The sequence below is a fragment of the Scardinius erythrophthalmus genome (genome assembly GCF_964197995.2).
Source record: "Scardinius erythrophthalmus genome assembly, chromosome: 4".
Taxonomy (NCBI): Eukaryota; Metazoa; Chordata; class Actinopteri; order Cypriniformes; family Leuciscidae; genus Scardinius; species Scardinius erythrophthalmus.
The window spans coordinates 44114131-44186219 of NC_138224.1; the positions used below are offsets into that span (position 1 = coordinate 44114131).

At 37.0% G+C, this 72089-nt stretch overlaps 1 protein-coding gene and 1 pseudogene across 4 annotated transcripts; one reads left to right on the top strand and one right to left on the bottom strand.

Moving 5' to 3' along the window:
• Nucleotides 1-23275: 23275 nt before the first annotated feature.
• Nucleotides 23276-34052, bottom strand: LOC308689469 (uncharacterized protein). Of its 3 annotated transcripts, XR_014030008.1 has the most exons (6): nt 33949-34048; nt 33345-33480; nt 32970-33054; nt 31833-31900; nt 29140-29267; nt 25818-26430 (listed from the first exon to the last, which is right to left on the bottom strand). XR_014030008.1 is itself a non-coding variant. In XM_081363183.1 (5 exons), the coding sequence occupies exons 2-5, from the start codon at nt 25020-25022 to the stop codon at nt 23870-23872; spliced, it is 309 nt and encodes a 102-aa protein (XP_081219309.1). In that variant the 5' UTR covers nt 25023-25166; nt 34020-34052; the 3' UTR covers nt 23276-23869. The 3 variants fall into 3 exon arrangements, 2 of the variants coding, with proteins under 2 accessions (XP_081219309.1, XP_081219308.1); XM_081363183.1 differs by lacking the exons at nt 25818-26430; nt 29140-29267; nt 31833-31900; nt 32970-33054; nt 33345-33480 and adding exons at nt 23276-23982; nt 24264-24364; nt 24797-24861; nt 24993-25166 and having other exon boundaries at nt 34020-34052; XM_081363182.1 differs by lacking the exons at nt 25818-26430; nt 29140-29267; nt 31833-31900; nt 32970-33054; nt 33345-33480 and adding exons at nt 23276-23982; nt 24264-24364; nt 24797-24861; nt 24993-25166 and having other exon boundaries at nt 33949-34045.
• Nucleotides 34053-53072: 19020 nt separating this feature from the next.
• Nucleotides 53073-53652, top strand: LOC308689319 (annotated as a pseudogene). Its single transcript has one exon. The product of its transcript is annotated as an uncharacterized misc_RNA (transcript).
• The last annotated feature ends 18437 nt before the right edge of the window (nt 53653-72089 follow it).

Genomic DNA, 72089 nt, shown 5'->3' on the forward strand with positions numbered 1-72089 from the left:
CCGGCAAAAGTAATGATTACTAATATGTCAAATATAGCAAGGAGACATTTTAATTGTTTATTAATAAACAAGTGTTTTCTGTATCGACTGCAAAGATGAAGTTGACGATGCGTCGCGATCTTCTCAGAACGCGCCAGAGAGAAATGCACATTTCATAAGCAGAAAGCAGTCTGTTTTCCTTCGTTTTGAATTGTTCTGCTTAAAAGTAGACATTTCAAGCTTTCTATATATTTCTCAGGTCTGTGAGGCAAGTAGCATACCTTACGCTGAGTGTCGGTTCATTTATGAGACAAGAGTCCAGTTCACTTGCCCGCGCCTCCGTGTCATGATTATCTATTTTCTACTATATTTACTTCTTATTTATTAAATCCAGATGAAACATTGATTAAAATTAAGATACAATTAATAAAAATTCACTTTAAAGAAAGGCTTTGTGCTTTCTGTTTGAGGTCTCTGTGATATTTTTAAAGTCGCTTCAGAGCAGTCATGTCCGTATGGAGAACTGTCACGCCCGTAACATTTTTATTTTTATTTTTTTTCACATAAATGCGAACACGAAAAATAAAATAAAAATAATATTATATTTTATGTTCTGTGGAGGCCGATCTTTATTAATCCGGTGGGTATATATCTTTTGGTTTGCACAGTGTAATTTATAGAATTAGGCTACTAGAAAAATTTTTGTGCCACGTCACATGTGTATTTCCCTCATATTAATAAAACGCATGTGTAGACTGATATTTTTCTAATGTCTTGACTCCTTTCAGACGTTTCAAAATATTGGTATTAAATGCATTTTCTGAGAATTTATATTTCAAGTTTTGACTGCAAATGTCACGTCCATAACACTGGAATCGCCCAATTTTAACGAATTTATAGATGTGGTATAAATATATCACATATAAATATGTGGTAGCCCTACATCTTACACATCGTGGAAACAAAATAAGAATGGAAACTAAAATATGGTAGTATCGCGCTACAGCGCACATTATATCAGCTGCAGTTCTGGCGCCTCAGTCCCAATACTGTAAAACTCGACGTACATTCACGTCACACATGTTAATGCAGCGGTAGAGTTACACTCACATGACACTGTGCACTTATTCGCAATCACAAAAGTTCATTATTTGCTCGTGCTTTAAAGCTTTGCCGGGTAAATATTTCATTGGCGTTCTGTTCTGACATGATGCACTTTTTCTAAGCACGAACTGAAGTGCGCGCGCACTGTCAAACAGCGCCAAACTGGATTTTTGTTGGGTCAGACCCATCTGATATCGAAGGGGGGCTGATAACGCGAGATCAACATGGAGCTAAATGGAAAAAAATAGCACCAAACAAGCCACTTTGAAATGTTGCTGTTTTCATGAATATAAAAGTTGGGTGACCCTCCCCCCTAGACTAAAAAAAGTTGGATGACCCTCCCCTCAACAAAGAATAAAAAGACATGACCCTCCCCTATTTTCCTCCGGTGGCCCCTTCCATAAATACCGAACGGTCCCTTATAAACTACAATTGGCTTTATGCACAGCTGCACTACTTCCTGAACTTCGGCCAGCTCCGTTGTTTCCTGTCTGCCATTATTGGATTAAACTGATTAATCCAGGTGTGTCTGATTATTGTTGTTATGACAACTGAGGTCAGGCACACCTGGATTAATCAATTTGTTACATTGTAACACACACAACATTAGGCGAGAGAAATAGCAGGCCTATATGTATGCATTTACCTTTTATCAAAGTGGGTGTTTATCCCCACCAGGATGTCTTCCACTGGTACCTGGGCTGCTCTGATGCCACAGCCAGTGGCCAGCTGTACCAGGTGTACCAGGTGACAGATGCAGCCAAGGTCCTGGACGTGGGGCTGGTCTTGGCGGATTTCTCGTGCTGACATACATCATTCCTTCCCCCATGTGAGATGCTAAAGTCGCAGTTACAAAATGCGTGACTGTCCCCCACCCTACTCCTCTTCAGAAAAGTAAATTCGCTGTCCCAGTGATCGCGGTATTTACATGAGGGTTTTGTTTTTTTGGCAGGAGTGCCTTCCGTCTCTGTCGTAGCGTCCATCATCCGTCCAAAAGAAAAACATTAATGCTTTAAAAACACTTAAAGCCATAAGTATAAGAACTCACAACATGTCTTCTTTTGGTAATGTTATATTAGGGAAGAATGTCAGGGAAAAAGAGATACAGCAGGGAAATGCTAGATGCAGCATTAAATGCTGTAAAGTCAGGAGAAAGTGTGAGGAGTGTCTCACAGAAATTTGAGATACCGAAGTCTACCCTGTCAGACCACAAGCTGGGGAAATCTGAATGTGGGCCTCATCCAAATAGAGCCCTTACCCTGGAGGAAGAAGAATCTTTAGTCAATTATATTGTTTGGATGGCAGATCATGGTTTTCCCCTAACAAGAACCATTGTCAAGTGTCTTGCCCTGGAAATAATTAAAGAAAGCAGCCGGAAGACTCTGGTCAACCTGGAGATGGGGTTGAGTGACAACTGGTGGGTCCGCTTCAAAGCTCGCCACCCAGAGCTGACCACCCAGACACCGGACTCCCTTGATAGGGCCAGGCTCCTTGCTAGGCAGGCTAAGGCAGCAAGAAGAGGAGCGCCTGCAATGGATGATGGCAGCTACTGTTCAATCTGCAAAAGCACCTTGCCACCAGGGTCCAACGCAGAGGTGGATGAGTGGATCCAGTGCGACCTCTGCCAGCTGTGGTTCCTCATGGTGTGTGGATGCAGACACTGTCCCTGACGGAGAGTGGCTGTGTCACAAGTGTGGTGTCACTATGTAAATAGATGTAAATAGATATAGATAGATAAACAGATAGAATAGATAGATAGATAACATTAGATATAGACATTATATAGAAGTCCTCAATAATATAAATAGTTTCAGATAAAATGTAATGTAAAAATAGTTTATACACACATTATTATTATTAACGTTATCCATCATCATACATTCACACAACACTATAATTTCTAATGTACATATCAGTCATTATAAATTGTTATTGTTAAAATTAAGTTAATGGGTTAATTTAATGTTATTTGTGTTCATTCTGTTTTTTTGTTTTTTAACGTTATCAATTTTATGTGGGGAAATTAGTTCTCTTTTGTAATAATTAAATGCGTTCAAAAATTCACCAAATTGGCAGAATTGTGCTTATTTACGGTAAATGAATCCTCCACATGGCTTTACATGAGCAGTATTTCTAGCTATAACAATATACTAAGATGATTTAAAATTCTTAAATATAACGTTAACGTTAGAATATAATGTTTTCAACGTCAGTTTTCAGTTGCGCACCACCATTTTGGACTGCCATGTGCTTCACATGAGCAATTGTTGATTAAAAGAGTGTATAGACACTTATAAATAATAAATATACAACATATGAAGATTAATATCGTTATTTTACCAACTTATAGTTGTTAAAATTTATATGTAATGGGTTATTACTTATAAATTTGGACTTCAGTTTATGGACCAATTAGTAGATCAGAAGATCGCTATGTTCGACTACGGAGATGGAGGGTTATTGCTGAGGGATGACAGGAGACCACAGTTAAGGTAAGAAGTATATAACTTTTAAAAATGTTTGTTTAAATGCACAGGCCTTTCCCCTTTTTAAAGTGAACACAATAAAATCAAATAAACAATTAAAAGTGAATTACTTCAATTCAATGAAAAGAAATAAAATAACAAATCACTGTCAGTTTCACACTAGAAATACATTAATCATGTACCCAACTTGACAAATGCAAATTGACAAAAACCTGTTCAGACTCAACCACAATTTTGTAATATCACGCACACGTCGATGATAGGTTCAATTTTCAAATATTCAATCACTGATATATCAGTCCCTTCCAGGGGCGATTCTAGGATTTTCATTTTAGGGGGGCTCAGCCCCCAATGAGGGTATGATTTAAAAAAAAAAAAAAGTTAGTTTATGGTCTAATGCTCATTATTAACTAGTTTCATTAATTCATCCAGTAACATGCATATGGCAGGGTTTTATAATCACTGAGGTCCTGAATGTGAGGTATTTAGGGGGGTTGGGGGGCTTGGTTGGAAATTTTGATTTCTCTGATCTACATATGTGCATTTTAAGATGTTTTGAAGGCCCAAAAAATTGGATAACAATAGCTTTAAAACCATGTGCGGGCAGCTGTTTATTTTTCTCACTTTGTTTTTATCTTGCTCTGTCTTTTCCCCTCCTAAAGCTGAGCTCTGACTGATATAGGCTTTTCATTTTTGTCTGTCAGTGAAGAAAGTAAACATAGGGTCAACTGATCAGATAAAGCTACCAGGAAAGCTATAATTTTTTTTATATCAGTCGATATCGATAATTATCACGATAAAAGTCAAATCTTTATTTCTTTAAAGTTTAAAGGCAGATTTTTGCTCCTAAGTGAAAGTTGTAGAAACCAGAGCGTTAACTGTGGTTTTAAACTACTCTTTATTGTCAGAACATATCATGACAAACACTTGCCAAACAGGAGAACATTTCACAAATCTGAGGTAGAACATTCAAACATTTGTCATTTTTCCTTAACAAAATAAATATATTTATTGGACAATTTCTTAGTTTCTGCATGTGCTAATTTTTTTTGGGTAAAATGTAATAATATGACTGTTTGAGTTTTATTAAACTTAACCATTGGTCATCCAGTATCATGCATTTAGATCATGACAACCTCACTCTCATGGCAAAATGTAACTTTATGGTTTCTATGGTATTTGTATGAAAAACAGTAGTCTAAATACATTATTAAATACTGTAATTATATTCCATTAGTCCTTTAATACATTGTCTACATTAATAATACAATACAATTCAATATCCTACATTTCATGGTGCAGTTAATATTACTAGGCTAACAGTAAATCCGTGGTAAATGATGGGAATTTGTAGACGGAAAAGCCTTCAGACTGTATCGTTGCACACAGTTTGGCAGCGCTGTTTCATCTGCCTTTAAGCTGGTTTAAATCACTGAGACATTTGTGTTCCTCGCATTTGTGTTCCTCGACCGAGAGCGATCAGAGTAAACGCGTCTGCTCTAACTTTAATGAGCTCGCCCTTGCGCTGCCGTTTGGACTTTGAGCCGATCGGATAAATGGTCCGTGTGGCGCGCGGTTCAAATGAGTTTCGTTCCGCTTTTGGCGCATAAACATTATCGAACATTTATCGACCTCTTGATATCGTTTTATCGAGAAAAATTATATCGCGATAATTATCGTTATCGTTTTATCGCCCAGCCCTACATTCATTATTGATCTAGGCCTAATATTTGGCCGTAGACAGGGCTTTATAATCAAAGAGGTCATAAATTTGAGGTTGTTATGGGGTTAAACATTTTTATTTCTCTGATATGTGCATTTCAAGACGTTTGAAGGCCAAAAAAGGATAAGAAATAGATTTAAAACCTGCTCTCTCCTCATCTACATCACTCTGTCTTTTTCTCTCAGTCTCCTGATCTTGCCCTGTCTCTTCCCCTCCTAAAGCTGAACTTTTTTAATTTACTGAAGGCTACAAATTGTATTATATTAATTCTCAACATGTACACATGCATTATTAATCTTGTGCCTATGAAAACGGCTTTGTTAATGTTTCTTGTCCCCTCACAATGACATAATTACATGTTATATAGGCCTATTTTCAGCTAAAAATGGCAAAATTACACAAAAGTTTATTAGTTTTCTAATTATTTTTGTCATTCGTTTAACATTTATGACCTAAAAAACTGTCAAATATAAAATGCTTAGTTTAGCTACTTACATCTTCTTAACTCACACTTGACCGTAAACTGAAGCGTCAGTCGTGCTGCTAAAATTCGCGCTCAGCAGCTTCTGTGAACATAAAGCCCGCCTACTTTGATTTGATTGGTCATCTCAAATATTCTGACATTGACGAGCACCACAGACCAATGAGTGAAAGACCAATGAGGCTCAGATGAACACACACACACCACACCCACACCGTCCTCTGTTTCTGATGTGCGCTCTGCTTGGCGCTGCTGCGGATTGAAGATGAAGAACACTCTGAATCTGATTATAACAAGACTGAAGCGAACACGAATTTGTGTAGCCTACACTTAATCAGAAATATTTAGGGGGGCTAGGCAGAAGTTTAAAAAGGGCCTAATGACGCCATTGGTTCTCAGCAATTTGTAGTGTGTCAATAAGGTAACAATTGTCTCCTTTAAATGGTGCCGCTTGTCTTTTCATTTCTCCTGTTCGGGGATCTTTTTTGTAATCATGTGCATCAATGTTTATAATATTTGAAAATCGGGAGGATATGGCTTCACTGTGTGATTGTCTACCTCTTTATTGGTTGCATAGATATGCAATGCATCAGTGGGACACTCTTCAGGGGAGGATCTTATGACGGTTTCTAACATGCACCTGTCTGCATCAGTCAGCTTCTCGTGCTTCTTTTTTACTCTCAAGTCTGTTGAGCAGCTCAGCATATGCAAGATCATCTCTCTGTCTCATGATCTGAGTCAAAGTTATCATTTGAAAATGATCTGTCCAGAAGTCCAGCACATGGTCCTCATACACACAGAGTGGTTTTGCTCTTCCCACATGTGATAATTGATAATAATCTCCCACAACTAATACAGATAATCCCAGGGTTCTCAAGTTTTATCAAAATCTTGGAGTGAGATCACATGCAGTTGGGGGAGGAGCCCTAATGGAGCCCCGCCCCCACCTGTCCCCGCCCCCCAATTTTACCCATTGTTCATAATTAACCAGCACAAATTGAAATTATAACAATTGGTAAATCTGATAAATGACAGAGCAATTAATCACATCAAATATACTCTTTAATGTTATATTTCAAAATTACAATTAAGTTACAAAAATTACAAAAATATAACAAATTGCTCCAAACAGTTCGGAAAAACAAATATTTTTGCATTTTGAATGTGTCTAGTCGAAATGGTATAATGATTTATTGTGTGGTGGGACATTGAGAACAAATGACATATTAGAGTATTATTAAGGTATGTGTGTGTGTTTGTGTGTGTACACAAGAGTACACACTCCAGCTTATGAAATGTGTTTTGTGTTGCAAGTGTTTGAAAAATACAAATGCAATGGCAATCAATGATTAATGTAACGTTATGTTTTGACAGGATATAAAATATTACCCAGAGCACTCTGCTTTAATACGTATGTATTCAACTTCCGTGTGTTCGCGCATCTATGTTGCCTATTAACGAACGCAATCTGGCCGAGATACGTGCTGGCGGCAGGAAACTTCACTTTGTTTGCCCGCGCCTCATATACAACGTTATATATAAAGCTTGTAGGACAACTTGGTTGGCATTGCCTTTTTAGCGTGAGAAATACACGGTGTGGCGTGTGAGCGTGTGAACTGGTTGAATTGTGTGTGTCTCACGGCCAATGCGTGAGACTTGAGAACCCTGTAATCCACCAAAAGGTTTCTGGTTTCCTTTAATCTGTTGCAGTCTCCAGTTCACATAGGCAAACAACTGTTTTGACACCATTGATATTTCATCGATAATTAAAATGTGTGCATTAGAAAGGTCTGCCCTGATTTCATCCAAGCTGTTTCCCAGGCCTTGGTATGGAGGCTTCAAGCTTCTTGGGAGTTTCAAAAGGCAGTGCAGTGTTTTACCTGAGATGTTAAAGACTGCAGTTCCTGTGAATGCTGTTAAAAGAACGGTTGGCTTGGAAATGTCAGTATGCTCTTGTATGCATGGAAGCCTCGTTCACATCATTCGGATAAGTGGGTTCACGTTCTGATATGCTCTCCAATCAGATCAGTTCATTTGCTGGAGCCAATGTAGTCCATGCATCTTCAACTGGACCATTCTGTTCAAAATCCTCAGTTGCCTTTTCTATAGCCTCGTTATGTTTTTCATATTTCTCACGGTTTTCGTTTACAATATTGTACACAATAATGCTGCACGAGTCATGGGTCTTCTGATAGCGCTCACGATCACATGATTTGACTTGATTTGAGAAGAGCGCTCTGGCACAGCATGTGCAGACATAGGCTAAGTTGGCCCCTGTTTACATCTCTGAAAACATTTAAGGCTCTTAACACAGTCTGATCTTGCACTACATCAGGCTGGTTATTTTGTAACGTGTCTCTCTGCTGGCGCATCAGATTCATGTTTTTGTATTTGCGCTGTGTGTCTTGTGCACACTGTACTGTGAAGTACCTTGAGTGCAGATATTTTGTTTTTAGATTTGAATAAATTATATTCTTTCTGACGAGCCCTAAAATGTGCATCACAGTGATAATGTTGTTTAAAGATGTTCTTCCTTTTTTCATAGAAGTTAGGATCATTTTTGCATCGGTTTGTATAATGGTCTAATTGCCTTTGCCTAAAAATTGGATCCTTTAAATATCTATCAACAAGGTATTGCAAAAAGCGTTTTTTTTTTTTTTTTAATAGTTCAAAGTTACTATCAGATTTAATGTTATACCTTGACAAACTATACATCATTAAAAAGATATAAGACTCAAGTTTCAGTATTTGACCACTATTGTATTCTGAAAAACTTATAGTGACAGTTATGTCTTAATTTGTGTTAAAAGTTATAAAATGAAAAAATGAGTCGATACCTTTAATATGAATTATGACTGTCAGCCGCTCCCATTCATAAAAAACTCCCGTGCTGTCGTCATGACAGCGATACACAAAACAACGTCCCTCAGGGCTTTAGCTAAAAAAATGTGTAGATTTGGAGAAATATTGATAGATTCTCATAGGTTTACATCAGATTCCTATAGACAGGAATAATATTTATTGAATTTATATCCAGGGGCGTAGCCATCATTTCAAAAGTGAGGGGGACAGAATGTCAAGTGTAATACCAGTTTTTTATTCAGACTTTTGTTGACAGGTTTTTGCTTAATTGGCTTAATATGCTATTTATTTTTAAAGCAATAAAACAGAAAGATAGAACGAAAGAAACAAAGATGTTCAGTACTTTATATCGCACATGCAGGGTTTTTCCTGGCTCCAAACTAGGCGGAGGTGGTAAAATCCTGATCATGTATTTTAATAATAAGATAATAAAATTAGTATTTTTCATAGACCATTATATAGCCTACTGTGTTTGTGGGTGGAGCTCGGTACCTCTAGGGGGGTCCGGGGGCATGGTCCCCCGGAAGAAAATTTTTACATTTTAAAGATAAATTCATTAATCTGGTGCACTTTGAGTCACCCGAATCTGCTGTTAAAAATAAAAAATCCAACCGCCAACCTCCCAAACCTATGATATTTGATCATCACAATTACAATTATTCAAATTCTCAGTGTTAAGCATGATAATATGGTAAAATGTCACACTGAAATAGGCTGCTTTAAAAATATCATTTATTTAAAATAAAATTACATTTCCTATAGACTAAACAGAGGCTCCCTTCAAACTTAAATTGTCAATGTTTCATTACATCACTTTTGGAAAACACTCTTATCAGAATACATTTTTTACCTTTAAAAGGGCATTTTTTCCTTAATTTTAATAAATGTAGCCTATGCTCCATCTTTCATTTCAAACTAAAACAGCGAAACTTTGTTACCGTCAGTGTATTATCAACTACAGGCAATCAATCACCACTTAACATTAAATTAAATTAAATCAGAATCATCCTTGCATTAGTGAAAATTGTGCACTAGTGAAATAGTGCATTAGTGAAAAACATCTGTGAAAATAAAAGACATTACGAATAAAAAAGATTGAAAATAAGTGCACGTTTCGCGGGTAGTGAATATTTTTAGTAGTAAACTTGTTAATTATTCAACAAGAGAAATATACAGAGTTATTCATCATTGTGCAACCCAATTCGGATACCACATGACAACTTACTTACAGTGCTTGACTTTTTCGTGAAAAAGGAGTGAAGAGTTTTTTTGCCGTTTTGAACTCACTGGGACGACCTCTATGAAAAAAAATGGATTGGCCGCGGATAGGCGTGTCGTGATGCGCGAGTGACTGATTACCATGGAAACGTGAAAGTCACGTATGTAGATAGACTATCCTTGACTCTTTGGATTTTAAATCTCGATGTAGGCTATACACACCCGCGAAAACCTCAGGTTATCGTGGACACACTTGCCCTATGAAAAAGTGCGGGGGACGAATTTACATTTTATAAAAAGTGGGGGGGACACGTCCTCCGCATCCCCCGCGTAATCTACGCCCATGTTTATATCCAAATGCGTCGATGTAATAATTATGAGCGCTGGTACTCTGATGTACTGTGTTTTCGATCCATACCAGCAGCCTGAGGGTGCTATATGCACAGTAAAGTCCATATATGGAACACATGAAGAAGTGCCATAATCATTGTGCTTTTAATACCAAGGGATCATGAACTGTATCTGTTTCAGTTTGGGTAAGCCATTTCTGGGGATATTTCAAAAGTGGGGTAGCGAATCCAAGTTTGATTGCAATCGTCTTCAAAATGGCGCGAACAAAGCACAAGGCTCGGACTATACTTCTGTGGTATAGTTGTATATATGAATTGTAGCCACTTAGTCTTCAAATGCTCCTCCTTGGGCAGATGAAAAAAGTTTGCTTTTGAGTCGCACTTCAGAACACAGTGTCTCGTCGCCATGATGTTTTCAAGTTTTCGCTGGCCTTGGAGCGCAATAAGTGGGCGTATCGTATTCAAATAACTTGACAAATTGATGTCATCTAGTCAGAGAAAAAGCTTCGGTCTTCTAACGATTCATAAAAATGACTCAGAGTCGACTCTTACTTTTGAAAGACAATAACTTTAATAACCGGTGCACATTCATGTTTCAAACTTTGCAGGATGTTTTTGTTCACTTAGATCTATGTTACACACTACATGAAAGGTAAATTTCAAAATTCCATGATAGGTGCTCTTTAATATATAATTATTTTGTTTCTCCATGAATTGTTCAATATTTCTGTACTTGCTAATTACATAAGCCTTTTTTCGCTCTCTGTATTCATTAATATTTTTATAATTGTTTTTCATTGCTTGTTTGTGTTCTTCTCTGTAAATCATATTATTCCAATACTTGTTCTTCATGGCTTGGTTATGTCTTTGCCTGTATTCACTACTTTATAATCATAGACTTTACGTACAGCCTTTTTTTTTTTGTCATAAACACCTTGCCTCTGAACCATTTCTTTGCACCTTTTTTATATTAAGCCTTTAGCTTTTGAGTCTTGTTCAGTTTTTCTGTCTGCTTGATTGTCGATTGTGAATATTGATGATTTGGAGCTGACAATGGCAATTGATCCTGTGACAGCATGCCATGAGAAAGTTCTCTGAATGACACATTTTTATATCGGCCTTGAGTCTGAGTGACGGTAGTTAGAACGTCCACTTTATCTTTACAAGTCAAGTGGGCTTGATCATTAGTTGATGTGGCTCCATTAATAGTAGTCTCAGAAGGTTGTTGAACTGGATCTTGGACACACTGTTGCGAGACATCAGCAGACCTGCATTGTTCATCGTTGACAGAGCTTTGTTCTCAAAAGAGGCAGATGGTTGTACATCACGTTCAAGCTCACAGCAGTTCAGGGAGACTTCAGGACGTACACTGCTGTCAGTTATCCAATTTATCAAAGCGAGCTCACACACAGAGAGCAGGAGATCCACCAGAGAATATTAAAGGTCCCGTTATATGCCCCTTTTCACAAGATGTAAAATAAGTCTCTGATGTCCCCAGAGTGTGTATGTGAAGTTTGAGCTCAAAATACCCAACAGATCATTTTTTACAGCATGTTTAAATTGACATTTTTGGGGGCTCAGAAAAACGAGCTGTTCCAGTGTGTGCCCTTTAAATGCAAATGAGCTGCGGCTACACGGCACAGGGGGCGGAGCTTCATGAGCTCGCGCTCAGTCTGTCAGGAAAAATTCATCTCACGGAATGATGATAATATCAGAAACTCTCAGTAACGGCGTTCATTTCGAGTCGGACAATAATGCCTACAGAGTCAGAGTGCTGAATAGAGATGAAACAGGTATGGTTTAGTAGTTTAATTACGGTTATTATAACGTATTTGTCATCTGCTTGTAGGCTATGTATCCATTATTTATTAATAGCCTACAAGTCTGCTGTCTGAATGATGATCAAACATGTACTGATGAGTTTAATAAAGTTTATTGTACATCACACAAAAGATGAAGCGTCAGTTTTACTTCAGAAAATCACCGTAAGAGCTGAGTAAACACAGTAGGCTAAGTTATAAGAAGTGTGCAAGTAGCCAGTAGAGTTGAGGGAGCATTCCTGTGGGCGGAGGTTAGTCAAGAAACGGTTCTAGTCATAGATATCATATAAAGGCTAGATGGCTCGTCCGCGCTGCTGGCCAATGGAGCTCGACATCCGCACACGGCGGCCATCTTACGACAGGGTGCTCGCTCACTCATAACATGGTGCATGTACTTTTAAATAACCATAACTTGCTCAATTTTCTACCGATTTTCAAACGGTTTGGTTTGTTATAAACGTCAGAGATGTAGCTATTATACTGCATACATATGAATAATTATGTTCAAAATGTTTAAGCATTCAGAATTATAGCCACGTTAATAACGTTTGTAAGAAACCAAACCGTTTGTAAATCCGTCCAGATTTCAGCGAGATAAGAGGATTTGTGTGCGTGCTGCTCACTCACCTTAAAGGGATACTTCACCTCTGGGAAGATGAATGTGTATTTAAAATAGGTAATTTAAGTAGAAGAAATGTGAAGAATTTTTTTAATTTGGAGCTTTCTAGACTGAGAAAAGCCAGAAAATGTATTTTTGGCTCATGTGGATGAAAGACAACAACTCCCAGAATGCACTTGCTTCGCTGTCTCAGGAGGCCACGCCTACCGGTAAGAGTGCGCAGTTTAAAACAACAAAGCTAGCCTACGTGATGAGTTTGAGAGGGATTTAGAGATCGTCCAAAATGTCCGGGATTCGGCTTTTGCGTTCTACAGTCGCCATCCGTCATGTTTACTGTGGCGAGCAGGACGAGGCTGACGGCCGCGGGAGAACAGCGCGAGGCCGGTGGCATGATTACTGAGACGCGCCGGGTCTCGCATATCTCACGGAGGAGCGGGAATTTTTCTTAGCAATGGTAAAACGCACATCAACCGATCACTTGTTTAGCGTTCATGTAAACACTACATTCAGATTCACCAATCGGAATGAATTCAGTTAGATTGAAACAAAAGGTGTGCATGTAAACAAGGAATAGCGACCGCAGAAAGCAAAAGCTGAATCCCGTACATTTTGAACGATCTCGCCAGCCGAACAAGTCCGGGAAAAGGAGGATGGTTACTTACTCAGCTTTCTCCTACTATTCAGCTTTCTCCACAGAACAAGAGCCTGCTAGCTTAGCTTCCAAAGAAAGACGGCTGACACTGTGTACATTCTGTGAGTGAGATCCCACCTCCTATGGGCGGGCTGAAAACATGCGGAACAACGCCATCTACTGGCTGTAGTCTTTAGCCTCTGGCCAGAAAATCCTCCGATGACGCAAAATGACGATTTTTGCGTCATCGGAGGATTTTTTCCAGACAAAAAATACATAAATCTCTTGTCTCAGGGGGATATGAGGGTGGAAAGCATGGTAATTCGTCCTAAATTGTCCTAAGATGGCCGCCGGTGATGCCGGAAGTGACTCCGCCTTAAAGGGATAGTTCAGGATTTTAGACATGAATCTCTATAGCTTCCCCATAAGCAGTGTGGTGCATTGACCATGACTTACCCCCGACAGCGTCCTGTGAGCCGAGCTCCGGTCCAGTTTTGGTCAAGATGAAATTAGTCCGGCAAGTTTGCTGGGGTCACGGCAATAAAGCTTTTTTCTTCTCAAATCAATATGTGTTCAAAAGAGTGATATATTTGCAGCACAAAACCGCTGTCTATGGAGAGGTCAGACCTCGTAATGGCTTGGCACTATTTTCTTCCCCGTCATATCACTGCGCGCTGCCGCTACCTACAGCCAGCTGGGAGCCGCGCACGTGTCACTTTGTTTACAGCTCGTAAAGAGAACGATAACATGTCTGACTACAGCAGCGACGATGACAACATTGACTTCGACACACAGCCAAAAGGATATCTTTACGAACCTGAATACACAGATGACGAGTTACGCCAGATGGAGTTAGAAAGGACAGAAAGAGAGAGGATGGACAGAGAAGTTGAACAAGTTGAAGCTGGAGCTTGTACAAACTGATCGCTCTTGGTGAGTAGCTATGTTAGCTCGTTCGTGTAGCTGTTCTGAGCACGTAAACACTGCTGTAAACACTGCCGAACAACTGAAAAAGTGGTGTGCGCCTGCGCAGCTCGCAGCTGGCTGTAGGTAGCGGCAGCGCGCAGTGATATGACAGGGGAGAAAATAGTGCCAAGCCATTACGAGGTCTGACCTCTCCATAGACAACGTTTTAGTGACGCAAATATATCACTATTTTGAACACATATTGATTTGAGAAGAAAAAAGCTTTATTGCCGTGACCCCAGCAAACTTGCCGGACTAATTTCATCTTGACCAAAACTGGACCGGAGCTCGGCTCACAGGACGCTGTCGGGGGTAAGCCATGGTCAATGCACCACACTGCTTATGGGGAAGCTATAGAGATTCATGTCTAAAATCCTGAACTATCCCTTTAAGACATCTAGCCTTTATATGATATCTATGGTTCTAGTGACATCATTAAAGCAGGATGTAGAGGGGTGTAGTCCAATCGAGCCGTTTTTTGTAGTCAACTTCTGTTAAATAAAATATCTCGCTTGGCATTGAACTTTGAGCTTTATAATTTTACAGATATTATTTATGCTCTAACAGCAACATTACACACTAACTAAAGTTTGAAACATGGGATCACGCAGAACGGGACCTTTAAATAAAATTAATTTCAAGTTAAAAATATTTATTACAATACATAAAAATATTTACAAGTTAAAAAATATTTAATTAAAAACACGCCCACAGACAGCGCAGGAGATGCTAATAATATAGAATATCATAAAATCACAAAGAATATAAATAAAATTCCTTATCAGTTAAAATTATTAATAACATGCACGTGCGCAGCAGTTCTCCACCGCTTACCAGAGAAGGCGCTATTGTTCCCCTGCTGGATTTAAAAGTGAGACGGAAGATATAACATGTAATGATGTATTTGAAACACTATGTATTTAGAAATGTTAATTTAAAAATAAATAAATAAATAGATAAATAAGAATAAAAAAAAAAGAATTAAAAAAAAGTCAGAAACTAGCTGACAGGAAAGTTTATTTTCTGAGGTAAATCTTTACTTCATTAGAAATTTTATCAATGACTTTCAATATATAAAGCAACTATATGAATAAATAAATTCCTGTGAAATATAAAATAAAAAAAGAGAGACATCCTGTCAGAGTATGAAGTTTAAAAAATGTATCCTATCAGAGGCTGCTCTTTTTCCACTTCCTGGCAGGAAATGTAATTTTCTGAGGTAAATTTTTACTTCACAAGAAATGTATTCACGTAATGAATTTATTAATTGGAAGTTTAACATTTCTTGTGACATAAATATTTATTAAACAAACAAACAAACAAAAAATCTGTCAGGGATTGGAAAAGGGGCCGTCTATAGGGTTATGGCTAAGGTTGAGTTCATTTTCTGAGATAAAACTTTACTTCATTAGAAATTGTATCAATGAGTTTCAATATATAAATCAACTACATGAATAAATAAATAAATTCCTGTGAAATATAAAGTAAAAAAAGAGAGAAATCCTGTCAGAGTATGAAGTTTAAAAAATTAATCCTGTCAGAGGCTGCTCTTTTTCCACTTCCTGGCAGGAAATGTAATTTTCTGAGGTAGTTTTTTACTTCACAAGAAATGTATTTAAGCAATTAATGTATTAATTGGAAGTTGTTGTTTAACATTTCTTGGGACGTAAATATTTATTAAACAAACAAAAAAATTATTAACATTTGCAAAGAAAACAAAAAAATATTATGCAATAAAGTACAGTAATAGAAATATAGAAAGAAAAATATATCAATAGTAATAATGTTATAAGTATATATACAAGTCATTTCTGTCATGATATTTTCATGTTTTAGAAAGTAATTGAAAACATTATGAAAGTTATAACCATACCTTTTTCTTCTTCTATTATTCTTAGGATGGCAACCCCCTACAGTTGGCAAGCACCACTCAAACTGAAGTGTGTGGGTAACCGCAGGAGCCAAAAGGCTTTAACTTTTGTCTCCAACAACAATGCAATTGATGTTGGAGCATACAGGGTTACCACACAATCAGTCCTAACAGATGGACAGACATGTTACATCACAATAAGAAACGGAAGTGACCCAGAGTTTGAAGAGGGTGGGCCGTATGTTGTTAAAAAATTTCACCTTCTCAAAGAAAATATGGCCGGCCATGTATTTTTATAAACCGCTTAATCAGGAAATTCAAAACCTCCCCATTTTGGCCATAACTGAGGAGGCAGAGAGAGCTGCTAAGGAGGTCCTCTGTCCTCCTTCCCCATGTGTAACTGGGGAAGAACAGGAGATCTTCCAAAGCCCTGGGTACCTGAGTCTGCGGGGAAATATTGAGATTGTAAGTTAATTTAAAAGCACAATTGAATATCTAGTACATTATCCTGTTATACTTAACCTTGGTAAATGTAAGCTATTATACTTGTGTTTCTCAATCACAGTCCTAGAGTACCCTAACACTCTTTTTTGATATACACATTTAGGTGAATTAACCTTGATTGGAAATACATAGCAAATATTCCGTGTTGGGGATACCTGGACCAGGACTGAGAAACACTCATCTGTGACACTGTGCTGTTATTTTCCAGGTGCAAGTGGCCAGGATGACTCGGGCCCAGTTTCCCATCCTGGACCTTTATGTGAGATGTGGAACTACCAGTAAACTCTTCGACATCTCATTATGGAGAGACAAGGCGTTGGTGGAGCTGTATGTCGGCCATAAGGTGGAGGTCACCCACCTAAGAGCCAATATTCGGCCGAATGGAAAAGGAAAAATTTGACTCCTCCAACTACACAGCTGTCAAGGTAAACAAATATAAATTTCAAAGATTATAAAAGACAAGTAAACAATCATTAATAAAAAATAAGAACAAATAATTAAACTGCAAGCATTGAGATCTTCGTAATCGAATCGGGAACATCTCTGTTGATACCCAGCCCCAAGGGTGAACTAAATTAAGCCAAAAAGGAGAAAAAAAAAACTTACATCGATAGTTACAATCAGCATAAATTTGAGATTTCTTCTAAATATTTACATTAATTGTTAAGACATAAAAAATATATACACATACACTGTGTGTATATATATATATATATATATATATATATATATATATATATATATAGTATATGACAATATTTTTTTGTATGACTGTGCCTTTATGTGTATCCTAAGTGTGGAATTGTTTTGAGTGCCAGACCCTCGAGGCAGTGTTGACGATTATTGGAGTGTCAGAAGATGACGGCATGCTCATCCTTTTGGACAGTGAGTTGGAAGACTTCACTGTACTAAGTCAATTTTACTCTGGCAATATTAATGACTTGGTACAGCAGCTTCCGATTACATTAAAAGTCCAGCACGTTAATCGTCGTGCTGAGACTACAACACCTGGAGCAAGTTCAGATCGTGGATCCAGTTGAGGTGGCAGAATCCCTGGACCTAATTGAGGTGGCAGATCCCTGGATCCAACTGAGGTAGCAGAATCCATGGATGGTGAAAACACAGAATGAGGATTAAAATTTGTTTGTGTCATGAACATTGACTTTTATTTTTATTTTGATTAGGTTTTGTTTTCTTAAGTTTTGACGTGGTCACGATTTAGTAAAATCAGGGACCATTTAATAGATAGTATGCACGATTTAGCAAATGAATGAGGGAATGAATTATATTGTGCACGACGAGGGAACGAGAACCTTCTCACTTAGGCCTATTGTTAATTCGTGGCCAATATTTGTCATCTATAAAGAAAATTTGCACACAAAATAACAAATATTAAACAAAAAGATCATGATTTAAGTAACATATTCATAGTTTTCAGGCGTGATTACTGATAAATCGTGTAAAACGTAAAGTTTAAAACTGAGAAAAAAAATATGGCTAACGTCTTACAAAGCTATCTCATCATTAACCCTCTTGGGTCGGCAAACACGCCAGCGCGTTTTGCTCGATTTTTTTTTCCACATAGCAGCAAAATAGACTTATAATACTCCGTCATTTTTGGTCAAAGATTACAGACTTAAGAAATATAAAAAAAAATACTTTTTCCACTTTCAATTGAAATAAAACATTGTGCTTTTTGTAAAAGAAAGAAAATAAACAGGGTGCTTTCTGCCTCTCCGTCTCCGTGAACTTTTTTTCCTGGAGCACGTCTCTAAACTTAAGAACACTAAACTTTTCAAATGTATAGAATGAAGTGATGACAAGACAATCGTTGAATTAATCAAAAAATCTGTAATATAATGCAGTTTTTTACTGTTGCTTACCTGTCGAGAGCAGTTGGAGTGGAGATTGGAAATCCCTCAGTCATGCGTGTTTTCTTCTTTCCGCGCATGCGCAGATTCCTTTCTTCAAGGACTAAATTTTACTTGATTTTCTTAAATTTGCTTCAAGTACTTAATTAATGCATGTAAATATGCCAGAGAGTCAGAAGTCAATTTTACTTGTCTGTTGGATGTCTAATATTTACAAGTAAAAAAATTAGTATATAGGATTTACTTAAAGGGATAGTTCACCCAAAAATGAAAATTCTGTCATCATTTACTCACCCTCAAGTTGTTTCAAACCTGTAAGAATTTATTTTTTCTGCTGAACACAAAAGATGATATTTTGAAAAATGTCTGTAACCAAACAGTTGATGGACCCCAATGACTTCCATAGTAGGAAAAAAAAAATACTATGGAAGTCAATGGGGTCCATCAACTGTTTGGTTACAGACATTTTTCAAAATATCTTTTGTGTTCAGCAGAAAAAATAAATTTTTCAAAATATCTTCTTTTTTAAGTTATTATTTTGCAACCATAAAACAACATTCCCAGAACGTTGCTGGAAAGTTATTTTTTGAATAACCTAAAAATAATTTACAGTTTTAATTTAAGTTACTGTTTTGCATAATTGACTGGAATCAATTGTAAGACTTGTTACCACATACTGCCCTGTCACTGAACGGCACATCAGGGACCAAACGCAGCATATTATATATCTGTATCATGTCTTAGAAGGGTACAGACAGAGAGTTATAAAATACAATGAAAATCTGGACAAAATAATACAAATAAAGAAACTATGTCATTAAGACAATGTCATTAACTATGCCATGTACTCAGTTCACTGAGGTTATAATTAAACCGGTTTTATTAAAACAGGAACACACCAAAGTTTTCAATATATTTTACCTGATTATCAAATAATTCCCTCCATCAATTCTACTTTTATGTAAATGCTGCTTGAGTTTTACGTGTTTTAATGGGCGCGCGCACTGAACATTCGAGTTGCATTTGAACTGGAGGGCGTTACCATGGAAACGGGACGGCAGCTCAACTGACACAAAGCAGAAACTCCGTCTCTCACTGTTGTTTTCACTACTTTCAGGTAAGTTTAGTCCCCAAACTTACACAAATAGTACATACAAATGCTTCTGACACATTCTTTCATGTAAATAACACGCTTCCGTTGAATATTTACTTTATAGAAATGATTTAGTGTCTTAGGGAAAAGTCCGCTAGCATCTCAACCGTTAACTGTTGCTAGTCTGTTTTTTTTAATGGATATCAATGGAGAAGGAGAAGAGGCTTCACAGAACCGGTTTTGTGAGGAAATAGCTTAATATTTAAAGTGTAAGTTGCAGGTTAACCACCACAACCAATTAATGTGTAAATTAAAGTGCTCTATATGTACCCAGCAAACATTGAGACGTGTACAGACCGTTGAAAAGACGTCCCTTCGTCACGTCCCGTTATGGTTGAAAAATAGTTCCGAAATGAAAGTTGAACCGACGTCTTTGACGTCTTCTGGCCGTGAAATGCAACGGAAATGTGAAATTTCTGGACGTCCACGGACGTCTAAATAGGTCATCTTCTGGATGTTTATAATAAGATGTACTGCTGCATAATTTACGTGTGTGGGTCAATGACGTGGCGTGTCAATTCTGGTGTCCAAAGCATATTCATAATATTAAAAATGTATACATTTTTAAATGCACTTAATTAAGTGACTCAGCTTCCCCCTCTTTAATTACTCATGTGAGAATTTATTATAAATAATTAATCTTTAAAGAACTATTGAGCTCTAAAGTCCCAAAATGTCATTCCGGGTAACTGTCCCGTCTTAAAATCTGAATACAAAAATACGACAAAAATGTAAAAAATATAAATAAAAGTATTTAAAATCTACTTGGGCATAATTGTATTGATGTTTCCAACGATACCTACAAATATGATAATACTAAGCTTATTTCAATTTTTATGACAGAAAGACTTTTGTCTCCAAATTGTGATTTCTCTAATGTCAGTCCTGGATAACAGACATCAATGACCATTTTACACCATAATGCATTTTGGTATGTCATGTGACATAATATTGTACCAAAAAGAAGACCCTGAAGGAGCACCAGAACATGTGCAAAGGTCAATAAGTGTCTCTTAAAATGTTGATATTTTGACCTTTTCGGTCAGTGGTGCACTTTGTAGCAATATCATGTGTCCTTTTGGATAACACTAATAAAACATTTATAATGTTTTTATATTAACAAAACGATCTATTTGATCTAAAAGATTACCTTAAGCGATGATAGCTAAGTTGTAGTTTTCCATAGTTGGTTAAGTTAGTGCCTGATTATAAAGAAAAATATTTGTTTTGTCATTCCTGGATAACAACATATCATTCTTGGATAACAAAAAACCTCTGTTAGCCAGGACATGTCATCCGTTATCCAGAATGACATATGCATAACAATCTAGTTTTTAATTAACATTTGTAAACTTTTAGGCATAGTTATTATAGTTATATTATTAACATAACATTATTTACATAATTGTATGTTTTTTTGCCATATTTTTTGCTGTCATTCATCTTGATTTCATATGATTCAATGAGTCACATGGGTCATTATCATTGAATTGAATTTTGTAATGTTAATGGTCAAATCATGAATAATGTAATCAAATTTATTAATATATCAACATTTTATTAAAGCTTTAGTATAGCTTCTGTTGTTTTAAGGTCAATTCTGTCCTTCCAGATGTCTCTGTCTAATAAAGAGAGGCAGAGACGGTTCAGAGCCAGGATAAACGCAGATGCAAAAGCTAGGGCTGAGTAACTTGGAAAAAAGAGAGCAAGGTATTATAGTGATGACTCAGTGGAGTGATAATGTATTAGTAACAAGCAAACTTGAAATATTAATCGAAATAGGTTCACACTCCTATAAACATTCCTTTAATCTAATACGCGTAATACGCATGTGCACGCCATCAGCGTTCTCACAGGTTCGCGTTTTTAAAGTTTGCGCAGAGAGAACTAAAGGGTTTTCTGTTAGAACGGTGTCATGTTAGCGGCCCCTAAGTTAATAACTAATGATCTTTGCGACGGAAGTGAATCAATCAAAACTAACTTTAACTGGACAATAACTTTATTCTAGAGCTGATGTAAAGCCAAAACAATCTCTGTTACTTTAATCTCCTATTATCACTGTAAAGCTGCTTTGGAACAATCTAAATTGTTAAAAGCGCTATATAAATTAAGGTGACTTGACTCATTTGCAATAAGCCTAAGGGCCCTATCTTGCACCCAGCGCAATTGACTTTGTACACCGACGCATTTATCATTCCTACTTTGCACCCGACGGACAGCGGACTTTTCCCTCCACAGACGCACGTCGGTAAATTAGGGAATGAACTTGCGCTCCCGGGGGCGGTTCAGCAGAAAGAGGAGGCGTGTTCCGGCGCAAACGTTCCCTGGTGCTATTTTGCAGTTTCAGAAAACAATTCCGCCACTGACTTTAAACTAGGTTTTTCCTGGTCAGTGGCGGAATTGTTTTCAGATGCTATTTTAAGGGCGTATGCTTGGCCATAATGTAGCGTGTGCTCAACGCACATACACTTTACTTCTCTCATCTACACACAGACGCAGCAGTTCACATTTTTGCAAACCATACATAATTACAAGGAAAAATATTCCACACGAGGGAAATCATTGTTGTGTCCATGAAGATGTGAAAAAATAGGCATATTTCTAGCTTACACATTTACTAAAATTATTATACGCCTGTTTAACCGAAGCTAATTTGGGTGTGTTTCTCCATCCCCAATGTCACTTCTCTGTGTTTTACGGCCCTGATGAGAACGTCGGTCTCCTCGCTGTGAACCGCTCCTGGCAAATCCGCCATGGAACAAGCGCGCCTGCTCTTAAAGGGAACGTGAGATGACGCTCTGATTGGTTTATTTCACGTTACGCCCAAACCACACCTATGAGTAATGAAGCGACTTCAGACCAACACATTTTAGATTTGCGTCGAGCGCAAGAGTCATTTATCCCGCCGGTATAATAGCAACAGCGCCCGAGACCCGCCCTCAAAGTTACTTGCGTTTTGCGTTTGATACTTGCGTTTCAGATCGTTAAAATAGGGTCCTAAATGTTTTAGCTGTATAATGTGTTGGACTATACCCTTGGCCATTGTTTATTAAGCATTATAATTTTACAGATTTACTAAAATTTTTACAGATTTTTAAATCATAAAAAACTTGTCAGTGTCTCTTACTTTGTTTCAAGTTTGAGTGTTAAAAATGATACTGAGGATGGTTTTTATGGTAATAATATTGCAGAATGTCCTTCCGGCTAACAGTTTGTCATTCTGGCTAACAATGACACGGGCATTTTTTATTTACCTTATTGGAAAACATTTTTAAACATTTTTCAGGTTTTTTTTTTATTTGGTTCTGAATTTTGAGTTATCAGCAGCCAAAAATGAGCCCATGTCTATATGAAATCCCAAATTGATTATATTAATTGTGATTAAAATGTAGTTTTCCGAGCACTAATTGTTTGTTGAGCTCCAAATATGGAGATCAGTACATTTGTATATGCCAACAATGGTATAAATATAGTTAATTTAAAAATTCATTACGTTACCCAGGAATGACATTTTCATGGGGAAAAAGATCTGATTCACCCAAAAAATGATTAATTAAATTTTTTAAATGTGTAAATATCATTGCATTACATACACAACCCTCCAATAAGTATAGAAAGTCTTACAATTTTAATTTTTTACCAATTTTATTTTTCTTCACATTTTAAATCCTTATCCGTCATTCACCCGTGTACATTAAAATATAAAATAAACATACCATATTGTCTAACATCGTGAAATGCATTATGTCTCGAGGTTTACACATTTGCTGAACTTGACTAAGGTTCCAAAAAGGTCCAAAAGCGGTCCAGTCCGACCTGGACGTCTATAAACTGTTTTTCCCACGTGTACTTTACAACCAATAACACATTATTTGTGAGCTTAAATATTTTACTTTACCACAAGATACCATGAACTTAACATTTTTTAATAATATCTTCCAGTTATTAAACATTCAAACAAGACTCTACAAGTATTGCAATTTAGTTAACTAAATCTGCGGTAATTGTGTTTTCAGTATTTTTAAATTAATGTGTAGTTTTTAATCAAACAACATAACAAAAACACAGGATATAAGTATAAACACACCATTCTTTTCAAAAAAAAAAATCTATTTTATTTTAGTGCTCCACAACATAATTGCATATTTTGTGTGTGTATATTTATTTATAAAGTATAACAATAAACAGGTTAAACACTGATTCAGTAACTTTGCCATTGGGTTTACCACCATTTACTTCTTATAACCCCCACCCCCAGCTCTTCCTGGAGCATGTTTCAAGTGTTCCGCCATTGCTACGTCAATTTCCAAGTCAGTAGCATTTGGGCTCCACCTCTTCACAGCATCTGAGGGAAGAGAATATGAATGTAAAAAGCAAGAAGTTAAACAAGCACTTATTTAGAAAGTGTTTTTGTTTATCAAACTAATTGTACAATGCAGTCGAACAAGACTTCAAAATTTAAAATGAAGATTTAATTCATGACACAGGATGTTGATTTCATACATGTCCACATATGAGTACACTGGGACTAAAAACATGTTTATTATGCGTTTGGACATTTCTGATAAAAATAGGTCTTTTAAATAAATAAGACACAAGGAACATACAATGTGTGTCACACATTACCTTGTATTATATTATATAAAGGTGTAGCCTTGAATGCCTTCTTTTCCAGCTGGTCACCACCCCTCATGTTGAATTTTGCCATTAAGGCATTTGACATGATTCTGAGAAATAAACAATTCAGGATTTACTTCATAATATTAAAATGCATTGCAAATTAGCAGTACTGTGCAGCTTGACAGTTGCATGCAGTGTATGCAGTGTTAAAACATACACTTTCACAACCACTAGTCTATCATGTAATAAGTGCTCTGCCTCTGTCCCTACCCAAAGTTTTTGTGACACGTAATAACTCATTCATTTCTTACACTAACATTATGGTTTTTATATCTTGTTTAAAGTCCTACGAACAGCCTGATTTAGCACAGACATTAAAACTTATTTGACACAAAAACTGGCAATTATATAAGTAGATATAATGCGTGACAGAATTATAGTATTATCAAAGGTTGAGGTCATTATAGCTACTGTTATTATTGTCATTTTTTCTGAAATGACACAGCTAAACACACAAACAATGCTAGGTAAATACATACCTGTTCATGACTTTGTTTACACAGTCTCTGACTGACATTCCGCCAACTCTGGACAGTTGCTGAACCTAAAAGTGACACCACAATCAAAAGAAATGTAATATGATATTTAAATAACACTTATCTGTGTGTGCACGTACATATGCATTTATGTATATCTGGAAATATACCCAAAATCCTCATCACATTTTAAACTTACACAGATCCACTTCTTTTGGTCATCTTTCATGCACTCTTCAAAGGATTTCAGGTCACTTTCAGACTCTAGTCTCGTAAACGATGATGACGACTTTCCAGGGTCAAGAATGGCAGTCAACTCTTGCCCTTCGACGTCTCCACTTTCTTTGATAGTCAGAGGACATGTTTAGCAAATCTAAAATGACAAAATACTTTTAAAGCACTTATTGAAGTCAGCCATGTTCGAATTAATTTACAGATTTCAGTGAATTATTCATCAGCTCCTCCTACAGTTTTAACATTGCAGTGCCTTTCATTTAATTTATTTTCAGAAAAAAACTGTCAGAATGCTACATCTGAGTAGCACTTTTTATTTTAATCTTTAAACATGTTTAATTAACCAATGTGCTCTTATGTGCTGCATGTCTTTGATATCAAAGTAAATATCCATTTTACTACTGTTTTTTCCTTTTATGCAATTTTTTGTCTTTACTGAATCAATTTACCACCAAGAGGTTTGCTTAAGCAAAGTAATCCCACATTTTTCTCAAGAAGTTTCCCTAATAATAAAGAAATATATATACACTCTAAAAAATGCTGGGTTAAAAACAACCCAATTTGGGTTATTTGGCAACCCAGCGCTGGGTAAATATTGGACAGAACACATGCTGGGTTATTTTGACCCAGCAGGTTGGGTTTTTATACATTAACCCATCTGCTGGGTTGTTTTTAATCAGTGCTGGGTCAAACAACCCCCATGCTACAGGTTATTAATTTTAGATAATAATAATAAAAAAAAAAAATATATATATATATATATATATTAATAACAATAACACTACTGTTTATTGATTCAATTAAAGTGTTTATTCCAGGAAATGAATATAATCATAAATACATTCATGTTAAAAAAAACAGTTAGACATCTGCAACATAAACGGAGGCCCAAAAAAATCATTTGTGCTAAAATGTTGGTATGTTAAAAGATTATAAAATGGTAAGATTCTCAAAATTCAAAACTCTACACTTATAAACTGTAAAATAGCCTATAGCTAAAGATTCTCTTCACAAAGAGTACAATAAAAAACACATAAGTACATACATTGCAATTCACTTAAATAAGCAATCATTTAGTCCTGTGCAGCTAAAATGGGAGGCACATAAAAACTCTGTGTATAAACAGTAAGTACATACATTGCAATTCATTTTAAATAAGCAATCATTTAGTCCTGTGTAGCAAAATAAAAACATGAAACTCTATACCTATAAACTGTAAAATAGCCTAACTAAAAATTATCTTCACAAAAAGATAAAAAAAACAAAAAACAAAACTGAGTCAACTGTTCCAGAGTTTCCCCATTCACCAAAAAAAACTGTCCAGCCATTCCAAGCTTCAAGACAAAGGGGAAGGGTTTTTCTTCTCTCTGCCTTTCCAGGTAAAGCACCATGTTGGTTCCAGACTAAATGAGGGAAAGACAATATCAGACACAGATAATTATTTAAAAGTGTGTCTTAGGTTTTCATAAGAGCAGTCTTAAATTAGTTAAATACCATCTTAAATTAACTTAAAGAATTAGTTCACCCCAAAATATAAATTTCCTAATCATTTACTCACCCCAATGCCATCCAAGATATCCATGTCTTTCTTTCTTCAGTGGAAAAGAAATTAAGTTTTTTGAGGAAAACATTTCAGTATTTTTCTACACAGAATGGACTTAAATGGCAACCAACTATCCCAATGTTCAAAGAAGGTTCAAATGTCAGTCTCAATGCAGCTTCAGAGTCTCTACACGATCCCAGTTGAGAAATAAGGGTCTTATCTAGCAAAACGATCGGTCATTTAAAAAAAAAAAACACACATTTATATACGATTAAACCACAAATGGCTGATGGTTTCGCTAGATAATACCCTTATTTCTCGACTGGGATCGTGTAGAGGGGCGATTCCACAGTTTAGGGCCAACTGCAAGGACAACAGCCTGCAAAAATCAATCTTCATGGAGAAAGCCATTGTCCTCAGGTTAACATCCTGAGAAAACCTGGGGTACAGCTGTGTGAAAGGCAGGATAAATCTGGCAATGGTAAACTAGTAAACTTTGATCAAAGTTGAGTTGATGTCAAATTTAACGTATGTAACATGGACGGAAAACAATGTAAGTTCAAGCAGAAAGTGTACTTAATCTAATTCAGTTTAATAAAATTCTGGTTGAATCCCAGTTCATGTTTTACTTTGTTCCTAATTTGGTATAGTTATGAGTCATGCGTTGTGTATGGTTCACAAAACTGGTAATAGGACTTCCATGCAGGCAGGGTAGCCATCTAATATTTTCTGTTCTATAAACTTAAAGGTGCATTTTTGAGTCTGGTATGTTCATAAACTGAAAGCCAGCAAAATACTAACAAATACCACAGGTATATTTTTCAAATTTATTTGGCAAATGTAGAAGACAAAGGAACTCCTACAAGTGTGCTAAGTTATAACGTGTGTAACGTGGACGGAAAAAAATAAACAATCCTGCAAGATTGCCTCTGTAACGCAAAATAATACCATTTCATGAAAACTGGCAAAGAATAGAACAAGTTCATAACACATTAAAATAACCATACTATCAAATTTAAAGATCATACAGATTGTGTTAACGCACTATTAACGTGTTAACTTCGTCAGCCTAAGCTATATTCTTACGAACATTGGACAGAAAAAAAAAATCATCAAAAAAAAACAAAAAAAAAAACAGAAAAATGTCATTGACGATGTTGACTTTCATGAACAGCTTATTGAGTCAAAAATACGCAGAAAACAACGTTGGAAGTTGGACAGACTGAAAATTTCCGTCTAATTTACGAACAAGATGTGCAGAATCTGTCAAAATGTATAAAACCACCATTCATGCATGCTTTTTCACGATGAACGACGCTTTCGGTCCGAAACCACTCGCAATCATCCGACTTGCACACTCTTTTATCCTTTCTCACCACAATGATCCTATTTAATGTTTACTTAACCAAAGTTTACCACGTTCGTAACATTTTAACGTTCGTAACCTTTTGGACAGAATCCACAAACTTACCCACATTCGTCGAAATCCGTGAAATCCTGTTAACTCTTCCTCCCGCGCAGAGCGACAGGGACCTAGACAATCTTATTTCTGACATGAGAACCGTTGAGACATTAGGAGATGGAAATTCAGCGTCAGAATAAAATGTTCGAGCGTTATGATTTTTGGACAGAAAATCTCTGCCCCTGTTTTATCCCGATTTATTAACAATTTATCATGTAGCAACGCATATGATAATTTAACCCACACAAGATGGTTTTATCGTTATGCTACTGATAGAATTACATGGAAAAATGATATCTCCGCTTCCTTTAGAATCATAGTTTAACGTGCGTAACTGCTTGGACAGAAAGTGTAACGAACGTTAGTAAATGTTTCTATTGCATCGTGGTGGATTAAGGGAATTCTACTTTCAGTGTTAGTAGTAGTATTTTGTAGAAGACACACCAAAATAAATGTTATGCGCCAAAATTCAGGATTTTATTAAAGGAAATGAAAGAAATGACTTAGGAAAAAACAGATGCACTGAATGTCCTACCCTGACATCCGCAATTTCTGGGGACGGAAATAAAATAAAGTCTCATTACACGATAATGCCAAGGCTTAGTGTGATAAAAGTAACTTTATTATTTCTTACATCTATCTTTAACAAAATAGTGAACTAAAAATAAAAAAATTACAACAACTGGGTATTATTCAATCTATATTGTTCATTACACCCCTTGTGGACAGAAACTGTGGAATCGCCCAGAGACTCTGAAGCTGCATTGAGACGGACATTTGAACCTTCTTTGAACGTTGGAATTGTTGGTTGTCATTAAAGTCCATTCTGTGTAGAATAATCCTCAAATGTTTTCCTCAAAAAAATTAATTTCTCTTCCACTGAAGAAAGAAAGACATGGATATCCTGGAAGACATTGGGGTGAGTAAATTATTAGGAAATTTTCATTTTGGGGTGAACTAATCCTAAAAACGAGTTGTGAGAAAATGAAATGCGTGCCAGATCTAAGCAGCAATAACCATAAACGATTAAAACGATTTATCGTGCAGCCCTACAAACAGGTGTAAAGAAATGAGCCTGCTCTTTTTGTACCCTGTTGTTTTACTTACCGGTTGTACATCAATGAATGAGGTTCTTGTCTCTTGAATAGTTGGCCGAAAGGTTTTGTGGCCAATCTTGTACACAGGCGGGGGAAGAATCACAGGCAGGATTGTAAGTGCTAGCATGCCTTTGGAATCTAAGAATAGAAAAATGGCAAATTAGAACTTGTTACTCTGGTAATCTGAAAACATTTAGTGTTATTAAAGGTATAGTTCACCTTAAAATGCAAATTTACTCACCCTCATGTCATATTTACTCGCCTCATTTACTCACCCTCACGTTGTTCCAAACCTGCACAAGTTTCTTTCTTCTGCTGAACACAAAAAGATTTTTTTAAGAATGTCAGTAACAAGATAGTTGACGGTAGCCACTGACTTCCATAATAGAAAAAAAGTACTATAAAAGTCAATGGCTACTGTTAACTGTTTTGTTACCAACATTTTTTAAAATATCTTCTTTTGTGTTCAGGAGAAGAAAGTCATTCAGGTTTGTAATAACATGAGGGTGAGTAAATGACGACAAAACTTTCCTTTTCAGGTGAACTATCCCTTAAAGCAGTGCTTCTCAAACCCATCCTGGGGACCCCATACCACTGCACATTTTGCATCTCTCCCTCATCTAACACACCTGATTCAGCTCATTAGTACAGACTGCAAAATTTAAATTGGGTGTGTCTGATGAGGGAGACATCCAAAATTATGGGGGGTCCCAGGACATTTGAGAACCACTGCCTTAAACCAAGAAAGGGGCAAACAAGCAAGGCTATCTATGAAATTACACTGACAACGACTAGGCACAGAAGTGGTAGGGTAAGTGTACCCATTAAGCCCATGTACCCTTTAAGCCCACTTTCAACTCTGAAGTCAAATTAAAAAAAGAGAAAATAATATTTTATGCTGCTTATTATTTTAACCAATCCAGTGATTTGTTACTTCCTTGGCATTTTTAATTGCATACCAATTACATTTGGCAATGTTGAGTTAGCCCCACCCATGTGCATGCTGTCTCAGGGGACCTCACACAAAGTCACCCCAAAACTTTGGTGTTTCGGGACCCTTAAGAAATCAACACATTTCTGCAATTTTCAGCCACTTCTTTGGTAACTACATTGATATTATATCAAATAAGAGATAAATGTATTGTTTTTTGTGTATGAACAAATAGTACTTTATCATTTTATATCATTTTCCTTTAAATGGAAAGATGAGTTTTATTAGCTTGCGTTCAAAGCTAATCTCTAAGTCAAACCATTAGCCTTACAGAAAGATAGACTGCCAAAGAATTAAGCATGTGAACTGCAAAAAATGAATGTTTTGTGATTCATTTTACATTCATTTACAAATAAATACATCATAAATTGTTTTGTAGATAAGATTATTTTTATAAATTAACTTTTTTTTAAGATGGGCTTAAATGGTACAGTGCCACAAAACGCATGCAAACTACAGTCAACACAAGCTAACCTTGAATGAAAAAACTTAACATTTCTCAATGTGGGCACAATGAAAATTACAATGATACTTAGTCCACAGTATATTTAAGCTCCATGCATGTATTTGTAAACATATCTTACATTTTTAAAGGAAAAAAATGTATTTTTTCACCATTACTTACTGTGGAACCATTTAAGCCCACCTGATGTATTTCAATGGGGAATCCCTCTAAGTGCAAACTTTGATACATTTTCTGAAAGTGTTTAATGATAACATGTCTTTGTGTGCTTTTACCTTACTAACATTTTACCCTTACCTTACTTACACACAAATTACACATTCATTCAAATGAGATAGAGCCTGTTTTGTCCTAAAGTCCTTTATGTATAACTGGGCATAATTCGGGAGTCAAGCTGAGCTAAGGCTTGTGATTCCGGACATGGAGAGCTCCCAGAGGGACCCTACATTCCCCACAGTCCTGAGCCCCTGGGACTGTTAGGGGGGCCCACTAGGAGGCCCAGAGTACGGAGCCCTAACTCAGCTTGGCTCCCGAGATACACCCGGTCAAACTTCCAGCTTGACTCCAGCTACAACTCCAGTCAAGCCAACTTAAGGCTCCAGACCACCGGCCACTAACACCAACCCATCCCACCCAGGGCTCTAATCAAACATTAGCAAAATTATTTTTTTTTAATACTTCCCTGTCACTGAATAAATATATTGATGTTTTACTTCTTTAAAATCATTTATTTTTTTATATTTTGTGAATCAATGATGATGTGGGCTTATTTGGAACACATGCGGGCTTAAATGGTGCCAAAGTACCAATTAAGCCCATGCCAGACTTCTGACTTTATTCTTAAATTATCTTAATTTTATATTCTAAAATGTACATCAACTAATTAATATAATTTAAAATGAGAGATTAATCTTGCATTTTAACAAATTATTTTTCTTATAAACTATGTCAATATCTATGAAAAAAACCTAGACTTAGATTTTGGTGGGCTTAATGGGTACACTTACCCTACCCTATGCCAGCCCTACAATATAACTGATTTAAATTCACCCTACATGGTTTGACATGAAGTCTTGTCATGTGCTTGTACTTTGGACAAGTAAATTGGCCATTCATGTTTTTGAGCTTATTGTGAATGGTGTAGCAAACTTTTTTAAGGGTTAGGGTTGGCACTGGATGCAACTGTGAAAAAAAGATGACCTAAAAGGAAAGAGAATTTGAAATGCAAAATTGTTCATCACATATTTACCAGCAATTTTTCAATGAGGCACTCAAGATTCCAGTTGAGGAGTTTTTGTTGAACAAAAATGTCCATTACTGTAAAAGAAAATAAGGAAACATCTGATTAGTAATATCTTTACAAAGTTAGCATGTCTTATACAATGCTTTTAAAATAAATTTTTATGCTGGCTCCAGTTAATAATAAAAAAAAAAAAAAATCATTTTAATGAATCATTACTTAATTAAAAATTAAAATAAATAAATAAATAGACAAAATAATTTTTAACAGCTTAATTAACTATTGTTAATTCACAAGACTGTAAACAGAAGAAATGTTAATTTTGTGGATAATTAAAAAAATATTTTATAAATTCACCTGTAGATATTTCATAGAATATTTTTTATTCATTCCAATGTATTAGTCTATCGGTATAACAATCGCCTGAGGACATTGCGCCCATTGACTTATTTGATTGCAGTTTCAAGATAAGTAAAAATAATGAATAAATGTTTTTAATGTTTATTCTTCCTGGCAGTTTTTTTTTTTTTTTTTTTTATTCATTCATGATTCAATGATCATCATAGTTATTTTAATGATTGTGAACCAAATTGCATGACAAACCAAAATAATAAATTGTATTAGGCTATTTAATACATAAGCTTGGTTCCTCCTAAGGTTTTTTTTCCTCTCCATTCTGTCACCTGATGGAGTGTGGGTTCCTTGCAACTGTTGTCTCTGGCTTGCTTAGTTAGGGGCACTTAATTTTCAACAATATTATTGATTTAATTGCACTGACAATATCAGATGAGAACTGAACTGAACTGAACTGAATGACTCTTTTGTTTAGAGCCGGTTTAAGACCAAATTGTACTTCAGTAACTACTTCGATTATCTTTACATAGTTTCTGAACGTAACTGAAGCAACACTGAACTGACTTCAAATGAACAATGACAGTTTTTGATAAGAATTATCACTACTCAGTAACTTTACTGAGCTGGACGATGACATCACTGTTTTCTGCAGAAATGCTTAGCCAAATTGAACTAAGGCGCACGCACCCAAACACAGAGATCATACTGCAGCATAATAATATATTTTATGTAAAGCTACCTTTCGAAAATGACTTACAAAAACAGTTAAATAATAGGTAACGTTAGACTTACAGCTTCTTTAGCATATCCAGCCACTAGCCAGTGACGTTACACTGCATCCATCCAACACCGCCGAATCAAGTAACCCGCAACATTTCTGGAGATAAAACAGACACCAACAACTGTACCTAGACATTGTGACCGTGTTATAAGTGGAATATTGATGACAGACTGTGTAAAAATAATGAATGTTATGTGTAACGTTAATGTAACTTTAGCATAACGGTCGCTAGTTCGACAGACGCAAAATCTAGACTAACGTTAGAGCATTTGGTCCGTCGTCAATAATTCATAGTTCATTTCAACATAACTTCTTGTTGACTTTCTGACTTATTCGACTAACGTTACTTAACGTTAGGATAGTTTTAATAAAACAGGGTTGCTCACCTTTACGATCGCTCCTGCTTGAACCTCTCGTCCTCCTGTTGACGTAGTGATTTGAACAGTGTGGACAAAAGCGCGCGACTGGCGAGAAGGCGCTGGGTCAACATTTCCAAAACAAACCCAAATTGGTCATTGTCAGCTGATCACGGAGAAAATAACCCAGCAACATAGTCAAAATGCTCAACCCAGCATTTGGGTTTAAAAAATAACCCAGCATTTTTTAGAGTGTATATATAAATATATAAATATATATATATATATATATATATATATATATACACGTGTGTTTGTGTGTGTGTGTGTACTATACTGAATATATCATTATTTATGTATCTCATAACACAAACACACTTTAACATTCTGTGAAAATATTCGAAAGGTGGTTGCTTCAATTTTTAAGTTCCATAAACGTTTTATTTTGCCACAGATGAGTTTGTTTTTAGGGTTAAAAAAGGCCCTAGCATTATACATTACCTTTTAGCATACTAGCTAACTTCAGCCAAATTTAATTTAACTTGAGTGTGCTTATACTTGCTTTTGGATTTTTGTTCCGAGTAAAACAAGTAAAACTAAAATACATTAATAAAATACCTCAAAATGTACTTACCCACCAGTAAATTTTTAATGATTCGTAAACGCAAAAAAACTCTCCTCGTGTTGTAGATAGAAATACGTTACCGCCAGAGAATGTCTGCTCACTCCTCTTCTTCTGGTGTTTTTGGCGGTTTTGCCAAACCAGCATAAAAAGATGCATTACCGCCACCTACTGATCTGGAATGTTGAGTATACAAACTGTCATATCGCAAGATTATCTGCTATAGGGATATCATATCGCGATATTTGTTACAACATCTTGGCAGCAGTTTTTGCATCCAGCTCAGACTTTAAATTGTGACTTTATGAATAACTTATGGATATAGCCTAAATATATTTAATAATTATATAAACAAAATAATGAAATCATATTGCAATGTATGGGAAACTGGTGGAATAATGAGTAAATGCAGTGATTTCACAATTACTTAACTACAGGGGCACTTTGTGAATAGAATTTGACATAAAAAAAGATGTAAAACAAACTGAGGGTTTTTTTTAATAAAGATTTCCGTGCTGGTTTGTTTGGGTCTTACTAAACGTTTAAAGGACGTCAGTGGACGACTATTAACAACCTCTTAAAAAAAATAATTGGGCACTTAAATAAATTACTGTAGTATAGAGGTCTGCATTCCCGCGGCTGTCCCGCGGGATCCGCGGGACCCGACCAGATATTTTGCGCCGCGGGATTAAATTTCCGACTAAAAAACGGTAGCGGTCGGTAACTCTGGTGTAATTTGAACGGGAGCGGTCGGTCATTCAATACCCGACGCCGACGTTCTTTCAGAACAGCATATCTTCGCTTTACCTAATCTTAATCTTATCGACCACTTATCTGCCCTGTAGGCTACTCAGGACCGTTATGCACGCGCTGCACGCACGGACCAGTAACGGTTCTTTCTGTCATGCATTGATTGTATTTGCTTAACAGCAAAATGTTACGAATTTTGATAATACGAATAAAAATAATAGCCTAAACTTTTTTTTTTTCGCTGCGATATTTTTTCCCCTACTGTCTGCAGCAAAATGTTACATTTTGTATATTAACAAGGCGAATAAAATAATAATAAAAAAATGTTTGTGCAGACTACATTTTTATTTTCTCTGTGAAAATGTACATGTGAAATTCTGGGAGATCTATATTAAAGCGGGATGGTCGGGTCGGGAAGAAAATTATTCTAAGCGGACAGCGGGTGAACAAATAGTGTATATATAGCGGGAACGGGTGGGTGCGGGATATAACCCCAGCGGGAGCGGGACTTAAAAAACAGTCCCGCGCAGACCTCTACTGTAGTATGTGAATGTGTAAGCACAATGGCTTTTGCATATTTCATAAGGATTTTAAAGAGGTTGACGATGGACTATAAATGCACGTGTAGAAGACGTCACCTGCTGGACGTCCTTTCACAACTGAATCACAACAGGGTATATTTTGAACTACACGCAGCTAAAAGTCAAAGAAACAACTTTACATGCAACCACAGAGAATTGTAGACATGTACAAACGTATTTGAATGCATTTTTAAGAAATATTTTTTGTTACAATTTTTTGCATATTGTCGTCCTACCGCGACTATTTTTGGCCAGGGACAGGACGTCGCCGTCGGACCAATGTTTGCTGGGTATATATGTAGTTATTTCTGTCTTAAAATGCATTAAAATAACATTTATTGGGGTTTCTTCAAAGGTAGCGTGTTTTTTTACGTTAACTGGGTGATGACGTCATAAGAGGAACTCTGCTAGATTCTTACTGTATTGTGGCTATTTGGAGAACGACTGAGGATGTGGGAAACCATTAAAATTCTTTATGGACCACAGCCGTCATGTAGAATAGCAAGGAGGGACAACGACTGAAGACATTATTTACTTTCAGTAAGTCAGTCCAAATTAGAGCTGTAGAGATGCACACACTGTACAGGCACCAATCGCTAGTCTCATCGACGCCTCAAACGTCATGTAATACCCTTCCTCAATCCACGCTTTATCAATTTCTCATGATTTAATTAGCGATGTTTATTGTCTGAAAAGAAAAAGAGAGATTGATGTCCCCATCACTGTGTTAGTGTGGGCTATGCCACTCAATTGAATCAGCAGTGGAGAGTATGTGCTAACGTGAGGTGAACGCGTTTAGGAGTTTAGTGGAACAGCTCGACCTGCGACCGGCATCTATAGCTTTCAAAGAAATACAACACTGAAGAGGGAATGGCATCCGAAATGAGTTTAACCCGGCATTTAAACCCCATGTTAAGCCGACGCATGTCTCCAGGGTCATAGTCATCGTCAGTGAAGTGCTCGCTGCATACGACGGCTGACTTGGTCACAGAGGCAGCAGTAAAATCGGCCCGCATGGTAGCCACAAACCTCACTCAGGCACGAATCAACCTTTTGTCCTTGGGAAAATTGTGGACCCTGTGCCCTGTTTTTGACGAATTTGTACATCCCGCACAAACACAACGGTTTACCATTTTGCTAGCGTACTATGGATTATGCCGGTAACACTACTAGTGAGCTCCTCTTATGACGTCACGCCCCATCTAGTGGAAGGGAGCGGAAGCGGTTAAAACAACTGTTAAAAGTGCCAACTTTTCATATTATATTCAGCATTTTGGTATAAAATACAATGGTGGGCGGTTTTTATCTTTATGTTTAATAAACACATTGCATTATCTTCATGAAAAATGTAACCTGCAATTTACACTTTAATGAATCGACTGCCTGTCCACTAATCTTCAACACGTTTTTAGCTAAACAATACTTTTGTTGGGAACTATTGTAATGATACAGGAGATTGAGAAGGATCCATTTGCAGCTTTATTGAAGGAACGTCGAACAGGCAGGGGTCAGAGAACAGCAAACAGGGAAATCAGAGATCAACACAGAGAGAGTAGTCAGGTAACAGGCAGAAGATCGGGGCAGGCAGCGAGAGACAATAATCCAAAGGCAATCCAAGTCAAGACAGGCAGCAAGCAGGCAGAAGTGAGATAACAATCCGAGGTCGGCAACTAGATCAGTAGGATAGGGTAAACGCTCAGAAATTACAGGCCGTGGCAATGCAATACTTCACACTGATCTTCTATTTGATGGTGCGTTCAAGTCATCTCGTATAGATCGTATTTACGAGTTGAACGCACTTGAACGCCACCACAATGTCGTAAATACCAGTGGGGAGCTGGGGATTTTCTCTAAGCTCCGATCTTTACGAGTTGGGGGCGTGTCAGTGATTAACATGGCGGAATACACAATACGTAAAGGTATTTAGCTGTGATATTGTCAGGCTTTTCTATTAACAGCTCAGTTAGCTAATCGCCAACACAGAATATGATAGTATTATAATATAACAATGCAACATGTAACGATGTGTTGGCAGTGGCTTCATAAATTAATTAAAAACATAAAAATACAAAGTACACCTGTTGTACATTTCTTTGTTCTTCATTTTCTAGAACAAGAGTTTAAGAAACCTACTGTATTTTTGTGTAATTATTAAGAGAAAGTACTCCGCCATTTTGCTCCGACGAAAGTGACTTGAACATAAGCACGACTTCCCACCTCGTACGTACGAACTTCCCAGGAGGACTTGAACGCACCATGAGTGTGGTTTAAATAGAGAGTCTGAATGAGGTGCAGGTGTGTGTGCAATCAGTCCCAGGTATGAAGCATTATGGGGATTAGAGTTCCCGAGAGAAGTTCCGGTGAAGGCTCCCTCTGGTGGTGGAGAGGAGGCGGTGCGGGAGCCCGCTCTGTAACAGCTATGTAGATTTTACTATGATAAAAAGGTTATTTTATGAGAGAATGCAAAGAAGGGAATGTCGCGACAGGATCCGTTTGCGACATTACCATAGTATTTAATAGTAATATTGAGTGATATTGTATATCAGGGATCGGCAAGTAACTTTGGCCACGGGCCAATATTTTTTTTAGCCAGTAGATGGCGGGCCAGCTACACAAAGTAGGCCTATGGATACAAATTAAATACTCTTATAGGCCTATAATAGCGGAATATGATGGGTCCGTCACCGTCCGTGGATCATTCGTTCAATCGTTTTTTCAAATTAAAACCAAAAATAAAAAGATGAAAAACGACTTGTTTTTCCATTAGGCTATTTATTTCCTGAACTAAAATGAAAAAAAAACAAATAACGACGGGTTTTCTGATTTTGTGCTCAGATCAAAAATATAAAAAAAATAATTACTGGATTAGACAAATTTTAATTTTGATTTTTCATTTTTAATTTAACACCTTAGGCATATATCAAGGAAATAATTTTAAACAGATCAAGTAGCTACTATTGTGGTAACAGATTACAGACATTTTAATAAAGGTGTGAATAGCAATCATGCCTCATTCGCTTACAGTCCGACTTTTGAACTTTATTCCTTTTTTTTTATTATTAGTTATTCGGGACACACACATACACACCTAAGGTTTAAGGAGGTCTGCGCGGGACTGTTTTTTTCCCGTCCCGCTCCCACAAGGTTCTATTCAGCAACCGCTGTTATATATCTGCTTTCTTGTGTAATCAGATATCTCTCATACTGTCATACACTCTGCCGAATTAAATCAGTCATACGCTTGATAACTTTCCAAATGGCGTCTGCTTCTCAACGTGAACTCCTTTCTACATCCGGTCCCCGCATGCATACTACACTCACATCTTAAAGATACAGACCATCATTCTACTACATGACAACCGCTTAAAATACACTCGGTGTTCACCAGCTTTATTTCCCGACCTGACGGGTCCACAAAATTTAGATCTCGTTTCCAGAATCTCACATTCAAATGTCTCTAACGGAAAGAATGAGATTAAGTAGCCTATAATAATTATAAATGCTATACAAAAATTGTGTTCGTGTCAATATAAATTTTAGGCTATTTTAACATTGTAGGCTACTGTCAGCAGAGAAAAAAAAATGCCACAGAAAAAATTTATGAAATATAAATAACATAAATTAAATAGGACAAAGATCACTCAAATTTCTAAGCAACATAAACGAAAATCATATTGCCCTACTGACAAATGAAGTAGGCTATTTTCTGCCGAACTATTTCAAACATCCTTGCAAAAAAAGAATGTTGTTGACTGACAATGGTTTCAGTACCAAACAGCTCCTCAGAGCTAGGTGTACAGGTGGTCAGAATTAAGTACGGATACGCTGTCAAAAGATGTCGGGAGTGGGCTATTGTCAGTCAGACCGCCCGCTCCGTCCAAAGTACACAAGAGTTCTGACCGCTACCGTCTTTTGACACGTGAATGGACACAAAGTGGTCAAGCGTATAACTAGACGCGGCAGGCGCGAATTTGACGCGCTATTCGCATCCGGTGTGAACGCAGTTATACTTTCAAATGTAATCCTGCGCCGCATGATTCCCTATGGGCGTTTCACACAGTATGCGGTGGTGAAATCGCCGCGCGACTACGGCTTTTCTCAAGTAGTGGAAGAGTTTTGTGCAGCATTTAGCCTAGGACTTCCAAAATAATCCGGCGGGCCAGAAAATATTGCTGGCGGGCCAGTTTTGGCCCGCGGGCCGCCAGTTGCCGTTCCCTGTTGTATATGGTCTAAAGAAAGTATAAAATACAGATGTTTTCTTTCTTTGACTTTCAGGTTTTACCAGTTATGATAAGACTTGAATTGTAACTGCATGTATGCATATGACGCTGATATTATGCATTTTAAAGCTAAATGTCTATACTAAAATTAATTAAATAGTCTTGATTTTGAATTCAGCGTGTTTTTCAAAATTTCAAGTTTCACTTAATTTTGTAGTACATTTTGTAATTTATAATCAGTCACATTTCCAAATATTTTCTAATTTTGTTTTTTTGTTTTGTTTTGTTTAGATGCCTTACAACAGCACGCAAAAGCAGAGAAACAGGAGGCCTCAGAGTTTATTTTTTCTGTTTCGGTACAAAAATGGCTTCATTATGCCCCTGAACTGCTTGGGGGTATTGCTCGTGGTGGAAACCCCTGAGTTCATTAGAATTATGGTAACGGTATTCTACCCAAGCATAGATGTAAGTGTGCATTTGCCTAGCATTTGCCTATTAGAGCAGCCCCTTCTCTACCTACGTTTTAATTCTTTAAAAACCTACCTATTTTATTTAGTATATTGATTATTTTCTTTGGTTGGTTTTATTAATTTATATCTGAGTTCTGATTTCTGTTCTGGTTCTTTTGTTTTATGGTTACTCAGCTATGTTGCTCTTATTTTTGTTTTATTTTATAATGCATGTTATATCTTTTTTTTATTTTATAATGCATGTTATATCTTGTTTTATTTTTTAATGCATGCTATATCGTTTAATGTTGTTCTTCTGTAAAGCACTTTGGTCTGTTCTAAATGTGCTAAATAAAATTGAACTTGAAATATTTATCAGAGTAATGTTTCATTCTTTATTACCGTAGTACTGCGCTGTTTTTGTCTTTGTCACCACGAAATGCCTTTTTTTTTTCTCTGAATGTGATATTTCCTGTTCAGTTTTGGGGGCAAAAATAAATACATTTGCTTGTAAACTGAAGGATGTAGTTTACTTTGAAAGACATTTTGATTAAAAACATATTTAATTGCAACCCTACATGGTCTCTGTCAAAATGGAGTCATTTAAAAATTCAAGCGCAGAACACGCATGATAAACTAGCATAGAAGCTTGCTGTACATAAAGCAAGTGATTTTATATTGTTTCTATGTTGATTCAATGTTAAATAAGTGATTTAATTATTGTTGAAATAATATAGATTTTATGACCATATTGATTGATTTTTCATCTTTGAAATAACATTATTTCAGGGTGCAAACCTGGTGAAAAATCAATGTTAAATTTCAACACTGATTCAATGATCTTTTGGTTAATGCATTAACAATGATTCAATGTAGATTCAATGTTGGTCTACTATCTGGGCATGTACTCAGCTCACTGAGGTTATAATTAAACAGGTTTTATAAAAATAAGAACAAATGGAACAAACCAAAGTTTTCAATATATTTGATCTGATTATCAAATAATTCCCTCCATCAATCCTGTATCTGTACATTTTATGTAAATGCTGCGTGACTTTTACATATTTGAATGGGCGCGCGCGCGCTGAACATTCGAGTTGCATCTGAACTGGAGCAGAGGGCGGTTACCATGGAAACGGGACGGCAGCTCAACTAACACAAACAATAATTCCCGTCTCTCACTGTTATTTTCACTACTTTCAGGTAAGTTTAGTCCCCAATCTTACACAAATAGTACATACAAATGCTTCTGACACATTCTTTCATGTAAATAACACGCTTCCGTTGAATATTTACTTTGTAGAAATGATTTAGTGTCTTCGGGGAAAGTCCGCTAGCATCTCAGCCGTTAACTGTTTGTTTTTTAATGGATATCAATGGAGAAGGAGAAGAGGCTTCACAGAATCGTTTTTGTGAGGAAATAGCGTATTTAATTAATCGACTGCCTGTCCACTAATCTTCAACACGTTTTTAGCTAAACAATACTTTTGTTGGGAATGATAGGCTATGTAGATTTTACTATGATAAAAAGGTTATTTTATGAGAGAATGCAAAGAAGGGAATGTCGCGACAGGATCCGTTTGCGACATTACCATAGTAGGGTAAATGTACCCATTAAGCCCATGTACCCTTTAAGCCCACTTTCAACTCTGAAGTCAAATTAAAAAAAGAGAAAATAATATTTTATGCTGCTTATTATTTTAACCAATCCAGTGATTTGTTACTTCCCTGGCATTTTGAAAAATTAAAAAATTGCATACCAATTTATATTTGGCAATGTTGAGTTAGCGCCACCCATGTGCACGCTGTCTCAGGGGACCTCACACAAAGTCACCCCAAAACTTCGGTGTTTCGGGACCCTTCAGAAATTTCTGCAATTTTCAGCAATTTCTTTGGTAAATTGATATTATGTCAAATAAGAGATAAATGTATTGTTTTTTGAAACAAATAGTACTTTATCATTTTATATAATTTTCCTTTAAATTGAAAGATGAGTTTTATTAGCTTGCGTTCAAAGCTAATCTCTAGGTCAAACCATTAGCCTTACAGAAAGATAGACTGCCAAAGAATTAAGCATGTGAACTGCAAAAAATGAATGTTTTGTGATTCATTTTACATTCATTTACAAATAAATACATCATAAATTGTTTTGTAGAGAAGATTATTTTTATAAATTAACTTTTTTTAAGATGGGCTTAAATGGTACAGTGCCACAAAACGCATGCAAACTACAGTCAACACAAGCTAACCTTGAATGAAAAAACTTAACATTTCTCAATGTGGGCACAATGAAAATTACAATGATACTTAGTCCACAGTATATTTAAGCTCCATGCATGTATTTGTAAACATATCTTACATTTTTAAAGGAAAAAAATGTATTTTTTCACCATTACTTACTGTGGAACCATTTAAGCCCACCTGATGTATTTCAATGGGGAATCCCTCTATTTGCAAACTTTGATACATTTTCTGAAAGTGTTTAATGATAACATGTCTTTGTGTGCTTTTACCTTACTAACCTTTTACCCTTACCTTACTTACACACAAATTACACATTCATTCAAATGAGATAGAGCCTGTTTTATCCTAAAGTCCTTTATGTATAACCGGGCATAATTCGGGAGTCAAGCTGAGCTAAGGCTTGTGATTCCGGACATGGAGAGCTCCCAGAGGGACCCTACATTCCCCACAGTCCTGAGCCCCTGGGACTGTTAGGGGGGCCCACTAGGAGGCCCAGAGTACGGAGCCCTAACTCAGCTTGGCTCCCGAGATACACCCGGTCAAACTTCCAGCTTGACTCCAGCTACAACTCCAGTCAAGCCAACTTAAGGCTCCAGACCACCGGCCACTAACACCTACCCATCCCACCCAGGGCTCTAATCAAACATTAGCAAAAGGATTTTTTTTAATACTTCCCTGTCACTGAATAAATATATTGATGTTTTACTTCTTTAAAATCATTTAATTTTTTTATATTTTGTGAATCAATGATGATGTGGGCTTATTTGGAACACATGCGGGCTTAAATGGTGCCAAAGTACCAATTAAGCCCATGCCAGACTTCTGACTTTATTCCTAAATTATCTTAATTTTATATTCAAAAATGTACATCCAATAATTAATATAATTTCAAATGAGAGATTAATCTTGCATTTTACCAAATTATATTTCTTATATACTATGTCAATATCTATGAAAAAAACCTAAACTTAGATTTTGGTGGGCTTAATGGGTACACTTACCCTATTTAATAGTAATATTGAGTGATATTGTATATGGTCTAAAGAAAGTATAAAATACAGATGTTTTCTTTCTTTGACTTTCAGGTTTTACCAGTTATGATAAGACTTGAATTGTAACTGTATGTATGCATATAACGCTGATATTATGCATTTTAATAAATAAAAACAATTATAAATATTTGTATGCTGTTTAATTAAAATAAAACATTAAGTGTTGTGTCAACTTCTGTGTGCTTAATGATGATGATATAATGCTTTGTCATGGATGATGGTATAAAAATATCTTTAATGAGTTAAATATGTAATAAATTACAATTAAGTTTTTAGTGTAATCTTAGATGTAGTTTTTTGTGGCCTGCAATGACTAGTACTTTGCAGCTAATAGAGATATTCATGCTTCTTTTTTTTCTACAGTAAACGACAGTCCACAAACAATGCAGTCCTACTGTACCTTTACTAGCGATATAACACCAAATTTATTCACAAGACCAACGCGCTAATATTCCACAAGAAACTGACTGTCATAAAACATTGAACTGAGTGCACTGACGTCACTGCCATTACATATAGCCTAGGCTGAGGTGCCTCGTGTGATCCAGGTAAGCAGAACGCTTTCTCCGATGCTAAGTGACACCCTCTCATCTCCCTATAATAAGACACATCTCAGGAGACATGCTTCAAGCACACTCTCATCTCATCCCTATTCCCACATTTGTAGTATAATGACACTATAACGCAAACCGGAAATTCTAATGCGTGCGCACGTGGAAGTCTCTATATTTTTTTTTTTTGCAAAGATCAGGGGCTCCTTACAGTTGCTCCCTCCAAAATGGACAAAACTGCATATTCGACAAGGGTTAAAAAAATTACTCCATACAATTAAAAAGCATCTATTACGACTGTCACTATTGAAGTGATATGTGAAAATAAAGGAAAGTGTTGCGGCATTACAGTCAAAGATGAATATGTGGCATGCAAGATTACTTTTTAAAAAAAAATTTCAGCGTTGAGTAACCAATCAACCACCAATCACACAAATCTCTGTTTAGCTCATAATGCAATAACCAGGTTAGTTCACCAATGAAGAAACAAACTGTGGGTTCGCGTGAGTTTTTAGTTGCGTTCACGCCAGTGCTGCTCACCTCAGTCAGTCACACACACACACACACACACACACACACACACTGACTGGATTCTGCCAATTCGCTTGAGGAAACGTGTAGATTCGATGTAAGAAAGATATTCATTTATAATCCTTTTTTTTTCTTTTCATAAAATAAAATAACAATGTCTGGATTTTCTTATGCGTAAAAAGCAATTAATTCATAAATGGTTCTTGTCATAGCCTAGAAGAATGACATTGTTTGGTTGCCATCCTGAGGGTAAGAGTGAAATAAAATACAGGTAATATTTATGAATGTTGATTGAAAAATATACAGAACATAAACACGGGCTTTTGTTTCCTCTTTTGTGAACGGCTGAAGATTTTGGTGCTAAAGCTAGCATGTGCTCCACAGCTGTTTTTATTACTGTGATTTTGGGGACCGGGCTTCCCTGGACTTCTGCCATCCTCAGCGCTTGTATCTGCAGAATAATAGCCCAATGGTTACGTTGTGTTATGGTAAAGTAATTCAGGTCAAATGACCCTCATTCAAAATATACAGCTAAGAGACCGTGTTTGAGTTGTTTAGATAGTCGTGTGAGTAATATTCTTATGGTTAAGCTGTATTTTTTTAAAATATATATATATTTTTTACTAATTTAATATTGTTTCTAGCCCATGGAAAAATTATACCTTTTTGTAAAGATTCTCAGTTATCCTGATTAATGTTGTCACGTTACTGGAATTTTCAACTTAAATGTGATACCTTTAAAAATATATGAATATGTCATATGCTTTTATGCTTGCAACTTCATGAGTAAATAAACATGAATCTTTATTTTCATCTTCATTTAAGCATCAGAGGAATGCAGAAGAACTTATTTCTAGATATTCAGTAATGGCATTAGAATAACTCACTCTTTCCACCTGCCCTTGAAGAGTTAGGTAGTCTGCCCGAGAAAAGATGTCGTCTTCTTCTCCTGTGACTGGCAGTGATGGAGGACACAGGGCCTCTTTGGCAGCCTTTTCCTCCTCCTCGCTGATCATTATTGGTGCTGCCCTGAATTTAGTGGACCCCCGGCCAAAATATAAATTTTGTCGCCCAAACTTAACCCCGATGGTTACGTTTTTTAAAAAGTAACTCACGCCCTCCTCGAAATAGGAGTCTCATAAAAAAAAAGTGTTTCCCATCGCTTAAGGCGCTAGTTGATCTGGCCTTAAGTGATGCTATTTTAATTTGTTTGCCATCTGATGAAAATGTGACAGCTCTGCAAGTTGTTCTGTTTGCAACACATTTGCAGCGGATTGGTGCTGGGCGAGTGTTTGGGCTCTGTGTTGCCATCTAGAGGTAGAAGAGAAAAGTACACAAAATACTTAAGAATACTTATAATAAAGATTATCTTTAAAAAAATATATCCATGACTTTACAAGAATGTTAATAATGAGTATATTGAATAAAAAAATAAAAAAAATAAAACATCAAATCTGTTGCAGACCCCGTCCTGGAGATCCCCTCAACAGATATGACTTGTCTTTTTATTATTTTTCAATAAAAAAAATGAGAGAGACGAGAGTTAGCTGTATAGATTATTGAATCACATGGCTCATAAAGCTACGATGTTAAGTGCGTGAAGACTTTTAATTAGAGCTTTCGGAGTTGGTCCTCTCCAGAACTTGACAGCAGGATGTTAAAACACAAGTATATGGAATGTATTGATTACCTTTGAGGTGTATATATGTTCGATACTGGACTCTGGAGTTGGTTTTGCAAAAGCACTCGACTTTGTGAGATAAAATAATTTATTGTATAGTAAAGCTTATTTTCTGGCATCAAAACCCCAAGACTTCAAGACTGATTTTTAATGAAGTGACAGACTCCACAACAATTTTTGAATGAAGAAGAAGAAGAATTATGAGAATAATTAGGGTTATGAATTGAATGAGCAAGACAGACATGATGTCCAGTTTTTTTACAGATGTGTCATTTAGTTAAAAAACTATGAAGGTAAAACAGTAGCAAAACTCGAGAGCTTGCTAATTTGAATGTGAGAACTTGTAAAATTAATATTTGTATTTGTAAGTTGAAATTTATACTTGCAGCTCTGATGTGAAAAGCTGCATCTATCGATTTGCACACACAGACAATACTCAGAACACCTGTGTTTTGAATTCGAAGTTGCAGATTAATAGTTACAAATGTGTAAAGTGTCATTTACATAAACAAAATGACAGGCACAATTGTGTACTACACATTTATCTTTGTGCTTTAGTTCAGTTTCGTTGTACAACCACAAGTCGGCACTCACAACCTCTCATATCTGGCAGTACAACTTCAAATCCTAGCGCTTTGACTTTTGCTACTCTTTTTGCGATATGCCTGTAGCAAAACTCACTCGTGCACTTGTAAATGCAGACTTGAGAGAGCAGAGTCGGGGGCGGGGCTGGGGTCGGAATGAAGTCATTTTATTGGTCGATGCCTCACCAATGAACAACGCCAGCCACAATGCAAACATTTGTATGCATATGTATCAGCTATTTTTTAAAACGCTTGGAAAATATTTTTATGAAATATCATTAGTTTTACTGGAATAGTTTTACAGAATATGAACGCAACGCGTTTAATTGAGACAGTGGTATTAAAAGACCAAACAGGAAACACCATAAAGCATAGCCTATACAGAAAAAAAATTGAGCACAGAATATGAACGCAACGTGTTTAATTGTACTTTTTCCTCGAAACCCAAGAAAACGCTTAATGAGGCTTAATGGACCAACAGTTATAAAATAAAAATTAAAAACAATAAAAAAAACACATAATTTGTTACTTTATTAATAAAACACTAGGCAGCAAGTTTATTTGCACTGAACACACATTTGCTTATATATATATATAGTGCAAATATATAGTGATCCAGAACCCTGCAGAATGAAACACACTGAAGATCCTCAAGAACAAAGAGGTTGGTGTTTATTCTTCATTCATTCATGATGCTGAAGAACATTCATGTTAGAAACATTCAATCACTTCATCACTTTTAGATAAACAGTTAAACTATGAAATGGGTACATATTTTCAACAAATGTTCAGTAGAGGGAGGTTGGAGAAACTTTCATATAGATTGTCAACTTTATTTTATATCTGTGTCTGGTTTACATAAGCCGCGTTTCCACCGAAATTACCCGGAACAATTTGTCCCAGGAACTTTTTTCCCAGGAACCTTTTTTGCCCCAGACCGGTTGCTTTCTGCGTTTACACCGCGGTCTAAAGTACCGGGAAGGTAAACTGCGCGCAACTGCTCCTCCCAGTCTGCGACGGACAGTAATCAGTTTTGAGCGCCACATTTATAAGTATGGAGGAGATTCAAACTGTGCTGCAGTTATTGGTTTACTAACGAGGTAGGCTAATTAACATAACAAAATAGACGAGCACTGATACTAAAGCGTGTTCAGAAAGCTCGTATGCGTATAAAATTAGACAAGGTACGTTGTGAGATGACTGGGACGAACGCGCAAAAATTTCCTTTTGCGCAAATACTCTTAAAAAAAGCCTGAACCCCGTCTATCAATCATAAATAGTGACAGTCTTGTAAATAGTTGTTTGTTACCAACCTCAATGCGCTATTTCAATCCTGTTATAGTAAATTTGTAACATGGTTTGCCTTGCAATAGATGACAATGTGTAAACATAATGACTTAATATTAAAAGCTGTGGCAGAAAAGAGACGAGCACTGATAAAGCGTGTTCAGAGCTCGTAATGCTAACGTTAGATATAAAATTGTATGTTATCAGCTATTGCGGACATTGGCCGTGAGATGGCTGTGACGAACGCGCAGAAAGTTTCCTCTTCCACAAATACCCAAATAATAAAGCCTGAAACTCGTCGCCAGTCCCCCAGTTTTTTTTATTAAATTCCATATTTGCAGACAGACAACTTTACTGCATGAAGCCACTTTTTAAAAGGGAGGTTAAAAATAAAGAAAATGCTGCGTGGAGTCATCCAACCAAAATGCGGCGTGAACACAACCAATCAGCTTGTGCAGCGCACAAGTCCCACCCCTGAAAGTTCCTGAACTTTGAAAAAGTACTACCTCGTGAGCAGGGACTATCGGAGGGGCAAATATTTACCCGGAACTTCATTTAGACCCTGGTTCCTGCGGTGTAAACACATCGAGTACCAGCCCAAAGTTCCTAGTTCCTGGGGAAAGTTCCTGCGGTGGAAACGCGGCTATACAGTTGTAACAGTTCTGAAAGGCTGTTCCATTTCTTGTGCTGTAATGCTACTCCCCGCCTCAAGGGGGATCTAGGGAGGTTTCTACGGGAAGGGCTATCCTTTTAAGAGAGACGAGTAAGAGTCTTTAGAGAGGTACTGGCATGGCTTTGGCTTTGAGTGTTTGCTCAACTGAGCCGGATGCAAGAAACCCTATTATGAGGAACCTTATTGGTTCTACAGCTCAATGTAAGTTGTGTATATTTTGTAATTCTGTTTATTATGTGTCAGTTGCATATTTTGATTTGTGTTTGCCTATTTGTTCAGAGGGTTCATCAACACATGTGGTATCATCCACACATGCATTGATAAAGTAACTGCAATAAAGTAATAGCCTAGTTAGCGTTTACTTGTTTACGTAGGATAATAATGCATTTTATTTTATTTATGCACCTATTGCTAAAAGCACTATATAAATAAAAGTGACTTGACTTTTTAAAGTATTTTTTTTAATCAAAGTGCTATGGTAGGTCAAACTACCTTAACATTTTCTTATATTGAAAATGTTAATTTCCTGTCATCTCTTGGAATATCTGAAAGCCATGTTTTTGCTAATACATGTCATCATTAGCAGAACACATTTTTGTGGAAATTTATGTTGGTGCAGGATGTTTTCCCCTCTTTAAATTAGTTTTTTTTAGTTTATGTGGCTGTTTCACATCATGCTTGACATTCTCCATTGTGTTTTAAAGTGGTGAATTCTCAACAGAATTCAAATAGCACATTTTATCATTTGCGTCGCGATAGGAACGACTCACGCAAACCTTATCACACTTTTGTAGTGCTTTTGTAGATTCCGAGGGTAAAGGCCCGTTCACACCAAGCACGATAACTATAAAGATAACGATAAAGATAACTATATATGCGTCCACACCAACGACCGATAACGGTCTTTTTATTCTAAGCACGTGCGCACCCGGATGATCCAGATCCATTTTAAATGTGCGAGACCTTTAAATTAGAATGGATTCTGATTGGCTGTCAGTGTTTTATTGTTCGACAGCTGGAAAAAAATTGTTCTGAAAGTGATCCCAACGATATCGTTCCTCATATCTTTATCGTTATAACTGTGGTATGAACTTTGTTATTCTTTAATATGGAGAACGATTTTTAGAATTATATCTTTATCGTTATCTTTATCGTCCTTGGTGTGAACGGGCCTTAACGATTATCGATTATTAATTTCTTTTTTTTTTTTTGACTGACTTGGTACTTTTTTATGATGACCCATAACGAACTTACTTCCATCTTCCTATATTAATTTTATTAATAAAACAAATGGAAGTGATTTGGCAAGTCAACTGTAAGGTTACATTTGCCAGCATATGTCCCAACATTGCAAAGAACCAACAGGAAAATAAATGTGTGCCTGTACTAGCAGCATACTTGTAGTAAATTAATACAAACTTCAGCATATTCTGAATCTCTAGCATTTAATAATAGACTTCTATCCAACCATCCTTTTATTTCCAATGAGCAATATAATCCTTCAGACAAAAAAAAAAACATTTTGCTGTAGCAAATTCACAAATAGTTTTCGATCAAAAATATAAATTATGTACCAGCAGCTCTCATATAATGCTTGTGGACTTATGCATATTCTGAATAATTAGTAACATACAAAGCCACTCTTATACACAACAAAATAATAAATTTATAACTTGAAATGTTTGCTGTATACCACAATCAAAAACAGCTTATACAAAAAAAGTGAATGAACATCTGCAGAGAGCACAGTCAAAATGTAACTTTTTGTGACTGGCATTGCACTGATACACACTGTGACTGTGGAGGGCAGTATAACGTACGTATAACAGATCGGTTTACAGCATATTGATGTGAAAACTAAACAATACAGAAAGCAGCTCTCATACAAAAATACTAAATAGGTAACAATGAAATTGCCAGTTTTACATACGTTAGCTTTTAACGAAGAGGGTGCCGTTCGAATTTGGCGCTCAGCCATCATGCGTCTGTTATGTGCGCGACTCTGTTATGTGCGCGCCACAGACTGTCCGAGCACTGCACGTCCACTTTAGAGTTCCGCCTTTTGCATTCCGTTTATATTACGTTATTAGAATTTTTTTATTTTTTAAGAAAATTGATTTTTGACATTTGCGAATCGATTCAGAATCGTCCACATCACGATGCATCTAAGAATCGATTTTTTCCCCAACCCCTAGCTGAGTAGCGGTGATTCACGCGCGTCCCCATTACCCCCACAAACTACGCCCCTAGAGGAGGTGTTGTGTGCGCTCTGTAAACAAACATGATGGTTATTTTAGTATGTATATATATGTTGTTCATGTAGAGGATGATTTTGCAATTATACTGCCTTGATTAAGGCTTGATTTGCTTTGAATTGATGTAACCTAAGTAATAATAATGCTTTTGCTTGAATAGATGTATGTAACCCTGTTATTGATGCTGAAAAAGATATGTATTGTGTGATTTCACTGTTATTAAGAAAACTACTTACTTGCATGAAATGTATGTATTGACTGATTTAGAGTAGAAAGTACTTATGTATTAGAAATAGTTTTTATGATAAATGGAAAAATGTACTAGTTAAATGTACTAGCAGACAATTAAGAGAAGAAAGCAGAGAAAAAGAAGACGGAGGCTCCGTGAAGGGATACGCCGTAAACAACTGAGAGCCGTGTCGAAGGAGTTGGCAGAACTCCATTTGATGACGTCAGAAGAGAGTCTGGAACCTGCATTTCGAAGTCTGCGTATAAAAGACTGAGAGAGAGACTGAACTAGTGGAGACTGAATAGCGCAGTGTCCCTCGACGCCTGTAACCAGCTGATTGTTGAAACTTATTATTGTAACCTAACTGTAACTTTGATATAACTTTTGTTAACTTTAATAAAACTTATATTATATTATTGGCAAGAGATTGTCTACCTGAGTTATAATTTAAGAGCCTTAAGCAAGAACTGACCACAGGGAAGTCTGCTGAACTAATTGTAAGTATTTTTGAATGCTTATAGTTTTGTCCAGATTCGACTTTCCTTACCTACCTGAGAATAATAAATAAATAGGTAAAAGGTGTAAAGGTTAAAGGACACACCATAAAACTATATATATATATATATATATATATATATATATATATATATATATATATATATATATATATATATATATATATATATAAAATAATAGATTTTATTTATAGTGCGCTTTTCTCAGACCCAAAGCGCATACAGTAAAATAAACAAATACAGCAAGAGCAATAAAAACAATTAAGAAAAAGCAGCCTTGAACAAATGTGTCTTAATCAACCCTTTGAATTGTCCCAACGTTGGCACACTTTTGATTGTAGAAGGAAGTAGATTCCATAGCTTAGGGGCTTTACAGGAAAAAGCTCTTTCCCCCATGGTCTTGAGCTTACACAAAGGCTGATGTAATAAGAGGGAATTTGCAGAACGGAGAGAATGCGATGGAGTATAAGGGCTAATAAGATATTGTAATGCATTACATTTACAAGTAACTTTACCCAACACTGGGCATTTGTTACCGGGAGATCAACGTTAGTGGCCGGTGGGAAACTCTAAGTGACAATGACATCCGCTTGAATGAGTGAAATAAAAACATTTAAACAGAATAATCAAATGTTTACCTAAATTAGTGGCGTTCCAACCTAAATTCGAGGATGTGGAAAATTGGTCGGATAAATACCTAATTGGAATTAAATTACTTTGTGCACCGAAAAGACAGCATGCAGGAAACCTTCTACCACACCATTGGATTCAGACGTTGGGACAATTGGTTTGACCTTGCATTTTAAAAATGTTTGTCTACTTTCTGCTATTATATCGGGCTCATTTTTACATCCTATATCTTCATATTTCTATCTTATAAGACATGGACTTGCCGCCACCTAGTGGTGGTTTAATTGTCATATTTATTTATTCATGACAGGCCTGTACCGAACAAAACACACTCAGTAACATAGTTTTTAATTATTGTTATCGGAAAATTCCTAACAAATATCGAGAGATAATTGTATTTCAATATTGCACACCCCTTGGCACTATTGTATCACATTAAATAATTGTCATTAATCAAATATATTTCATATTTCTCACTTCAGAAACGTGATTTGTCTAAAATGTCTTGAAAATAATAATTGAAATATCAATGTACCTCATTCATTTATGAAAACAACACCAGAATTATCATATTTTATAGCAGTCGTCTACTAGTACTTTCTACTATTACTAAACTAAACCTTTTTCTTTTATGTCAGACCTGATGGAAGTGAAGGAGGAGAGTGAAGAACTGAGTGAAGTGAAGGAGGAACATCATGTCAAACCTTTGAGTCGCTCAAAGACTAAAAAGTTATTTTTAAAGAAAAGAAGAGCCAAGAAATCATTCACCTGCACTCAGTGTGGAAAGAGTTTCTTAAACAAACGTGATCTTGATCGTCACATGAGGATCCACACTGGAGAGAAACCACACACATGTGATCAGTGTGGGAAGAGTTTCACACAATCAACATCCCTTAAGAATCACATGAGGATCCACACTGGAGAGAAGCCGTTCACATGTGATCAGTGCGGGAAGAGTTTAACAGAATCAACATCCCTTAAGAAACACATGAGAATCCACACTAGAGAAAAGCCACATATGTGTGTTCAGTGTGGAAACAGTTTCACATTAAAACAACATCTTGATGTTCACATGAGATTTCACACCGGAGAGAGACCGTTCACATGTGATCAATGTGGAAAAACATTTTTTACTGCATCAAGCCTGAAGAGACACCTGACAGTTCATATGAAGGAGAAGCCGCATTCATGTTCTGTGTGTGGAAAGAGTTTTTCACTGCTGACATATTTACATAAACATGAGAAAATACACACTGGTGTGAGAGAGTACGTGTGCTTTGAGTGTGGGAAGACTTTTATTTCAGCTGAACCATTAAAACGGCACCAGAGAATTCACACTGGAGAAAAACCTTACAAGTGTTCACTGTGACAAGAGATTCAGTCTGTCAGCAAATCTGAAAACACATGAGAGGATCCACACTGGAGAGAAGCCGTTCACATGTGATCAGTGTGGGAAGAGATTCACACAAAAAAAAAAAATCTGAATGAACACATGAGGATCCACACTGGAGAGAAACCACACACATGTGATCAGTGCGGGAAGAGTTTCACACAATCAACATCCCTTAAGAATCACATGAGAATCCACACTTGAGAAAAGCCACATGTGTGTGTTCAGCAGGGTTGGGGAGTAACGGAATACATGTAACGGCGTTATGTAATCAGGATACAAAAATCCAGTAACTGTAATTTGTTACAGTTACGTCAAAAAACGTTGTAATCAGATTATAGTTACATTTTGAAAAAAGGGGGAATACTTTCAGGATTACAATGATTTAATTTAAAACTAAATAAATCAGTATTTTGGCATAATATCACTACAGATGGTGCCCAACCAGATTGAGACTTTTACCGCCGCCGTTCCCGCGGCGGCAAAATTGGGATGTGTATTTGCTGCCTTTTACCGCTGAGTGGCGCTGTAATCACAGACTTTGAAAAGTGTCAGTTTATTCTCTTTAATGCCGTAATCTGCCGCGGCAGTAATCTGAGCTGAGGTCACAGATAAATTCAAGATAAATATTGTGGTTAAACGAATTCAAATTCATTTAATTTAAACAAAGTAGACACACGTTAACATTGTGTGCCCAGTTTTTCTATAATTTAGAAAGGCTATGTCAATAGGTTACTTGTCATTTACTTCGTGTTATTTTAATGTGTTTGTAGATTTATTAACTGAAACATAACAGTGAAATAAATTAAAATAATTTACCGTAAAATTAAAACATTTTCAGGACTTGCAGTTACTAACCGATGTTAGTCGGTTTAAGCATTATTTGTTATATTCAGAATTAGGCTTACATGTTGTTATGATTATCAATTGAATTCTTTAATAAATAATCAACCACAATGCCTATTACTACTGCCGCAGCAAAAATAAACCAGTCGAATTTCAAAGTCGTTCGCGAAATTACTATAGGCTATACCGGGCAAGTGACAGGGCAAAACAGCAGCAACTGCGGCATTTTAAAAGGTAAGTTTCCTATCTGTTTATTTAAAAAAAAAAAAATAAAAAAAAAACTTTTTTCATTATTTGAACAAAAATGAGACTGATTGAATATGTTAAAATATAAACAAACAAAGCAGAGAATAAAACAAACTTTTAGGGAAAAAATATAGGCCTATTATGCTCAGAATTGGTTAACATTAACGAAAGCAAAATATGTAAAAATACATTTCAAACAAAATAAAACAAAACAAATTCGTGGCCGAGTGGTAGGCTATAACTTACGTTTCAAATCCCGAACAAACATGGGCTACTTTTTTATTATTAATTTGATTTGATAGTTCTAAAATATTGCTACACCATATTGTTTTTTTCCTCCTATAGCCTATATTAAATATTTTATATTTATAAAATAAAATTACCATTCATTTCCATTTTACATTAGGGAAATTTTTTTCCAACAGAATGGCTGAATTAACATCTGCATAATAATAATACATAAATAAATAAACAGCACAAGGTCTTGTAAAAACACTTCTTCTTTTTTTTTGACACATAATTATTTTTATTTTTTTTACTTTTAAAACAGAGAAAATAGTAGACCTAGGCTATTCAGACGATATCTGTGGTCAATGCATTAACAATAGACTCTCGGAGCTTCAAACGATCTGAGATCGAATCTCAGTATAGCCGACAGTGTTTATGTTTTTCCGTTCTTGATGCTTAAATATGCATCTGTTTATTAAAGTCAATCATCTTGTTTATTTTATCAATTGTACATTAACATAAATTTGCTACATTCCAGTTGAGCCGCTGCACGCTATGACATATCTGATGAAGGAAGACTGTCAGCCGATTGCACCAGAAAATGAAGATGATGAAGCTCGTCTTTAATCTGCTAAATTATGTTTTTTTTTGTGTGTGAATCATTCACGAGATTGAGATGACTGACAGTAATACCCGGCCATAGCAACGGTAGACATTTTCCAAAACAAATCGAACAAATCAGAAAAATATTTTCAATACAGTATTGCTTTCAGTTAAAAAATAAACAATGAAAATGTAAAAGAAAAAGAAAATTAATTAAGTTTGAAAACCCATCGCACATTTCAAGGTATGAATAAAGTGTCGGGACAGTTTATTTATTTAAACAGGGTTGCATCGATTCGATAGAGTTTATTCCCTTTGTGATGCAAAATAAGAAACATTTTAAATTTATTGTCAAAGAAATTGCAGCTAAATTAAAAAAATAAAACGGTACAAAACGAAAAAAAGTTCAAAGCAACATAAATTAAGAACAGGCGTTTTTCTTTGCCTCTCTCGCGCTGGATATTTTTTTAGTAAGTTTGGTCTCCCTCACTGCGCGCGGCGGGTCTTTCTCGAAATTAAGCATTTCAGCGTAAAAAACACCATACAGCTGATAATACTGTATATGTCGCTGTGTGTCATCCACACAAATCACGAAAGAAAAAACTGTAACAAATAGCTTTTGTTCCTTCAAAGATACAACATGCCTTGCTGAATTCACCTCACAATAAAACGAGGTGGGTCGCGAATTAAGAGCTCTGTATCTGCTAAATTGAAATTGTGTGTGGAAAACCTTTAAATACAATCAATAAAACTACAATATATAATTTAATAAGATATAGGGCCTACTGTAAATAGGCTATGGACTTTTGGAGATTTTGAGATTAAACCTTAAAATAACTTTGCCTTTGCCTGCTCATCAGGCTGGCTCCGACACTCTCCATATGAAAGACAGAACATTAACACCTCTGTCCTGCACCCCCACGATTAAGCAACTATTGCCTTCTCCAAACCCCCCACAGGCTAGCTGAGTTTGCAAAACAAAACAAAGAGTTTGCCACTCGTCGTGGTGTGCCAAAACACTTCATTATAAACTTCAATATTTCATTCAAAACAATCTCAAAACGCTTTGTGACATTTTGAAAAGCCGTGGATGCATTACTGCCACTGGAACCATGGACGCAAATACTGGTTCTGATTTTATTGTTTGTCGTTTAAACGTCATATATATATATATATATATATATATATTAAAGGCCGTGTTGCAGGTTTTTTTTTTTCATCGAATTTGTGCAATTTACTTGTTGGTAATAAACATTTAAACTGTTATTCATTGTATTTTATGTTGTTGGGTATCACAAAGCGGAATATAATACGAAAAAGTATGTACTATCTTACAGCGGTTTGCAACGATTCTCCTTTCCCCCACAATGCCATTACGTCACGTTGGGGAGAGAATTTATCAAAGCCCGCGGCCCGCATTGAGAGTGACTAGAGAGACGAGTAGCAGAAGAGAGTATTCAGATAACGTTAGCGCAGATTATAGATAAATACATAGATATAGATAGACAGACAGATAAATAGATAGGCTAGTATAGAGACATAGGCAGACAGCCAGATAGCATAACGTTAGCATAGATAGCTAGCAGCTAGATAGATAAATATATAGAAATATATAACGTTAGGTAGATTGACAATGGCGAACTACTGTTTGTGCTGGGTGTAAAAACTCTTGATGCTGAGTGAGGCACGTCACATCTGGTCGCGGGGTGAGCTCGACCAGCTACCAAAACGCACTCACTTCCCTACAGCACAACAAGCTTTCCAACGCAGTTTCCATGGGTTTATTGGGTGTATGCATCGCCGGCGCCCACACAAGCACCTGCCAAACACAGCGACAGACACGCGGCGGCTACGTTTGCAACAACATTTTCACCGAGGAAGAGATAAACGCTTAGAAACGCCCATATAGCTAGCATGATGCCTTCTATTTCTAGATGACAAAGACAAAGTTTACCAGTACTACAACACTATGACAAAGGTTACCGGTACTCATCTGAACTAACGCCATGATCACTGCCACTAGATATAAAGAAAACGTTGATTTTTCACTCGGTGCTATTCAATGACAGTAAAAAAAAAAAAAAAAGTGTCGTTATTGTGCACTGCTGCTCGTAGACTAGCTCCAGTGCTCATTGCTGCGTTGCTAAATGATAGCAACTCACCAGTCCAGGACACTTCACCAACTCTCCACTCATTCTCTTTGGATCATGCATTTAATTATTAAGTATTTACGACATTGTGGGGGCGTTCAATTGCGTTCAACTCGTAAATACGATCTATACGAGATGGCTTGAACGCACCATAATACTAGGCTGAGGCTACCTTTCCTCCACTTCTCCCCAACGTGACGTCATCACCGAATTGCGTAAAAAAACCCCGTTAATACCTAAAACGTAAAAAACTAGTCTTTAAGACCATTTTTGGGACATTTTAAAAATGATATACATATCTTGAGTGATTTATGTACCCATTAATCGACAGTGGTGGTTAACCTGCAACATGGGCTTTAACAGAACTGCTTTTGAAATTACGATTGGAAATATAGCTGCAAGCAGCAATTACCGGGGCCAAGCAGAATAAGACGACAAGACATGCCGACATGTCTGAAAGTGTCAGACCAACTGCAACAATGAGCAATTAAAGACATTTAAAGAGGATTTTAGACGAAATGGCTGAAAAATCATAGAAACAGCAATTAAAAATATGATTTAATTGATTATCACTTTTGACAAATAGGTGGCACAGTTACAAAACTGATGTGATGTGGTCAGAGTGAGGAGACAATGACACATACAAAGTTTGGTGTCAATATGTCAAGGCATTGCAGAGATAAAGCCTGAATAGTGCTTTTATCATCATGCCTCAAATTTGCTGCTGCGCTATACGAAAACGGTTTCGTCAATCGACACGAAATCCATAACTTTTAGTCGGCACAGTCTGGAGATGATATGATTCGATTTTGGTGAAAATCGGACAAACGGTGTGGGAGGAGTTCGAAAAAGTAGGTTTTGAATGAAAATAGCATTTTATTTCACAAAACTGTATTGAAGTCAATGGGAATTTCATGTTTTGTTCTATTATAGCGCCACCAAGAGGCTCAGTCACACCATTTTTTTTACGTGTCCTCAGAGTGAGCCCATACATATATGTGTCGATTTTGGTGCAAAAATCTGAATTTGCTTCGGAGTTATAGACATTTATATGAAAAAACACGAAAAAAATGACTGACACATGACTTTGATTGGAAATTAGTACCCCTAAACATCAATATTTTCGCATTTGGGCATTGGCGTATAGCTATCGACCTATGTTTCCAAACTTCTGACGGTGGTTTCGTCTCGATCGGACAAACGGTTTCGAAGATATAGCCTAATGTTTTTTAAGCGCTAAATCACAACGCTACACAAACCGTAAGGCGAAACCTAGCATGTTTGGTATCGTAGGACTCGGCAAGGTTTCAGGAGTCTAATTAGATGAGTCTCGTGAAAATAAGTCGACCAAACCCAAAGTTATAAGCGTTTGAAAAAAAAATTTCACCACTAGGTGGCGCTGTTTCGAAACTTCTCACGCTCCTTCAGGACATCGTGCTGATGACCCATGCCAAGTTTTGTAACAATCCGTTCATGCGTTCCTAAAATACAGCATTTTAGCACATAATTCAAAATGGCCGACAGTCAAAATGGCCGATATGGTAAAATTGGATATCAGTCGACTCGGCATGTCGCCCTGAATCTAATGAGACCAATTTTATGATTTTTAGACAAACTGTTCAGAAGTTATAAGCAAAAATAGCCATTTTTCATATCTCCGGACCAGTAGGTGGCGCTGCGCCGAAACGCAGCATGTAGCCTCAGGTCATGCTTGTGATGACATGTACCAAGTTTGGTCTGAATACGATAAACCGTTGCGGAGATACAGCCTTACGACTGTTTTTGCAGGCGCTACGTAAAATTTGTTCGAGCGTTTATCGAAAACGGTTTGACGAATCAATTTGAATTCCATAACTTTTTGTCAGCACTCCCTGAAGATGATCTGGTTCAATTTTCGTGCAAATCGGACAAACCGTCTAGGACGAGTTCGAAAAAGTAGGTTTTTCGAATGATTCAAAATGGCGGCCATATTTTTATTACGGAAAATGAAGTAATAGGATGCAATCGAATCGGCATGAGCTCAGGAATCAGATGAAAAAATAATTTTGTTGATTGGCCTTACGGTTCAAAAGTTATTAGCAAAATAAAAGTGAAACTTTGGACAGGTGGTGGCGCTAGAGGGAATGACTTAGAAACACCAAAATTGGTGTATTTAATGTTGGGACTGTGCTCTATCAGAATGTCAAACCAAAACAACTTTCCCGCAATCGGTTCTATGGGCTGCCATAGACGCCTAGTCGGAAGAAGAAGAATAATAATAATAAATATAGCTGCAAGCAGCCATTACCGGGGCCAAGCAGAATAAGACGACAAGACAGGCCGACATGTCTGAAAGTGTCAGACCAACTGCAACAATGAGCAATTAAAGACATTTAAAGAGGATTTTAGGCAAAATGCCTGAAAAATCATAGAAACAATAATTAAAAATATGATTTAATGGATTATCACTTTCGACCAATAGGTGGCGCAGTTACAAAACTCATGTGATGTGGTCAGAGTGAAGTTACAATGACACATACAATGTTTGGTGTCAATATGTCAAGGCATTGCAGAGATAAAGCCTGATTAGTGCTATTAGCATCATGCCTCAACTTTGCTGCTGCGCTATACAAAAACGGTTTCGTCTGTCGACACGAAATCCATAACTTTTAGTCGGCACGGTCTGGAGATGATACGATTCGATTTTGGTGAAAATCGGACAAACGGTCTAGGAGGAGTTCGAAAAAGTAGGTTTTGAATGAAAATCAAGATGGCGGACAGGAAGTTAGGCCAAATAAGGTCAACTTGGTATCTATGTTCTCAGCTTGACCCAAGGAATCTACTAAGATGAGTTGCATTACAATAGGCCAATTTATTCAAAAGTTATTAGCAATTTTGGAAATTTTGTTATAACTTTTGACCACTAGGTGGCGCTGTTTCTAAATATGTTGGGTACCTTCAGGGGATGGTGCAGATGGCACATTCTGAGTTTTGTAATATTACACCAATGCATTTGTTTAGTATAGCATTTTATTTCACAAAACTGTATTGAAGTCAATGGGAATTTCATGTTTTGTTCTATTATAGCGCCACCAAGAGGCTCAGTCCAACCATTTTTTTTATGTGTCCTCAGAGTGAGCCCATACATATGTGTGTCGATTTTGGTGAAAATATCTCAATTATCTTCGGAGTTATAGACATTTATATGAAAAAACACGTAAAAAATGACTGACACATGACTTTAATTGGAATTTACTACCTCTAGACATCCATATTTTCGCATTTGGGCTTTGACGTTTAGTTAACAAGCTATGATTCCAAACTTCTGACGGTGGTTTCGTCTCGATCGGACAAACGGTTTCGAAGATATCGCCTAATGTTTTTTAAGTGCTAAATCACAACGCTACACAAACCGTAAGGCGAAACCTAGCATGTTTGGTATTGTTGGACTCGGCAAGGATTCAGGAGTCTAAAGAGATGAGTCTCCTGAAAATAAGTCAACCACACCCAAAGTTATAAGCATTTGAAAAAAAAAATTCACCACTAGGTGGCGCTGTTTCGAAACTTCTCAGGCTCCTTCAGGGCATCGTGCTGATGACCCACACCAAGTTTCGTAACAATTCGTTAATGCGTTCATAAAATACAGCATTTTAGCACATAATTCAAAATGGCCGACAGTCAAAATAGCCGATATGGTAAAATTGGATATCAGTCGACTCGGCATGTCGCCCTGAATCTAACGAGACCAATTTTATGATTTTTGGACAAACTGTTCAGAAGTTATAAGCAAAAATAGCCATTTTTCATATCTCCGGACCAGTAGGTGGCGCTGCGCCGAAACGCAGCATGTAGCCTCAGGTCATGCTTGTGAGTACATGTACCAAGTTTGGTCTGAATACGATAAACCGTTGCGGAGATACAGCCTTACGACTGTTTTTGCTAGCGCTACGTAAAATGTATTCATGCGTTTATCGAAAACGGTTTGACGAATCAACAAGATTTTAATAACTTTTTGTCACCACTGCCTGAAGATGATCCGATTCAATTTTCGTGCAAATCGGACAAACCGTCTAGGACGAGTTCGAAAAAGTACCTTTTTAGGAAAATTCAAAATGGCGGCCATGTTTTTATGACGGAAAATGACGATATAGGGTGCAATCGAATCGGCATGAGCTCAGGAATCAGAGGAAAAAAGGATTTCGCTGATTGGCCTTACGGTTCAAAAGTTATTAGCAAAGTAAAAGTGAAACTTTGGACAGGTGGTGGCGCTAGAGGGAATGACTTAGACACACCAAAATTGGTGTACTTAATGTTGGGACTGTCCTCTATCAGAATGTCAAACCAAAACAACTTTCCCGCAATCGGTTCTATGGGCTGCCATAGACTCCAAGAGCGGAAGAAGAAGAAGAATAATAATAATAAGAACGCGAACGGATACAATAGGTGCCTCCGCACCTTCGGTGCTTGGCCCCTAATTAAAGCTGCAAGCAGCATTTATCGGGGTTCAAGCATTTAAGGCCTTTAAGGCATTTAAGCATTCAAGACATTAAGATTTATTTAGAAAGCTTTTAACCACTGAAATAATAGATTGAAAAGTCCATTTACAGCCAATACAGGCAATTTACCATTGCTTTTTAACAGTTATAGCGCCAACTATCATCCGATCTACATACAATTTTGCATGATTATTTAGAATGTTATGGCACATATGCTCACCAATTTTCGTGATGTTCTGAGTTTTTGTTTAGGATTTATAGGCTTTTGTTTGCATTTTGCCACGCCCATTTTCTTTATGACCCAATTATACCCATGCGAAAAATGCAAAAGTTCAACTTTTTTTGATAATTATTGATCTAAAGAGTCCAGAGAATTGTCCTAGACTCGTTTGGTTCCGATCGGGCAAAAAACCAGGGACTAGTTCGCAAAAGTAGGTTTTTAACATATTTGTGAATAATTAATAAACTGTTTGATTGACAGCAATGGTTCTAGAGGCAAAGTTGTTCAGCATGAGCAGGTCTATCAAATGATATGCATTTTGTGATGATAAGTGTAACACCACGTGATTACAGAGCCATAAAACTCGTTAGCGCCAACTAGTGGCCGATTTCTTTCAAAATTCTTACAGACCTCTAGGGCCATGAGTCGAACATGCCCACCGAGTTTTGTTCCGATCGGCCTCCGTTAACCTTGTCTAATAGGTGCTCAAACTTCATTGGCCGATGGCGGCCATGTTTTTTGAGATACACCAATGTCCTCATAGATATACATGACAGCTTGGACCAAGACACTGCATACCAATTTTCAAGTCAATCGGACTAACGGTCAGGTGGTTACAGCCTGATTTATGTTTTTTTCATGTTATAGCGCCACCATGTGGCCAATCGCCGCAATCTTTTTACTATGACCTCAGATTGACCTCTTACACAGGTGTACCGAGTTTGGTGAATATACCTCATTTACTTCTGGAGTTATAGCCATTTTAGTAAAATAGGCTCCGCCTTCTTCAAACATTTTGGCGCCCCTTAGCGACCGTCAATCGAAATTTCAACTTTTTTTCGATAATTATTGATATTCTGACTCCAGAGAACATTTCTGCACTGGTTTGGTTCCGATCGGACACAAAACCAGGGACTAGTTCGCAAAAGTAGGTTTTGGACATAATTCAAAATGGCGGAAAATTTGCATACCGGAAATGAAATCCTTGAGGCCTTTTTTGTTCGGCTTGACCCAAGGATTCCAATGATATAAGACACTTGAGTCTGTGACAAACGGTTAATGAGATTTAAGCAAAAATATGATTTTTTTTTGTTTTTTGCACTGTAGCGCCACCTATGGGCCAATCGGGGTCATATTTTGATAACCTCTCCTCGATTTTTGTACTACCATCTGGCAAAGTTTCAAGTCTCTAGCACTTACGGTTTGGGCTGCACGATGCGTTTTACGGCAGAAGAAAAATAATAATAATAAAAATCAGTACAATTACAATAGGGTTTCAGCACTTCGTGCTTGAACCCCTAAATATAGCTGCAAGCAGCAATTACCGGGGCCAAGCAGAATAAGACGACAAGACATGCCAACATTGCTGAAAGTGTCAGATCAACTGCAACAATTAGCAATTAAAGACATTTAAAGAAGATTTTAGGCGAAATGCCTGAAAAATCATATAAACAGTAATTAAAAATATGATTTAATGGATTATCACTTTCGACCAATAGGTGGCGCAGTTACAAAACTGATGTGATGTGGTCAGAGTGAAGTGACAATGACACATACAAAGTTTGGTGTCAATATGTCAAGGCATTGCAGAGATAAAGCCTGAATAATGCTTTTAGCATCATGCCTCAACTTTGCTGCTGCGCTATACGAAAACGGTTTCGTCAATCGACACGAAATCCATAACTTTCAGTCGGCACAGTCTGGAGATGATATGATTCGATTTTGGTGAAAATCGGACAATCGGTGTAGGAGGAGTTCGAAAAAGTAGGTTTTGAATGAAAATAGCATTTTATTTCACAAAACTCTATTGAAGTCAATGGGAATTTCATGTTTTGTTCTATTATAGCGCCACCAAGAGGCTCAGTCCCACAATTTTTTTTACGTGTCCTCAGAGTGAGCCCATACATATGTGTGTCAGTTTTGGTGAAAATATCTCAATTCGCTTCAGAGTTATAGGCATTTATATGAAAAAACACGTAAAAAATGACTGACACATGACTTTGTTTGGAATTTACTACCCCTAAACATCAATATTTTCGCATTTGGGCATTGGCGTATAGCTATCGACCTATGTTTCCAAACTTCTGACGGTGGTTTCGTCTCGATCGGACTAGCGGTTTCGAAGATATAGCCAAATGTTTTTTAAGCGCTAAATCACAACGCTACACAAACCGTAAGGCGAAACCTAGCATGTTTGGTATCATAGGACTCGGCAATGATTCAGGAGTCTAAAAAGATGAGTTTCGTGAAAATAAGTTGACCACACCCAAAGTTATAAGCATTTGAAAAAAAAAAATCACCACTAGGTGGCGCTGTTTCGAAACTTCTCACGCTCCTTCAGGACATCGGGCTGATGACCCATACCAAGTTCCGTAACAATCCGTTCATGTGTTCTTAAAATACAGCATTTTAGCACAAAATTCAAAATGGCCGATATGGTAATATTGGATATCAGTGGACTCGGCATGTTACCCTGAATCTAACGAGACCAATTTTATGATTTTTGGACAAACTGTTCAGAAGTTATAAGCAAAAATAGCCATTTTTCATATCTCCGGACCAGTAGGTGGCGCTGCGCCGAAACACAGCATGTAGCCTCAGGTCATGCTTGTGATGACATGTACCAACTTTGGTCTGAATCTGATAAAGCGTTGCGGAGATACGGCTTTACATCTGTTTTCGCAAGCGCTACGTAAAATTTATTCGTGGGTTTATCGAAAACTGTTAAGCGAATCAACTTGAATTCCATAACTTTTTGTCAGCATGGTCTGTAGATGATCTGGTTTAATTTTCGTGCAAATCGGACAAACCGTCTAGGACGAGTTCGAAAAAGTAGCTTTTTAGATAAATTCAAAATGGCGGCCATATTGTTATGACGGAAATGACGTCATAGGGTGCAATCGAATTGGCATGAGCTCAGGAATCAGAGAGAAAAAGAATTTTGTTGATTGGCCTTACGGTTCAAAAGTTATTAGCAAAATAAAAGTGAAACTTTGGACAGGTGGTGGCGCTAGAGGGAATGACTTAGACACACCAAAATTGGTGTATTTAATGTTGGGACTGTCCTCTATCAGAATGTCAAACCAAAACAACTTTCCCGCATTCGGTTCTATGGGCTGCCATAGACTCCCAGTTGGAAGAAGGAAGAATAATAATAATAAGAACGGGAACAGATACAATAGGTGCCTCCGCACCTTCGGTGCTTGGCCCCTAATAATAAGAACGGGAACAGATACAATAGGTGCCTACGCACCTTCGGTGCTTGGCCCCTAAATATAGCTGCAAGCAGCAATTACCGGGGCCAAGCAGAATAAGACGACAAGACATGCCAACATTGCTGAAAGTGTCAGATCAACTGCAACAATTAGCAATTAAAGACATTTAAAGAAGATTTTAGGCGAAATGCCTGAAAAATCATATAAACAGTAATTAAAAATATGATTTAATGGATTATCACTTTCGACCAATAGGTGGCGCAGTTACAAAACTGATGTGATGTGGTCAGAGTGAAGTGACAATGACACATACAAAGTTTGGTGTCAATATGTCAAGGCATTGCAGAGATAAAGCCTGAATAATGCTTTTAGCATCATGCCTCAACTTTGCTGCTGCGCTATACGAAAACGGTTTCGTCAATCGACACGAAATCCATAACTTTCAGTCGGCACAGTCTGGAGATGATATGATTCGATTTTGGTGAAAATCGGACAATCGGTGTAGGAGGAGTTCGAAAAAGTAGGTTTTGAATGAAAATAGCATTTTATTTCACAAAACTCTATTGAAGTCAATGGGAATTTCATGTTTTGTTCTATTATAGCGCCACCAAGAGGCTCAGTCCCACAATTTTTTTTACGTGTCCTCAGAGTGAGCCCATACATATGTGTGTCAGTTTTGGTGAAAATATCTCAATTCGCTTCAGAGTTATAGGCATTTATATGAAAAAACACGTAAAAAATGACTGACACATGACTTTGTTTGGAATTTACTACCCCTAAACATCAATATTTTCGCATTTGGGCATTGGCGTGTAGCTATCGACCTATGTTTCCAAACTTCTGACGGTGGTTTCGTCTCGATCGGACTAGCGGTTTCGAAGATATAGCCAAATGTTTTTTAAGCGCTAAATCACAACGCTACACAAACCGTAAGGCGAAACCTAGCATGTTTGGTATCATAGGACTCGGCAATGATTCAGGAGTCTAAAAAGATGAGTTTCGTGAAAATAAGTTGACCACACCCAAAGTTATAAGCATTTAAAAAAAAAAATTCACCACTAGGTGGCGCTGTTTCGAAACTTCTCACGCTCCTTCAGGACATCGGGCTGATGACCCATACCAAGTTCCGTAACAATCCGTTCATGTGTTCTTAAAATACAGCATTTTAGCACAAAATTCAAAATGGCCGATATGGTAATATTGGATATCAGTGGACTCGGCATGTTACCCTGAATCTAACGAGACCAATTTTATGATTTTTGGACAAACTGTTCAGAAGTTATAAGCAAAAATAGCCATTTTTCATATCTCCGGACCAGTAGGTGGCGCTGCGCCGAAACACAGCATGTAGCCTCAGGTCATGCTTGTGATGACATGTACCAACTTTGGTCTGAATCTGATAAAGCGTTGCGGAGATACGGCTTTACATCTGTTTTCGCAAGCGCTACGTAAAATTTATTCGTGGGTTTATCGAAAACTGTTAAGCGAATCAACTTGAATTCCATAACTTTTTGTCAGCATGGTCTGTAGATGATCTGGTTTAATTTTCGTGCAAATCGGACAAACCGTCTAGGACGAGTTCGAAAAAGTAGCTTTTTAGATAAATTCAAAATGGCGGCCATATTGTTATGACGGAAATGACGTCATAGGGTGCAATCGAATTGGCATGAGCTCAGGAATCAGAGAGAAAAAGAATTTTGTTGATTGGCCTTACGGTTCTAAAGTTATTAGCAAAATAAAAGTGAAACTTTGGACAGGTGGTGGCGCTAGAGGGAATGACTTAGACACACCAAAATTGGTGTATTTAATGTTGGGACTGTCCTCTATCAGAATGTCAAACCAAAACAACTTTCCCGCATTCGGTTCTATGGGCTGCCATAGACTCCCAGTTGGAAGAAGGAAGAATAATAATAAATATAGCTGCAAGCAGCCATTACCGGGGCCAAGCAGAATAAGACGACAAGACATGCCAACATGTCTAAAAGTTTCAGACCAACTGCAACAATGAGCAATTAAAGACATTCAAAGAGGATTTTAGGCAAAATGCCTGAAAAATCATACAAACAATAATTAAAAATATGATTTGATGGATTATCACTTTCGACCAATAGGTGGTGCAGTTACAAAACTGATGTGATGTGGTCAGAGTGAAGTTACAATGACACATACAAAGTTTGGTGTCAATATGTCAAGGCATTGCAGAGATAAAGCCTTAATTAATGCTATTAGCATCATGCCTCAACTTTGCTGCTGCGCTATACGAAAACGGTTTTGTCTATCGACACGAAATCCATAACTTTTAGTCGGCACGGTCTGGAGATGATACGATTCGATTTTGGTGAAAATCGGACAAACGGTCTAGGAGGAGTTTGAAAAAGTAGGTTTTGAATGAAAATCAAGATGGCGGACAAGAAGTTTGACCAAATAAGGAAAATTTGGTATCTATGTTCTCGGCTTGACCCAAGGAATCTATTAAGACCAGTGGCATTTACATAGGCTGATGTATTCAAAAGTTATTAGCAGTTTTGGAAATATTGTTATAACTTTTGACCACTAGGTGGCGCTGTCTCTAAATATTTTGGGTACCTTCAGGGGATGGTGCTGATGGCACATTCTGAGTTTCGTAATATTACACCAATGCATTTGTTAAGTATAGCATTTTATTTCACAAAACTGCATTGAAGTCAATGGGAATTTCATGTTTTGTTCTATTATAGCGCCACCAAGAGGCTCAGTCCCACCATTTTTTTATGTGTCCTCAGAGTGAGCCCATACATATGTGTGTCGATTTTGGTGCAAAAATCTCAATTTGCTTCGGAGTTATAGACATTTATATGAAAAAACACGTAAAAAATGACTGACACACGACTTTGATTGAATATTACTACCCCTAAACATCAATATTTTCGCATTTGGGCATTGGCATATAGTTAACAAGCTATGATTCCAAACTTCTGACGGTGGTTTCGTCTCGATCGGACAAACGGTTTCGAAGATATAGCCTACTGTTTTTTAAGCGCTAAATCACAACGCTACACAAACCGTAAGGCAAAACCTAGCATGTTTGGTATCGTTGGACTCGGCAACGATTCAGGAGTCTAATGAGATGAGTTTCGTGAAAATAAGTCTATCACACCCAAAGTTATAAGCATTTGAAAAAACAAAATCACCACTAGGTGGCGCTGTTTCGAAACTTCTCACGCTCCTTCAGGACATCGTGTTGATGACCCATACCAAGTTTCATAACAATCCGTTCATGCGTTCATAAAATACAGCATTTTAGCACAAAATTAAAAATGGCCGACAGTCAAAATGGCCGATATGGCAAAATTGGATATCAGTCAACTCGGCATGTCGCCCTGAATCTATCAAGACCAATTTTATGATTTTTGGACAAACTGTTCAGAAGTTATAAGCAAAAATAGCCATTTTTCATATCTCCGGACCAGTAGGTGGCGCTGCGCCGAAACGCAACATGTAGCCTCAGGTCATGCTTGTGAGTACATGTACCAAGTTTGGTCTGAATACGATAAACCGTTGCGGAGATACAGCCTTACGACTGTTTTTGCTAGCGCTACGTAAAATGTATTCGTGCGTTTATCGAAAACGGTTTGACGAATCAATTTGAATTCCATAACTTTTGGTCAGCACTGCCTGAAGATGATCTGGTTCAATTTTCGTGCAAATCGGACAAACCGTCTAGGACGAGTTCGAAAAAGTACCTTTTTAGGAAAATTCAAGATGGCGGCCATATTTTTATTACGGAAAATTACGTCATAGGGTGCAATCGAATCGGCATGAGCTCAGGAAATAGAGAAAAAAAGAATTTTGCTGATTGGCCTTACGGTTCAAAAGTTATTAGCAAAATAAAAGTGAAACTTTGGACAGGTGGTGGCGCTAGAGGGAATGACTTAGAAACACAAAAATTGGTGTATTTAATGTTGGGACTGTCCTCTATCAGAATGTCAAACCAAAACAACTTTCCCGCAATCGGTTCTATGGGCTGCCATAGACTCCCAGTCGGAAAAATGAAGAATAATAAGAAGAAGAACGGGAACAGATACAATAGGTGCCTACGCACCTTCGGTGCTTGGCCCCTAATAAGAACGGGAACAGATACAATAGGTGCCTCCGCAATTACCGGGGCCAAGCAGAATAAGACGACAAGACATGCCAACATTGCTGAAAGTGTCAGATCAACTGCAACAATTAGCAATTAAAGACATTTAAAGAAGATTTTAGGCGAAATGCCTGAAAAATCATATAAACAGTAATTAAAAATATGATTTAATGGATTATCACTTTCGACCAATAGGTGGCGCAGTTACAAAACTGATGTGATGTGGTCAGAGTGAAGTGACAATGACACATACAAAGTTTGGTGTCAATATGTCAAGGCATTGCAGAGATAAAGCCTGAATAATGCTTTTAGCATCATGCCTCAACTTTGCTGCTGCGCTATACGAAAACGGTTTCGTCAATCGACACGAAATCCATAACTTTCAGTCGGCACAGTCTGGAGATGATATGATTCGATTTTGGTGAAAATCGGACAATCGGTGTAGGAGGAGTTCGAAAAAGTAGGTTTTGAATGAAAATAGCATTTTATTTCACAAAACTCTATTGAAGTCAATGGGAATTTCATGTTTTGTTCTATTATAGCGCCACCAAGAGGCTCAGTCCCACAATTTTTTTTACGTGTCCTCAGAGTGAGCCCATACATATGTGTGTCAGTTTTGGTGAAAATATCTCAATTCGCTTCAGAGTTATAGGCATTTATATGAAAAAACACGTAAAAAATGACTGACACATGACTTTGTTTGGAATTTACTACCCCTAAACATCAATATTTTCGCATTTGGGCATTGGCGTATAGCTATCGACCTATGTTTCCAAACTTCTGACGGTGGTTTCGTCTCGATCGGACTAGCGGTTTCGAAGATATAGCCAAATGTTTTTTAAGCGCTAAATCACAACGCTACACAAACCGTAAGGCGAAACCTAGCATGTTTGGTATCATAGGACTCGGCAATGATTCAGGAGTCTAAAAAGATGAGTTTCGTGAAAATAAGTTGACCACACCCAAAGTTATAAGCATTTGGAAAAAAAAATTCACCACTAGGTGGCGCTGTTTCGAAACTTATCACGCTCCTTCAGGACATCGGGCTGATGACCCATACCAAGTTCCGTAACAATCCGTTCATGTGTTCTTAAAATACAGCATTTTAGCACAAAATTCAAAATGGCCGACAGCCAAAATGGCCGATATGGTAATATTGGATATCAGTGGACTCGGCATGTTACCCTGAATCTAACGAGACCAATTTTATGATTTTTGGACAAACTGTTCAGAAGTTATAAGCAAAAATAGCCATTTTTCATATCTCCGGACCAGTAGGTGGCGCTGCGACGAAACGCAGCATGTTGCCTCAGGTCATGCTTGGGATGACATGTACCAAGTTTGGTCTGAATACGATAAACCGTTGCGGAGATACAGCCTTACGACTGTTTTTGCAGGCACTACGTAAAATTTGTTTGTGCGTTTATCGAAAACGGTTTGACGAATCAACTTGAATTCCATAACTTTTTGTCAGCACTGGCTGAAGATGATCTGGTTCAATTTTCGTGCAAATCGGACAAACCGTCTAGGAAGAGTTCGAAAAAGTATGTTTCGCGAATGATTCAAAATGGCAGTCATATTCTTATTACGGAAAATGAAGTCATAGGATGCAATCGAATCGACATGAGCTCAGGAATCAGAGGAAAAAATAATTTTGTTGATTGGCCTTACAGTTCAAAAGTTATTAGCAAAATAACAGTGAAATTTTGGACAGATGGTGGCGCTAGAGGGAATGACTTAGAAACACCAAAATTGGTGTATTTAATGTTGGGACTGTGCTCTATCAGAATGTCAAACCAAAACAACTTTCCCGCAATCGGTTCTATGGGCTGCCATAGACTCCAAGAGCGGAAGAAGAAGAATAATAATAATAAATATAGCTGCAAGCAGCAATTACCGGGGCCAAGCAGAATAAGACGACAAGACATGCCAACATGTCTGAAAGTGTCAGACCAACTGCAACAATGAGCAATTAAAGACATTTAAAGAGGATTTCAGGCGAAATGGCTGAAAAATCATGTAAAAAGTGATTCAAAATATGATTTAATGGATTGTCAGTTTTGACCAAAAGGTGGCGCTGTTACGAAATTGATGTGGTGTGGTCAGAGTAAGGAGACAGTGACACATACAAAGTTTTGTGTCAATATGTCGAGGCATTGCAGATATAAAGCCTGAATAGTCATTTTGGCATCATGCCTCAACTTTGCTGCTGTGCTATACGAAAACGGTTTCATCAATCGACACGAAATCCATAACTTTTTGTTGGTACAGTCTGGAGATGATACGATTCGATTTTGGTGAAAATCGGACAAACGGTCTAGGAGGAGTTCGAAAAAGTAGGTTTTGAATGAAAATCAAGATGGCGGACAGGAAGTTTGGCCAAATAAGGAAAACTTGGTATCTATGTTCTCGGCTTGACCCAAGGAAT

Coding starts and splice junctions, on each gene's coding strand:
- LOC308689469 (XM_081363183.1), bottom strand. CDS start 25,022: ATGAAAGATGACCAAAAGAAGTGGATCTGT. Junction 24,862..24,992: donor ACCAAAAGAAGTGGATCTGT/GTAAGTTTAAAA, acceptor TGTCACTTTTAG/GTTCAGCAACTGTCCAGAGT. Junction 23,983..24,263: donor TTTATATAATATAATACAAG/GTAATGTGTGAC, acceptor CTCTTCCCTCAG/ATGCTGTGAAGAGGTGGAGC.